Source organism: Taudactylus pleione, unplaced genomic scaffold, assembly GCF_031769625.1.
Source record: "Taudactylus pleione unplaced genomic scaffold, aTauple2 ptg000433l, whole genome shotgun sequence".
In the NCBI taxonomy this organism is placed as follows: Eukaryota; Metazoa; Chordata; class Amphibia; order Anura; family Myobatrachidae; genus Taudactylus; species Taudactylus pleione.
Window position 1 is genome coordinate 61,631 of NW_028284835.1, and position 72,089 is coordinate 133,719.

At 45.9% G+C, this 72,089-nt stretch overlaps 1 protein-coding gene across 1 annotated transcript; it reads right to left on the reverse strand.

Annotated features, from left to right (window-relative positions):
- Positions 1-31,642: 31,642 nt before the first annotated feature.
- Positions 31,643-35,067, reverse strand: IRF2BPL (interferon regulatory factor 2 binding protein like). The gene has a single exon (XM_088447456.1). It carries the CDS (start codon positions 34,949-34,951, stop codon positions 32,873-32,875), a length of 2,079 nt encoding a protein of 692 aa, XP_088303582.1. The 5' UTR covers positions 34,952-35,067; the 3' UTR covers positions 31,643-32,872.
- Positions 35,068-72,089: the final 37,022 nt, after the last annotated feature.

Here is a 72,089-nt window from a genome sequence, read left to right on the forward strand (position 1 = left end):
TGCACCACTAATGCCCTACACTGCTCATCTCTACTATATTAATACCCTACACTGCTCATCTCTACACCACTAATACCCTACACTGCTCATCTCTACTATATTAATACCCTACACTGCTCATCTCTACACCACTAATACCCTACACTGCTCATCTCTGCACCACTAATGCCCTACACTGCTCATCTCTACTATATTAATACCCTACACTGCTCATCTCTGCACCACTAATGAACTACACTGCTCATCTCTACACCACTAATGCCCTACACTGCTCATCTCTACACCACTAATACCCTACACTGCTCATCTCTGCACCACTACTACCCTACTCTGCTCATCTCTACACCACTTATGCCCTACACTGCTCATCTCTACACCACTAATGTCCTACACTGCACATCTCTACTATATTAATGCCCTACACTGCTCATCTCTACACCACTAATACCCTACACTGCTCTTCTCTGCACCACTACTACCCTACACTGCTCATCTCTACACCACTACTACCCTACTCTGCTCATCTATACACCACTTATGCCCTACACTGCTCATCTCTACTATATAAATACCCTACACTGCTCATCTATACACCACTAATGCCCTACACGGCTCATCTCTACTATATTAATACCCTACACTGCTCATCTGTACACCACTAATGCCCTACACGTCTCATCTCTACTATATTAATGCCCTACACTGCTCATCTCTACAACACTAATACCCTACACTGCTCATCTCTACTATATTAATGCCCTACACTGCTCATCTCTGCACCACTAATGCCCTACACTGCACATCTCTACTATATTAATGCCCTACACTGCTCATCTCTACACCAGTAATACCCTACACTGCTCATCTCTACACCACTAATGCCCGACACTGCTCATCTCTACTATATTAATGCCCTACACTGCTCATCTCTACTATATTAATGCCCTACACTGCTCATCTCTACAACACTAATACCCTACCCTGCTCATCTCTACTATATTAATGCCCTACACTGCTCATCTCTACTATATTAATGCCCTACACTGCTCATCTCTGCACCACTACTACCCTACACTGCTCATCTCTACTATATTAATGCCCTACACTGCTCATCTCTGCACCACTAATGCCCTACACTGCTCATCTCTGCACCACTAATGCCCTACACTGCTCATCTCTACTATATTAATACCCTACTCTGCTCATCTCTGCACCACTAATGAACTACACTGCTCATCTCTACACCACTAATACCCTACACTGCTCATCTCTGCACCACTACTACCCTACTCTGCTCATCTCTACACCACTTATGCCCTACACTGCTCATCTCTACACCACTAATGCCCTACACTGCTCATCTCTACACCACTAATGCCCTACACTGCACATCTCTACTATATTAATGCCCTACACTGCTCATCTCTACACCACTAATACCCTACACTGCTCTTCTCTGCACCACTACTACCCTACACTGCTCATCTCTACACCACTAATGCCCTACACTGCTCATCTCTACACCACTACTACCCTACTCTGCTCATCTATACACCACTTATGCCCTACACTGCTCATCTCTACTATATTAATACCCTACACTGCTCATCTATACACCACTAATGCCCTACACGGCTCATCTCTACTATATTAATACCCTACACTGCCCATCTCTACTATGTTAATGCCCTACACTGCTCATCTCTACTATGTTAATGCCCTACACTGCTCATCTCTACACCACTAATGCCCTACACTGCTCATCTCTACTATATTAATGCCCTACACTGCTCATCTCTACTATATTAATACCCTACACTGCTCATCTCTGCACCACTAATGAACTACACTGCTCATCTCTACACCACTAATGCCCTACACTGCTCATCTCTACACCACTAATACCCTACTCTGCTCATCTCTACACCACTTATGCCCTACACTGCTCATCTCTACTATATTAATGCCCTACACTGCTCATCTCTACAACACTAATACCCTACCCTGCTCATCTCTACTATATTAATGCCCTACACTGCTCATCTCTACACCAGTAAAACCCTACACTGCTCATCTCTACACCACTTATGCCCTACACTGCTCATCTCTGCACCACTAATGCCCTACACTGCTCATCTCTGCACCACTAATGCCCTACACTGCTCATCTCTACACCACTAATGCCCTACACTGCACATCTCTACTATATTAATGCCCTACACTGCTCATCTCTACTATATTAATTCCCTACACTGCTCATCTCTGCACCACTAATGCCCTTCACTGCCCATCTCTACACCACTACCACCCTACACTGCTCATCTATACACCACTTATGCCCTACACTACTCATCTCTACACCACTAATACCCTACACTGCTCATCTCTACACCACTAATGCCCTACACTGCTCATCTCTGCACCACTAATGCCCTACACTGCTCATCTCTACTATATTAATACCCTACACTGCTCATCTCTACTATATTAATACCCTACACTGCTCATCTCTACACCACTAATGCCCTACACTGCTCATCTCTACTATATTAATGCCCTACACTGCTCATCTCTGCACCACTAATGCCCTAGACTGCTCATCTCTACTATATTAATGCCCTACACTGCTCATCTCTACACCAGTAATTCCCTACAATGCTCATCTCTACTATATTAATACCCTACTCTGCCCATCTCTACACCACTAATGCCCTACACTACTCATCTCTACTATATTAATACCCTACTCTGCCCATCTCTACACCACTAATGCCCTACACTACTCATCTCTACTATATTAATACCCTACTCTGCCCATCTCTACACCACTAATGCCCTACACTACTCATCTCTACTATATTAATGCCCTACACTGCTCATCTCTACTATATTAATGCCCTACACTGCTCATCTCTGCTCCACTAATGCCCTACACTGCTCATCTCTACACCACTAATGCCCTACACTGCTCATCTCTGCACCACTAATGCACTACACTGCTCATCTCTACTATATTAATGCCCTACACTGCTCATCTCTACTATATTAATGCCCTACACTGCTCATCTCTACACCACTAATGCCCTACACTGCTCATCTCTACACCACTAATGCCCTACACTGCTCATCTCTGCACCACTAATGCCCTACACTGCTCATCTCTACACCACTAATGCCCTACACTGCTCATCTCTACTATATTAATGCCCTACACTGCTCATCTCTACACCACTAATGCCCTACACTGCTCATCTCTGCACCACTAATGCCCTACACTGCTCATCTCTACTATATTAATGCCCTACACTGCTCATCTCTACTATATTAATGCCCTACACTGCTCATCTCTGCACCACTAATGCCCTACACTGCTCATCTCTACACCACTAATGCCCTACACTGCTCATCTCTACTATATTAATGCTCTACACTGCTCATCTCTACACCACTAATGCCCTACACTGCTCATCTCTACACCACTAATGCCCTACACTGCTCATCTCTACACCACTAATGCCCTACACTGCCCATCTCTACACCACTAATGCCCTACACTGCTCCTCTCTACTATATTAATGCCCTACACTGCTCATCTCTACACCACTTATGCCCTACACTGCTCATCTCTACACCACTAATACCCTACTGTGCTCATCTCTACTATATTAATGCCCTACACTGCTCATCTCTGCACGACTAATGCCTTACACTACTCATCTCTACACCACTAATGCCCTACACTGCTCATCTCTACACCACTAATGCCCTACACTGCTCATCTCTACTATATTAATGCCCTACACTGCTCATCTCTGCACCACTACTACCCTACACTGCTCATCTATACACCACTTATGCCCTACACTGCTCATCTCTACACCACTAATGCCCTACACTGCTCATCTCTACACCACTAATGCCCTACACTGCTCATCTCTACACCACTTATGCCCTACACTGCTCATCTCTACACCACTAATGCCCTACACTGCTCATCTCTACACCACTAATGCCCTACACTGCTCATCTCTACACCACTTATGCCCTACACTGCTCATCTCTACACCACTAATACCCTACACTGCTCATCTCTACACCAGTTATGCCCTACACTGCTCATCTCTACACCACTTATGCCCTACACTGCTCATCTCTACACCACTAATACCCTACACTGCTCATCTCTACACCACTAATGCCCTACACTGCTCATCTCTACTATATTAATGCCCTACACTGCTCATCTCTACTATATTAATGCCCTACACTGCTCATCTCTGCACCACTAATGCCCTACACTGCTCATCTCTACACCACTTATGCCCTACACTGCTCATCTCTACTTTATTAATGCCCTACACTGCTCATCTCTGCACAACTAATACCCTACACTGCTCATCTCTACACGACTAATACCCTACACTGCTCATCTCTGCACCACTACTACCCTACACTGCTCATCTCTACACACTTATGCCCTACACTACTCATCTCTACACCACTACTACCCTACTCTGCTCATCTATACACAACTTATGCCCTACACTGCTCATCTCTGCACCACTACTACCCTACTCTGCTCATCTATACATCACTTATGCCCTACACTGCTCATCTCTACACCACTAATGCCCTACACTGCTCATCTCTACACCACTAATACCCTACACTGCTCATCTCTACTATATTAATATCCTACACTGCTCCTCTCTGCACCACTAATGCCCTACACTGCTCATCTCTACACCACTAATACCCTACACTGCTCATCTCTGCACCACTACTACCCTACACTGCTCATCTCTACACACTTATGCCCTACACTACTCATCTCTACACCACTACTACCCTACACTGCTCATCTCTACACCACTAATGCCCTACACTGCTCATCTCTACACCACTTATGCCCTACACTGCTCATCTCTACACCACTAATGCCCTACACTGCTCATCTCTACACCACTAATGCCCTACACTGCTCATCTCTACACCACTTATGCCCTACACTGCTCATCTCTACACCACTAATGCCCTACACTGCTCATCTCTACACACTTATGCCTTACACTGCTCATCTCTACACCACTTATGCCCTACACTGCTCATCTCTGCACCACTAATGCCCTACACTGCTCATCTCTACTATATTAATGCCCTACACTGCTCATCTCTACACCACTAATACCCTACACTGCTCATCTCTACACCACTTATGCCCTACACTGCTCATCTCTGCAACACTAATGCCCTACACTGCTCATCTCTACTATATTAATGCCCTACACTGCTCATCTCTACAACACTAATACCCTACACTGCTCATCTCTACACCACTTATGCCCTACACTGCCATCTCTACTATATTAATGCCCTACACTGCTCATCTCTACACCACTAATGCCCTACATGGCTCATCTCTACTATATTAATGCCCTACACTGCTCATCTCTACACCACTAATGCCCTACACTGCTCATCTCTACTATATTAATGCCCTACACTGCTCATCTCTACACCACTACTACCCTACACTGCTCATCTCTGCACCACTAATGCCCTACACTGCTCATCTCTGCACCACTAATACACTACACTGCTCATCTCTACACCACTAATACACTACACTGCTCATCTCTACACCGCTCATCTCTACACCACTAATGCCCTACACTGCTCATCTCTATACCACTAATGCCCTACACTGCTCATCTCTACTATATTATTACCCTACACTGCTCATCTCTACTATATTAATGCCCTACACTGCTCATCTCTACACCACTAATGCCCTACACTGCTCATATCTAATATGTTAATGCCCTACACTGCTCTTCTCTGCACCACTACTACCCTACACTGCTCATCTCTACTATATTAATGCCCTACACTGCTCATCTCTACTATATTAATGCCCTACTCTGCCCATCTCTACACCACTAATGCCCTACACTGCTCATCTCTACTATGTTAATGCCCTACACTGCTCATCTCTACTATATTAATGCCCTACACTGCTCATCTCTGCACCACTAATGAACTACACTGCTCATCTCTACACCACTGATGCCCTACACTGCTCATCTCTACACCACTAATACCCTACACTGCTCATCTCTACACCACTAATGCCCGACACTGCTCATCTCTACACCACTAATACCCTACACTGCTCATCTCTACACCACTAATGCCCGACACTGCTCATCTCTACACCACTAATGCCCTACACTACTCATCTCTACTATATTAATGCCCTACACTGCTCATATCTACTATATTAATGCTCTACACTGCTCATCTCTACACCACTAATGCCCTACACTGCCCATCTCTACACCACTAATGCCCTACACTGCTCATCTCTACTATATTAATGCCCTACACTGCTCATCTCTACTATATTAATACCCTACACTGCTCATCTCTGCACCACTAATGCCCTACACTGCTCATCTCTACACCACTAATACCCTACACTGCTCATCTCTGCACCACTACTACCCTACACTGCACATCTCTACTATATTAATGCCCTTCACTGCTCACCTCTACACCACTTATGCCCTACACTGCTCATCTCTACACCACTAATACCCTACACTGCTCATCTCTACACCACTTATGCCCTACACTGCTCATCTCTACACCACTAATGCCCGACACTGCCCATCTCTACACCACTAATGCCCTACACTGCACATCTCTACTATACTAATGCCCTACACTGCTCATCTCTACTATATTTATGCCCTACACTGCTCATCTCTGCACCACTAATGAACTACACTGCTCATCTCTACACCACCAATGCCCTACACTGCTCATCTCTACACCACTAATACCCTACACTGCTCATCTCTACACCACTAATGCCCTACACTGCTCATCTCTGCACCACTAATGCCCTACACTGCTCATCTCTACACCACTAATGCCCTACACTGCACATCTCTACTATATTAATGCCCTACACTGCTCATCTCTACACCACTAATACCCTACACTGCTCATCTCTACACCACTTATGCCCTACACTGCTCATCTCTACACCACTACTACCCTACACTGCTCATCTCTACTATATTAATGCCCTACACTGCTCATCTCTACACCACTAATACCCTACACTGCTCATCTCTACACCACTTATGCCCTACACTGCTCATCTCTGCACCACTAATGCCCTACACTGCTCATCTCTACACCACTTATGCCCTACACTGCTCATCTCTACTATATTAATACCCTACACTGCTCATCTCTACTATATTAATGCCCTACACTGCTCATCTCTACACCACTAATACCCTACACTGCTCATCTCTACACCACTAATGCCCTACACTGCTCATCTCTACACCACTTATGCCCTACACTGCTCATCTCTACTATATTAATACCCTACACTGCTCATCTCTACTATATTAATGCCCTACACTGCTCATCTCTACACCACTAATACCCTACACTGCTCATCTCTACACCACTAATGCCCTATACGGCTCATCTCTACACCACTAATGCCCTACACGGCTCATCTCTACTATATTAATACCCTACACTGCTCATCTCTACTATATTAATGCCCTACACTGCTCATCTCTACATCACTAATACCCTACACTGCTCATCTCTACACCACTAATGCCCTACACTGCTCATCTCTACACCACTTATGCCCTACACTGCTCATCTCTACACCACTAATGCCCTACACTGCTCACCTCTACACCACTTATGCCCTACACTGCTCATCTCTACACCACTAATGCCCTACACTGCTCATCTCTACTATATTAATGCCCTACACTGCTCATCTCTACTATATTAATGCCCTACACTGCTCATCTCTGCACCACTAATGCCCTACACTGCTCATCTCTGCACCACTACTACCCTACTCTGCTCATCTATACACCACTTATGCCCTACACTGCTCACCTCTACACCACTAATACCCTACAGTGCTCATCTCTACTATATTAATACCCTACACTGCTCATCTATACACCACTAATGCCCTACACTGCTCATCTCTACACCACTAATGCCCTACACTGCCCATCTCTACACCACTAATGCCCTACACTGCTCATCTCTACTATATTAATGCCCTACACTGCTCATCTCTACTATATTAATACCCTACACTGCTCATCTCTGCACCACTAATGCCCTACACTGCACATCTCTACTATATTAATGCCCTACACTGCTCACCTCTACACCACTTATGCCCTACACTGCCTATCTCTACACCACCAATGCCCTACACTGCTCATCTCTACACCACTAATACCCTACACTGCTCATGTCTACACAACTTATGCCATACACTGCTCATCTATACACCACTAATGCCCTACACGGCTCATCTCTACTATATTAATACCCTACACTGCCCATCTCTACTATGTTAATGCCCTACACTGCTCATCTCTACACCACTAATGCCCTACACTGCTCATCTCTACTATATTAATGCCCTACACTGCTCATCTCTACTATATTAATACCCTACACTGCTCATCTCTGCACCACTAATGAACTACACTGCTCATCTCTACACCACTAATACCCTACACTGCTCATCTCTGCACCACTACTACCCTACTCTGCCCATCTCTACTATATTAATGCCCTACACTGCTCATCTCTGCACCACTAATGCCCTACACTGCTCATCTCTACACCACTTATTCCCTACACTACTAATGCCCGACACTGCTCATCTCTATACCACTAATGCCCTACACTGCTCATCTCTACTATATTAATGCCCTACACTGCTCATCTCTGCACCACTACTACCCTACACTGCTCATCTCTACTATATTAATGCCCTACACTGCTCATCTCTGCACCACTAATGCCCTACACTGCTCATCTCTGCACCACTAATGCCCTACACTGCTCATCTGTACTATATTAAATTATTAATACCCTACACTGCTCATCTCTGCACCACTAATGAACTACACTGCTCATCTCTACACCACTAATACCCTACACTGCTCATCTCTGCACCACTACTACCCTACTCTGCTCATCTCTACACCACTTATGCCCTACACTGCTCATCTCTACACCACTAATGCCCTACACTGCTCATCTCTACACCACTACTACCCTACACTGCTCATCTCTACACCACTAATGCCCTACACTGCTCATCTCTACACCACTACTACCCTACTCTGCTCATCTCTACACCACTTATGCCCTACACTGCACATCTCTACTATATTAATACCCTACACTGCTCATCTATACACCACTAATGCCCTACACGGCTCATCTCTACTATATTAATGCCCTACACTGCTCATCTCTACACCAGTAAAACCCTACACTGCTCATCTCTACACCACTTATGCCGTACACTGCTCATCTCTGCACCACTAATGCCCTACACTGCTCATCTCTACACCACTAATGCCCTACACTGCACATCTCTACTATATTAATGCCCTACACTGCTCATCTCTACTATATTAATTCCCTACACTGCTCATCTCTACTATATTAATACCCTACACTGCTCATCTCTACTATATTAATGCCCTACACTGCTCATCTCTACACCACTAATACCCTACACTGCTCATCTCTACACCACTAATGCCCTACACTGCTCATCTCTACACCACTACTACCCTACTCTGCTCATCTATACACCACTACTACCCTACTCTGCTCATCTATACACCACTTATGCCCTACACTGCTCATCTCTGCACCACTAATGCCCTACACTGCTCATGTCTACACAACTTATGCCATACACTGCTCATCTCTAAACCACTAATGCCCTACACGGCTCATCTCTACTATATTAATACCCTACACTGCTCATCTATACACCACTAATGCCCTACACGGCTCATCTCTACTATATTAATACCCTACACTGGCCATCTCTACTATGTTAATGCCCTACACTGCTCATCTCTACACCACTAATGCCCTACACTGCTCATCTCTACTATATTAATGCCCTACACTGCTCATCTCTACTATATTAATACCCTACACTGCTCATCTCTGCACCACTAATGAACTACACTGCTCATCTCTACACCACTAATGCCCTACACTGCCCATCTCTACACCACTAATGCCCTACACTGCTCATCTCTACTATATTAATGCCCTACACTGCTCATCTCTACTATATTAATACCCTACACTGCTCATCTCTGCACCACTAATGAACTACACTGCTCATCTCTACACCACTAATACCCTACACTGCTCATCTCTGCACCACTACTACCCTACTCTGCTCATCTCTACACCACTTATGCCCTACACTGCTCATCTCTACACCACTAATGCCCTACACTGCTCATCTCTACACCACTAATGCCCTACACTGCACATCTCTACTATATTAATGCCCTACACTGCTCACCTCTACACCACTAATGAACTACACTGCTCATCTCTACACCACTAATGCCCTACACTGCCCATCTCTACACCACTAATGCCCTACACTACTCATCTCTACTATATTAATACCCTACACTGCTCATCTATACACCACTAATGCCCTACACGGCTCATCTCTACAACACTAATACCCTACACTGCTCATCTCTACTATATTAATGCCCTACACTGCTCATCTCTGCACCACTAATGCCCTACACTGCACATCTCTACTATATTAATGCCCTACACTGCTCATCTCTGCACCAGTAATGCCCTACACTGCTCATCTCTACACCACTAATGCCCTACTGTGCTCATCTCTACTATATTAATGCCCTACACTGCTCATCTCTACACCACTTATGCCCTACACTGCTCATCTCTACACCACTAATACCCTACTGTGCTCATCTCTACTATATTAATGCCCTACACTGCTCATCTCTGCACGACTAATGCCTTACACTACTCATCTCTACACCACTAATGCCCTACACTGCTCATCTCTACACCACTAATGCCCTACACTGCTCATCTCTACTATATTAATGCCCTACACTGCCCATCTCTACACCACTAATGCCCTACACTGCTAATCTCTACTATATTAATGCCCTACACTGCTCATCTCTATTATATTAATGCCCTACACTGCTCATCTCTGCACCACTAATGCCCTACACTGCTCATCTCTACACCACTAATGCCCTACACTGCTCATCTCTACTATATTAATGCCCTACACTTCTCATCTCTACTATATTAATGCCCTACACTGCTCATCTCTGCACCACTAATGCCCTACACTGCTCATCTCTACACCACTAATACCCTACACTGCTCATCTCTGCACCACTACTACCCTACACTGCTCATCTCTACACACATGCCCTACACTACTCATCTCTACACCACTACTACCCTACTCTGCTCATCTATACACAACTTATGCCCTACACTGCTCATCTCTGCACCACTACTACCCTACTCTGCTCATCTCTACACCACTAATGCCCTACACTGCTCATCTCTACACCACTACTACCCTACACATCTCTACTATATGAATGCCCTACACTGCTCATCTCTACTATATTAATGCCCTACACTGCTCATCTCTACACCACTACTACCCTACACTGCTCATCTCTGCACCACTAATGCCCTACACTGCTCATCTTTACACCACTAATGCCCTACACTGCTCATCTCTACACTGCTGATCTCTACTATATTAATGCCCTCCACTGCTCATGTCTACACCACTACTACCCTACACTGCTCATCTCTACACCACTAATGCCCTACACTGCTCATCTCTACACCACTTATGCCCTACACTGCTCATCTCTACTATATTAATGCCCTACACTGCTCATCTCTACTATATTAATTCCCTACACTGCTCATCTCTACACCACTAATGCCCTACACTGCTCATCTCTACACCACTAATGCCCTACACTGCTCATCTCTACACACTTATGCCTTACACTGCTCATCTCTACACCACTTATGCCCTACACTGCTCATCTCTACACCACTTATGCCCTACACTGCTCATCTCTGCACCACTAATGCCCTACACTGCTCATCTCTACTATATTAATGCCCTACACTGCTCCTCTCTGCACCACTAATGCCCTACACTGCTCATCTCTACTATATGAATGCCCTACACTGCTCATCTCTACTATATTAATATCCTACACTGCTCATCTCTACACCACTTATGCCCTACACTGCTCATCTCTGCACCACTAATGCCCTACACTACTCATCTCTACTATATTAATGCCCTACACTGCTCATCTCTGCACCACTAATGCCCTACACTGCTCATCTCTACACCGCTCATCTCTACACCACTAATGCCCTACACTGCTCATCTCTATACCACTAATGCCCTACACTGCTCATCTCTACTATATTAATGCCCTACACTTCTCATCTCTACACTGCTCATCTCTACTATATTAATGCCCTACACTGCTCATCTCTACTATATTAATTCCCTACACTGCTCATCTCTACACCACTAATGCCCTACACTGCTCATCTCTACACCACTAATGCCCTACACTGCTCATCTATACACCACTAATACACTACACTGCTCATCTCTACACCGCTCATCTCTACACCACTAATGCCCTACACTGCTCATCTCTATACCACTAATGCCCTAACACTGCTCATCTCTACATCACTAATGCCCTACACTGCTCATCTCTACTATATTAATGCCCTACACTGCTCATCTCTACACCACTAATGCCCTACACTGCTCATCTCTACACCACTAATGCCCTACACTGCTCATCTATACACCACTTATGCCCTACACTGCTCATCTCTGCACCACTAATGCCCTACACTGCTCATCTCTGCACCACTAATGCCCTACACTGCTCATCTCTACACCACTAATACCCTACACTGCTCATCTCTACACACTTATGCCTTACACTGCTCATCTCTACACCACTTATGCCCTACACTGCTCATCTCTGCACCACTAATGCCCTACACTGCACATCTCTACTATATTAATGCCCTACACTGCTCATCTCTGCACCACTAATGCCCTACACTGCACATCTCTACTATATTAATGCCCTACACTGCTCATCTCTACACCAGTAATACCCTACACTGCTCATCTCTACACCACTAATGCCCGACACTGCTCATCTCTACTATATTAATGCCCTACACTGCTCATCTCTACACCAGTAAAACCCTACACTGCTCATCTCTACCCCACTTATGCCCTACACTGCTCATCTCTGCACCACTAATGCCCTACACTGCACATCTCTACTATATTAATGCCCTACACTGCTCATCTCTACTATATTAATTCCCTACACTGCTCATCTCTACACCACTAATGCCCTACACTGCTCATCTATACACCACTTATGCCCTACACTGCTCATCTCTACTATATTAGTACCCTACACGGCTCATCTATACACCACTAATGCCCTATACGGCTCATCTCTACACCACTAATGCCCTACACGGCTCATCTCTACTATATTAATGCCCTACACTGCTCATCTCTACACCACTACTACCCTACTCTGCTCATCTTTACACCACTTATGCCCTACACTGCTCATCTCTACTATATTAATACCCTACACTGCTCATCTCTACTATATTAATGCCCTACACTGCTCATCTCTGCACCACTAATGCCCTACACTGCTCATCTCTACACCACTAATACCCTACACTGCTCATCTCTGCACCACTACTACCCTACACTGCTCATCTCTACACACATGCCCTACACTACTCATCTCTACACCACTACTACCCTACTCTGCTCATCTATACACAACTTATGCCCTACACTGCTCATCTCTGCACCCTACTACCCTACTCTGCTCATCTCTACACCACTAATGCCCTACACTGCTCATCTATACACCACTTATGCCCTACACTGCTCATCTCTACTATATTAGTACCCTACACGGCTCATCTATACACCACTAATGCCCTATACGGCTCATCTCTACACCACTAATGCCCTACACGGCTCATCTCTACTATATTAATGCCCTACACTGCTCATCTCTACACCACTACTACCCTACTCTGCTCATCTTTACACCACTTATGCCCTACACGGCTCATCTCTACTATATTAATGCCCTACACTGCTCATCTCTACAACACTAATGCCCTACACTGCTCATCTCTGCACCACTAATGCCCTACACTGCTCATCTCTACTATATTAATACCCTACACTGCTCATCTCTACACCACTAATGCCCTACACTGCTCATCTCTACACTGCTGATGTCTACTATATTAATGCCCTCCACTGCTCATGTCTACACCACTACTACCCTACACTGCTCATCTCTACACCACTACTACCCTACTCTGCTCATCTCTACACCACTATTGCCCGACACTGCTCATCTCTACTATATTAATGCCCTACACTGCTCATCTCTACTATATTAATACCCTACACTGCTCATCTCTACACACTTATGCCTTACACTGCTCATCTCTACACCACTAATACCCTACACTGCTCATCTCTACACCACTAATGCCCTACACTGCTCATCTCTACACCACTTATACCCTACACTGCTCATCTCTACACCACTACTACCCTACTCTGCTCATCTCTACACCACTAATGCCCTACACGGCTCATCTCTACTATATTAATGCCCTACACTGCTCATCTCTACTATATTAATGCCCTACACTGCTCGTTTCTATTCCACTAATGCTCAAAAACAAAGATGTTACTTTCACAATCACAAAACAAATTGTTACAACATAGGTGACATATGACTGACATAAAGCAGATACCTATGCTGCTGGGGGATCTTCATCACACCTTGGCCCCACCCTTTAGGCTTCCAGCTCAGTATTAGGCCTTGTGGAGCCAAAAAGATCCCAAAATAGTTGAAGGAACACTGTGACCATTTCCTTTTTAGTCTTAATGCAAAGTAAGTGGTAGCAGGTGCATTTCACACGCGCTGCTTGAGTTCTGTACAATTTTTTTTTCGGTATGAACTGATTTTTGTGGAATTTATTACCAAGGCACCCACGATAATGAGCACAAGTTCTAGCAACTATGGGCCTGATTCAGAGCCACTCGTAAGCGGCAGCTCGTTCGCTCTGAGCGATGTTTGCCCAACTGCGCATGCGTACGGATCGTTATACGCATGCGGGAACCAGTCAGTGCGGCCGAAATTCATGTGCTCGCAAAATAGCGAATGCCTGCTATTTTGAGTGACAGAAAGAGGCGTATGTGGGTGGTAACAGGGGAAGGTGCTTGAAAATGGGGAGTGGAAATCAGAACGCAGGCGTGCTTAAAGGTCAAAACGGGCGTTTTATGGGTGTGCATATTTAAAACAGCAGCGTCATGGACCATGTCACTGGGTTATTTTATAGTCAGAATTGCTCGCAAAATTGTGGTAGCAAACACCAACCCCAAGAATAGCGAGCAGTTCATACCCTTGTCGATGTACTCGATTAATCTAATAAATAGCGGACATGACGTAGGATGCGAGCGGCCAGGGGGCGTATTTTTCCAAAAAACAAACGCAAGTTTTGTTCGCTCGTTCAGACATAGAGGCGTGAACAGACCGCAAACAGCGAACGGTTCATTTGAATAGCCACCCCTAGTTTTAGAACGAACGACCGCAAATAGCGAGTGGCTCTGAATGAGGGCCTATGTTGTCATTAGCAACTGTGGGCTTGATTCAGCAAGGATTGCAGTTGCATATACGCACGTAATCAGTCAATTAATTCACAGTGCGCATGCGAGAACTAGCAATTGCGATGGGAACTGCGTCTGCAGAGACTGTACAGATCCAGAGCAGAGTGATTGACAGGAAGTGCCGTTTGTGGGTGGTGACGGGGGGGGGTGGTCGGGTGAATGCAGGCCTGCCATTGTGTTGCAACGCCGTGGCGTGCACAAATTAGCTACTGCGTTACCTGACGCCTCCTGAGGTCTCATAGCGTGTGCAGACGTTAGCAATTCCTGAGTGAGGTCTGGGCTTCCTCAACTGTGCGTATGGTTCCAATGTTACCGATTGTTTCGCTATGTTGCCCTAGTATACGGATGCGAGTAAGGAGAAGTGGGCGTCCTTATGTCAGGCTGCGTATGCAATATGAATGCACACATTTAAATAGCACGGCAGACATTAGCAATGCAGTTACGTGCAGAATAGCGATCCGTAGTGAACCAGGCCTTGTGTTCACATCATATGTTGTTGTTGTTTTTATAGGAAAACAAACGGAGTTGCGAGAAATGTTTTTAGCTCGTAACGGCACAAATAAGTGTGAAAAATAAGTTAATGCAATTGTAAGAGGTGAGAAATATTGTTTTCACAGGTTGATTTAATTCCCCGATAAGCAGCGATGGCTCCTGCATGCATTTGGCAGGGGGACTGCACTGCCGAGTGCACATGAACGAACCTGGTGCCCCCCCACTCATGCACACAAAACTGACCCAGCTTCAAGCGTCTGCATCACCTGCTGCCTCCAGAAGCTGGGTAAGGCATTGGCAATAGCAGGGGCGTGGCTTCCTATTGGATGCGTTCTTTGCTAATTGGTCTAGACTGGCAGTCCCGGGGGAAGAAACACCTCCCCCTGGTACTGATAGTCCGGCGTGTGATTAGCGGAAAGCACTTCTAATTGGTAGTCACTTCTAGTCTATCCACTCCACACAGCTTGTATCGGCAGGGGGGCCGGGCTCACTGGGAGTGGTGGTGGATTTAGCTTGGGGGCAGCTGCCCGTAAGTATTTGCTGACTCTTGGTATACATAGGGCCTGATTCAGCCTCGTACACTATAATTATTGCTGCAGCAGGAGGCACCTGAATAAAAATGACGCCTCCTTATAGCATAATGGTTCGGAGGTTCCAAGTGGTGCATCTGAACACTCGGCCATCTGAGTAAGCTTCCGCTTACTTAGAAAGATCGCCAGAACTACTCAGCCGGGGGCCAGCAGACGTAGACCCTGGCCTCGGAACGCCTATAAAATGGGGACAACACGCCCCTTGTTTTGTAAAACAGTCAGTGTCGCCACCTCCGCGGCATGTCAATAATGCTGCGGCTTAGGGGGCACTGCGAACACTCTCGCATGACCCATTCTGCACATGCACAGAACGGGCGCAGTCCTCCATCGGACGTATACGCAAACCATTGGGTTTTGTGTACAAGTCTGAACCAGGCCTATAGCTAGGGATGGACGATAGGAGGGTCTGCATCTATTTTTTTTTTTGCTCTGGCTACTTATTATCATCATGGAAAATAATATATATATATTTTTTTTTTAAACATTAATTTGCGCTAGTAGACCCACGCAGCAGAACACTGCTCTAACAGGACAAGCAGTGCAAACTGGGTAATTATAATTTTAGTCGATATATATCGCACTTCCTATATCGCTGGAAATCGTCCCACAATCGGGCCCTAAATATTGATTTGCCCTAAAATACCAACATTCAGTGTCCTTCGCTACACCTAACTCCCAACATTTCATCATGTCTCCGACCAAACACAAGTAAGCTCATATTTACCCAGATCACGCTCTAATCCACTAAGCTAAAGCCTGTGATTATCATCTACGCATTGACAGTCGGCCGAGCTGCTGTATTCTCTAGTGTACACAAATAAAAACATGACACACAGCAGCCAGCATTATTCACAAAGTAGTGAGTCCTCAGTCTGGGAATTGTGGGTAATAAACGCATGGACAGCCATGACCGCCTTCATCTGTCTCATGCTCTAAGTGCGCCACGGTCATTATAACATACAATCTTTTACATGCCGTCCTGTGATGGGGGCGGGCTACAGATTTTTATTTTTCTGTGTGTTGCTGGAGGGGTTTTGAAGCTCAGTGGAGATTTTATCTATTTTTGGAGGAGGAGTGCGTGACACAGAAAAACTGGTTGGGGGGAGGGTCTCCGAGATGTTATCACTTATGCTGGAGATTATCCAGGATTGTCAATGTGCCTGTTCCAGGAAGGGGGGAGGCTAAAAACAGTCAGGAATTTAGAAGGTCACAGATTGTGTCCTCACAGAGAGAGCAGAGGGGAGGGGAGGGGAGGAGAGGGTGGGGGTGGGAGGAGGAGGCGGCAGACCATAGGAAAAATATTAAAGGGATAGTGCTTGTTGCCGGGTGGAGTGATGTCACCACAGTGCTGCAGTTTCTGATTGGCTGCCACACCTACTTGAGTCTCAGAAGTGTATACCCAGGTCTTAAAGCTGAGGTAGGGGGAGGAGGCAGAACAGCAGCCACTGCAGAGCTGTGTTACTTCACATGTACAATGCGTGGCCTTTCATATGGTGCAGGCCTGGCACGTCTCCTGTGTTGTGTAACTACGCAGCTAATAATTGCTGTTTTATTAAGGCGGTTATACGTGTGACATGTTCCCCAGTCAGTGGCTCATCGTTCCCTAATGGGGGATTTTCATGCAGTGTTTGGACTCTGGCTTTTTTACGTCTCTGCACTTCACATTGGCAGCAGCTAAAACCATGAGTTACTCTGTTGCAGTATGAACTGCACATGTCCATGCAGAGGCATTCAGGCCTCGGGAGTAATGATCCTGATGTCTGCGGTGTGAACTAATTCAGACAATACTCTCGTATAAACCAGTCCTTAAACTACGTCCACCAGTCATGCACAGGCTCCATGTGTTTTACCCAGTCACCCAACATGACAAAGTTTGCTCTGTACCTTCTAGCACTGAAGGAGTTAATGTCCTGATTGTCACATGATCTCATTCTATTAAATGGTGACTTTAAATCTTGTCAGCTGTTCCAAGTCAGCTAAAAATAACCCGTAACACCCATCTCCATCCATCACCAAATTATGACCCTAATACCGGGTACCCCGGATCAGACAACATATCTGGTAGTGTGTATATGCATGCTCCCGCGCGTCGGCGACATCACAGGTCAACGGGCGATATCGCCAGCGGGGGCTATGCTGCCAAAAGCAGCATGGCCCCCCGCTGTCGTTCCATTGTTGCCGGCATCAGCAAGTGTGTATGCGCTTGCCGATGCCGGCACCCGCCAGGGACAACATTGGCTGGGTCCACATCGTTAAGCGTGTAACCAGCATAACATTGCTCTTTTATCATTTCTTCTGTGTACTTTGTATATAACACAATCTGCAATTCAGAGACAGTGGATACTACAACGTCAAACATCATAATACGATTGCGTTACACTCTATACAGACATAGGACACAAGACGTCTATTACACTGTATACAGACGTAGGACACTACACCCCAACATGATCATAATACACATCTATTACACTGTATACAGACACAGGACACTACACCCCAACATGATCATAATACACATCTATTACACTGTATACAGACGTAGGACACTACACCCCCAACATGATCATAATACACATCTATTACACTGTATACAGACGTAGGACACTACACTCCAACATGATCATAATACACATCTATTACACTGTATACAGACGTAGGACACTACACCTCCAACATGACCATATTACACATCTATTACACTGTATACAGACATAGGACACTACACTCCCAACATGACCATATTACACATCTATTACACTGTATAGAGACATAGGACACTACACGTTATGCAGTCGGGAAGCTGGCGGACGTAATCCCGACGGCCGGCTTCCCGACTGCTTTATCCCGGCGAGGGTTAAATGACAGGCGTCTAAATCTAGATGCCTGTCATTTTACCAACGCCGGGAGACTAAGGAGGGATGCCGGGCGCTGCGGGTGGGGAGGGTTAGGCATCCCCCCTGGAGGTTAGGGTTAGGCTAGGGGGAGGGAGGGTTAGGGTTAGGCACCCCCCCAGGGGACTTAGGTGTAGGCGGCGGGGAAGGGGGGGTTAGGTTTAGGCACTGGGGGGGAAGGTTAGGGTTAGGCACCCCTAAGGAGGGGCAGGGGAGGTTAGTTAATACTTACCTTTAGGACGATCAGGATTTTCAGCCATGTCGGCCAGCCGCTGTCAGGATTTGAACCACCGGACTTGTGTCCGGCGGTAATTCATACCAATTCCCACTACACCCCCAACATGTCCATAATACACATCTATTACACTGTATACAGACGTAGGACACTACACCCCCAACATGACCTGACCACTGTACATGACCATAATACACATCTATTACACTCTATATAGACATAGGACACTACACCCCCAACATAGCCTGACCACTGTACATGACCATAATACACATCTATTACACTGTATACAGACATAGGGCACTACACCCCCCAACATGACCATAATACACATCTATAACACTGTATACAGACACAGGACACTACACTCCCAACATGACCAAAATACACATCTATAACACTGTATACAGACACAGGACACTACACTCCCAACATGACCATAATACACATCTATCACACTGTATACAGATATAGGACACTACACCCCCAAGATGACGTGACAACTGTACATGATCATAATACACACCTATTACACTGTATACAGACATAGGACACTACACCCTAACATGACCTGAACACTGTACATGAGCAAAATACACATCTATTACACTGTATACAGACATAGCACACTACACCCCCAACATGTCCTGACCACTGGACATGACAAAAATACAAATCTGCATTTGAATTGACTTACGATGCTGCAGAATTGTGTGGTGCCTTTTAAATAAATGAAATGATGATATTGCTGATTTATGCTGTATAAAGTAGTGAGTAGTGTGAGCCTTTATCTGGAAGGGGAACGTGATTGATATATTTATGCACATTCCATAGTTGTGTAACTGCATGGCTATTGCCAGGAAGACATTACACACAGCTGTGTACTGGCTGAACATAGACTACATAGTGAATGGGTTAATGGGTCATTAACCACGTGGGAAGCAGAGGGTGGAGCGGCCTGGGGCCACCTCATCTGGGTTATGATGTGTGGAGGAATTTGTAGCGCTGTATTAACGCCTCCCCCCCACTCACACCCTGATAGTTGCATGAGACCCTCCCCCACCTCAACCAATTCATCAACTCACTAGACGAAACCAGCCACAGATACCTGTACTTGCCTGTGTGAAGAGCAACGGATACATACCTGTAAACGTTCACAGTGCCAGGTTTTGCAGGTTTGTCCCTGGGTATTTCCCTATTTTTGTTGCTGTACACCACAGTACAATTCTTGTTTTATTGCTATTTGAAGGCCATTCCAACTATCTGTCCTTATTCTCTGGTCTTAATATGTTAATATTACATATTAGGGTTATTAAGTGGTTATTTAAAGAGAAGAAAATGACAGTTAAGCTGGCACGACGGGGAGTTTAGTATAACATGTAAGCTTGCGAGCAGGGCCCTCTTACCCTTATGTATGTCTTTTATGTATGTATGTCTTTTACAACCCAGTATAATGTTCATTTTGATTCAAATTCTAAAGCGCAACGGAATTTGCTGCTCTATATAAGAAAATGTTAATAAACAAATAAATGATAAACATTGGGGGGATCTGATCAGCAGCAGTGTCCCTATAGGTTACTCTCTGGCCTATAGCACTGGCATTAACCCCTTATTACCTGCAAGGTAATGTGTGAAATACAGTAACACTATTTGCTCTGTTGCGTTACTACAATTAGCTCAGATATATGCTACATGTCTGCATGTTAATAATTGCAGAAATGTGATTCAGAAAAGTCTATGTCTGACACTAGTGTAATGGTGGGTACACACTACACGATATGCTCCCTGAGCGATATCGTGTAGTGTGTCCCCGGCAGGGTGTGCTCAGTGTCATTCATGACATTGAGTACACCCGCTGAACGATATCATTAACGATATCGTTCAGCGCCGGGCTCTCTCCCCCATTCCCCAACATGCAGCAACCTGACGACATCATCAGGTTGGCCTGCATATTTACTTGATGAACGATAATGACGAACGACCCGCGGGAACGCGCGTCGTCGTTATCGTTCATCTTTTTGATGTTAAAAATGGACGATAAAGTGGACTACTGAACGATAACGATATCGTTATCGTTCAGTCGTCCACTTTAATCGCCCAGTCTGTACGCACCTTGAGACAACAGCAACCTTCTGCTGTCCATCCTAGATGCTGCAGCAAGAATGATATTCCCCTCACAGTTCTGCAAATCCCTACACTAGCTTTATAGAGCAACATAATCCAAGTCACACTACACTACACCACTATCTCTGATATCCAACACCCACTCTTGTGCTGCTCCCTATCCCAGCTGTCAGTCACTCTGTACCTCTCACAAATCCCCCCACTGCACTACAACCCATCCCACCCCCAGCTAAAACTACACCTCTGCATGTTGTTACAGCTACAGTCTCATGTTTACTAGAGTCCCAACTACTTATACTGTTCTCAGCATTTCCCTCTCCCTGTAGACTTTAAGCTCTTAGTTCTGTGCCCTTTCCTTCTACATTATCACATTTGCACCTCCTTCTTCAAACTCTTATTTACTGTACTTGTTCTGTTATTGTGTGCAATTTGTAATTTGCAGCTTTTCATCTGACTTTATAGTGTGTTTTTTGGCACCTTATACTGAAAGGATGATGCCAGGCCTAGCAGCTACTAGGTCCACTTGAAGATTCCCCCTCTCAACAACACACATGGAGGTGGTTACTTTGTGTGATGAACTTATGACAGTCTATTACCTAGGAACCAGTGACATCACTGAGAATGCAGCCTATCTATTTACTAAAAAACATTGACATCACTGAGAATGCAGCCTATGCATTCACTAGGAACCAATGACATCACAGAGTGCATTAACTAGGAATCCATGACATCACAGAGACTGCAGCCTATCCATACACTAGGAACCAGTGACATCACTGAGAATGCAGCCTATCCAGCCATTAGGAACCAGTGACATCATGGAGAATGCAGCCTATACATTTACTAAAAACAAGTGACATCATGGAGAATGCAGCCTATACATTTACTAAAAACAAGTGACAGGCTGCATTCTCCATGATATCTAGTCACTAGAATCCAGTGACATCACTGATAATACAGCCTATCCCTTCACTAGGAACCAGTGACATTACTGAGAGTGCAGCCTACGCAGTCACAAGGAACCAGTTACATGAATGACCGTCAGAATGTGCTGGTATTGAAACAAAAAACACACACAAACAAAAGTGATGATATATGGTAGGAGTAGGCGATTTGTGGCACTCCAGCTGCTGTGAAGCTAGATATCCCAGCATGCCCTGCACCAGATTAAGCATGCAAAAACTGTGGCAGGGCATGTTGGGATGTGTAGTTGCACAGCATTCGGATATAGTTAAATGATAGTGTGTTAACAAATGAAAGAATTTCACATTTAGCTGAAGGTTGGCAAATATTGGCACTCTCTGTAGATACGATTCATTCCTGTGTTGTAATGAAGATATTGTTTCTGCCTCACGATCAGTTGATGATGAGGTGTTGTGCAAGTCTCTGCTACTTGTCATCATGCCTTATTAGTGCCTACCCCCTACATTCCTCCTGTTATATCACCAGCATTCCTTATCCGAGTAAATGGTCAGTAGCTGTTCGGACTCCTCTCTCTTTATCCTGAAGAACGTATAAAGATGTTCTGAAACCTCGATAGAAACTATATTGAGTGTGCATTGTCTTATCTTATAAGATGCCGGAAGTGCCACCTATTTCTACTACTATATATATTTATATATACATTTATTTTTTTTGTATATCACCATACTCTCATGATGAATTTTGATCAGCTTCACCCCTGTTTTTGCCAATACCGGACCTCTGCCAGTGACCTCTACCCGACCAAACATTAACCTAGTGACCTTGCATATTCTACCTTATGCAGTCTCTTCCCTTGGCTATTTGCTGTTAGGCCTTTCTTCTTCTGTTTGAATCTAATTCCTGGATCATACAGCAGGACACAGGTTCGAGGTCTGTTTTATTTAGTACCTACCTGTACCTGGTGGGGCCTAGTCCAGTACACGACAAGCAGCATAATGTATTGCCCAGCTGGAAAAATGAGGCTCCAGTGTCTTCTCTTTGGGGTGTACTTTTAGTGCAGCTTAAAGAGAGATGACCTATTGAGATTTACCTACTCAACTGAACCCGCTTATTGCTCTTTGTAAGAAATTGGATCTTCACTACCCTGAGCAGAAGTTAGAGAAGGACAGATCTTGGTGTACATCTAAATGTCCACCTACTCACCGATGTTCCTATGTCAACAACCGTCTCTGTAATGGAACCTACGCTACTAGGAGGAACACATCTTTCTAGCTTTAGTTAGAGCTCCCATTACATCTTGAAAAGTTCCCATGAAGCACAAAGGAGGCTTACTTTTTAAGAAATCCATTTCCTTCAACCTCATCCTCTCACCATCTTAAACCACTGTCTTGACATAAACCAGCTGCACACTTGGCCTATATCGGCACGATTTGCCGTATCAGCGCTACAAATTGTGCATATCGGCCAGTGTGTACGCACTATTGCTTGCTCTCGAGGGTCGTATGCCACGTTGTCCAGTCGGCCGTGCTGCACAGCCAATCTGAAGATATCACATGCAATTAGGTGCCAATAGGGTAGTGTGTACAGCCAACCAGATACCTAGACGATATAACAGTCAGATTTGGCCAATTTTGACATCATATATTGCCAGTGATCGTCGTTGTGTGTACAGGATCTATCGTATACCATCAAACGATACAATATAGTGTTCAGTCGTATACGATATTGGACAGTGTGCTCAATATCATATATGTTCTGGCCTCAAGGGAAATTGTATGTAAAATCAGTTCAATTACAAGTCGTTCAGGTGTGTACCCACTCAAGTACAATCCCAGGTCAACTGGTGCCAGGGTCAAATGATCTCCTGGAGTTATTCTTGAAGGACAACATGAGCCTCATGCAGAGTGGGAAGTAAATTAGGCGGATGTTGCGCCAAACAAGTTTATTCACCTGCATGCAGAGTACGAGTGTTCTGTATGGTTTCCGATTAGTCATAGTCATTAGGGCGCACTTGCCACTTCTCTATACCAGGTGCAAAACATACACCTACAAAAGGAGGAATGCAGCCGACTTGCCATTCTGCAGTTGCATCAACACGTCCTCACTCAATTTTAATCACACGAGAGCGCACCCTTAAAAATACATAATTACGCCTCTTGGGTTGTAAGACATACTTGCCCCGTCAACTGATTTTTCCTCCCGGGGAGGAGACACAGGTGGGAGATGTTGGGGACGGGGCCAGACAGATCACATCATTAAGCCCCGCCAGTCCACAAGAAAACTCTCCTTCTCTAGGAAGTGGGCAGAATGCTGGAGAAGTGCCTACCCTTCCGGGGGTTTGGGGGGGATTACACTAAAAATCAGGAGCCTCCTGTAACTTCCGGGAGGGTAGGCATGTATGTTGTAAGAGTAGATGTGCTCAAAATATGTATGACTCTGCATTACCCCGTACTTGTTATGTAGGCTCATTTTTGGAGCACGTACAGTGCAAAAATACACAAAATATGCTCTGCAAGTAGGAGTACAATTAGCTCTGCATTTATATATGAGATAACAGTGCGCCCCCTACCTATACATTATTAATGAAGAACTCTCATCTTTAACCTCTTTCTAATAACTGCAACCGCAGTCCGCATCTAGATAATTAGTATCACACACAGTACAGTCCTGCAGTGCCTCACAATCAGCAGCATCTGCTGAAGTGTATACACATAGTGAGGATTATGTGCTCAGCAGCCGTATCACGCGGGTGGCTTTCATGCCACCCATGTGCTCCAGTCGCCTCATCTCCTGCAATGAGAACATTATCCTACTGCAACACCAACCTCAGATGCATGAGTGGAGAGACGACAGCTGGTAGGGCGCTAGGAGTGATATATTCCCATTGCCCGGTGCGTACTGGCAACCAGGTACTGATGGCGGTAGGTTGTTCCAGTCCTGCTCTAATGGCCGAATCCAGTTTTGATAGCATGTTTTTCAGGGTTTCCTGAAACATGCTAAGAGCTGGCTGCTTACAATACAGAGGCACATAGTTCACGCTAGTCTCCGTCCGTCCGTCCGTCCCCTTCCCCTTCCTCAACTGCTCCAAAACTCTTAGCTTAGACAGACCAACATTACACAAATCATGTCGCTGCCATTCGGAAGTAGTTAATATATTCCATAATAGGCTCCTCTCATTGCACAACACTTCATCTCTCAGGCTAGACGATGCACAGGATTGGTCCACCCATGCCACCCCCTAGAAGATGCACACTATTGCTCCACCCAAGCCACCCCCTAGAAGATGCACAAGATTCCTCCACCCAAGCCACCCCCTAGACGATGCACAGGATTCCTCCACCCATGCCACCCCCTAGAAGATGCACACTATTGCTCCACCCAAGCCACCCCCTAGAAGATGCACAAGATTGCTCCACCCATGCCACCCCCTAGAAGATGCACAAGATTGCTCCACCCAAGCCACCCCCTAGAAGATGCACAAGATTGCTCCACCCATGCCACCCCCTAGAAGATGCACAAGATTGCTCCACCCATGCTGCCCCCTATTTTCTTCTGGTGGACAGAAGGGCTGATACCTGTACAGTAAGAATTACAGAATCCTATATGAAATAGTAGTAACCCCCCCACTCTACAAGGCCATTTAAAATCCCTAATGTATCCACATCACCCCTTCGGGTCTTGTCCACCTACAACAGGACAACGGTCATACTGCAATCACCTGCGCTCCCCTCACCATCACTGTAGCATACACGCACAGCCGCTCTCACCAGCACTAGAAATGAAAGTAACTGTTTCATCATACAAAGGCACATTACACACATGGTTTTTTTTCTGTTATTACTGTGCATGAAATAATGAGCTCAGTGAGCGTGGACGGACCCAGCACCCGCTGCAGAGCTCGCCCACACTTCTGCTTTCTCACAGTTGGCCGTTACCAGTCAGCGTTAATCCTAGGATTGCTACAGGCTGCTGCTAGCCCCGCCCACTTGTGATAGACCTTAGTGAAAGGCATATAAAACACAATGGAAACAAAATACAGAAACACATTGATAAGAAAAACATTGGCTGTTGCTACAATTTCTGACTAACATGGAGTTAAACCACTTGTAATGGCACAGCTTGGAAACCCAATGTGATGGGCAATGAGTGGTATGTAAAATGATGGCGGAGGGCCTCACAGTATATTCTGTAACACAATTTGCCAATATAATCCGAACATTGGGGCTGAAGCCAACGTGAACACAAGTCGGGTGTGATTACTCCCACAGTGACTGCACAGAAACAAATGCCATTGGCAGAGATGCACGCTCCTGCAGCCGGTCAGCCCCTACACATGCACTTGGTTTTATAGCGGTCATTATTATCAGGGCGCACTTGTACCAGCTCAATACGTGGTGCAAAATATACGCCTGAAAACAGACGGCACTCTGCATAACACCCAGCTCCAGAGCAGGCGCAGTGCAAAAACGCACAAGATCCGTCATCATAACTAGCATTATACAGCAGACTGCTCATTACACCCCCATATTACACCTCAGACTGCTCATTAAACCCCCATATTACACTTCAGACTGCTCATTACACCCCCATATTACACCTCAGACTGCTCATTAAACCCCCATATTACACCTCAGACTGCTCATTACACCCCATACAACACCTGACTGCTCATTACACCCCCATATTACACCTCAGACTGCTCATTAAACCCCCATATTACACCTCAGACTGCTCATTACACCCCATATTACACCTCAGACTGCTCATTACACCCCATACAACACCTGACTGCTCATTACACCCCCATATTACACCTCAGACTGCTCATTAAACCCCCATATTACACCTCAGACTGCTCATTACACCCCCATATTACACCTCAGACTGCTCATTAAACCCCCATATTACACCTCAGACTGCTCATTACACCCCATACAACACCTGACTGCTCATTACACCCCCATATTACACCTCAGACTGCTCATTAAACCCCCATATTACACCTCAGACTGCTCATTACACCCCATATTACACCTCAGACTGCTCATTACACCCCATACAACACCTGACTGCTCATTACACCCCCATATTACACCTCAGACTGCTCATTAAACCCCCATATTACACCTCAGACTGCTCATTACACCCCATACAACACCTGACTGCTCATTACACCCCCATATTACACCTCAGACTGCTCATTAAACCCCCATATTACACCTCAGACTGCTCATTACACCCCATACAACACCTGACTGCTCATTACACCCCCATATTACACCTCAGACTGCTCATTAAACCCCCATATTACACCTCAGACTGCTCATTACACCCCATATTACACCTCAGACTGCTCATTACACCCCATACAACACCTGACTGCTCATTACACCCCCATATTACACCTCAGACTGCTCATTAAACCCCCATATTACACCTCAGACTGCTCATTACAACCCCATATTACACCTCAGACTGCTCATTACAACCCCATATTACACCTCAGACTGCTCATTACAACCCCATATTACACCTCAGACTGCTCATTAAACCCCCATATTACACCTCAGACTGCTCATTACACCCCATATTACACCTGACTGCTCATTACACCCCATACAACACCTGACTGCTCATTACACCCATATTACACCTCAGACTGCTCATTACACCCCATATACGCATATTACACCTCAGACTGCTCATTACACCCATATTACACCTCAGACTGCTCATTACACCCCATATACGCATATTACACCTCAGACTGCTCATTACACCCATATTACACCTCAGACTGCTCATTACACCCCCATATTACACCTCAGACTGCTCATTACAACCCCATATTACACCTCAGACTGCTCATTACAACCCCATATTACACCTCAGACTGCTCATTACACCCCCATATTACACCTCAGACTGCTCATTAAACCCCCATATTACACCTCAGACTGCTCATTACACCCCATATTACACCTGACTGCTCATTACACCCCATACAACACCTGACTGCTCATTACACCCATATTACACCTCAGACTGCTCATTACACCCCATATACGCATATTACACCTCAGACTGCTCATTACACCCATATTACACCTCAGACTGCTCATTACACCCCCATATTACACCTCAGACTGCTCATTACAACCCCATATTACACCTCAGACTGCTCATTACAACCCCATATTACACCTCAGACTGCTCATTACACCCCCATATTACACCTCAGACTGCTCATTACACCCCATACAACACCTGACTGCTCATTACACCCATATTACACCCCATATACGCATATTACACCTCAGACTGCTCATTACACCCATATTACACCTCAGACTGCTCATTACACCCCATATACGCATATTACACCTCAGACTGCTCATTACACCCATATTACACCTCAGACTGCTCATTACAACCCCATATTACACCGCAGACTGCTCATTACACCCCCATATTACACCTCAGACTGCTCATTACACCCCCATATTACACCTCAGACTGCTCATTACACCCCATACAACACCTGACTGCTCATTACACCCATATTACACCTCAGACTGCTCATTACACCCCATATACGCATATTACACCTCAGACTGCTCATTACACCCATATTACACCTCAGACTGCTCATTACACCCCATATACGCATATTACACCTCAGACTGCTCATTACACCCATATTACACCTCAGACTGCTCATTACAACCCCATACTCCCCATATTACACCTTAGACTGCTCATTACACCCCCATATTACACCTCAGACTGCTCATTACATCCCATATACCCATATTACAGGAGACTGCTTATTATGGCTCATACCTTCATATTGCACCTCAGACTCCCCATTACAATCTGTATCCCCCATATTACAATACACCCCGTCCCCCTATACTCTAGGTTTATTATACCCTATAATCCTTCTTAGACTGCAGACTGCTCATTACACCCAGTATCCCCCTTATTACAGCTCAGATTGCTAATGACACCCCATCCCCATATTACATAAACTGCTCATTACTCCCTGTACCCCCCATATTACAGCAGACTGTTACATCCCATACCCCCATATTACAGGAGATTGCTCATGACTGCCTATACCTCCATATTACACCGCAGACTGCTCATTACAGCAAAGACTGCTGATGACACCCCGTATCCCCATATTATAATACACACTGCTCATTATACCCCATACACCGGCTGTTTATTATACCACGTACCCCTCCATATCACAATTCAGACTGCTAAAACTCCTATATTACAAAACAGACAGCTCATTACACCCTATAGCAACCATATTACAGAAGAGACTGCCGTACACCCCCATATTACAACAGATTACTTCTATCACCCTGTACTGCCCCTCATATTACAGCATGGGCAAGGATTGTTCATAACCCTCCATATTACAGTAGAGACTGCTCATTACCCCATTTCATACTATTAAACACCTCCATGCTTACCCCTCCCCCATTCAGTACTGCAGCTGAGTGCTCAATGCACCCCACCTTAACCGCATTCTATGCCACCTGAGGCGCCACCCGCCGGCAGCTCTGTGCCCCCCCTCCCCCCTCAACACACACCAGTCAATCCAGTGCACAACACCAGTTACATACCAGGACACCCCAAATTCCTCAGCCACTTCTAAATCCATCACTAAGCAACGTTCAAACCAATGTTACACCCCCAATGTCTCTTTAATGACCTTCATTCTCCTATTAATTTCCAAGGTGACCATTTCCGACATTAAACCCCTGCTGAATGCAGCTGCTCACTGCACAGCTCCCCCCTCCTCCAAGAATGACTCAACATTATTACCTGCATATACTGTGTATAGTACTTACACTAATTATATCACAGCTATAAATACGCAGAAGCCACCAAGTAAGGGAGACGTGGAAGCTCGTGGCACAGGAAAGGGTTACACTCAGCTGGTGGGGGCTGGGGACATTATAAGAGAGAGACAGAAAATGCTTAATCAGCGTCTGCTGGAAGAATTCAGCCACCATATTACTACAGCAGCCCTGCACAGCGTACAAGACACTACTCCTGGTCACACAGAAATGTACTAAGCCACACGTGTGCCGGAAGAACACAAACAGCCAGGGAGGGGTCAGAGTGCAGTCACAGAATTACATACAACACGCAACATACATGCCCCTGTGACACATCCAGGGACAATGCCTGAACAAGAAAGACAACCGGCATCCATTTTACTGACAGCTGCATACGCTACTGACACACATACAATACTACAATGTATCAAGTAAAAGTAATAACATGCAGAAAAAGAAAATAGGGGGCTCATTTCCCTATTCAGACAGGTTCAATTTAGTAGCATCGTTCTTTTGTTTTACTGGTGGACAAATATTACACGGATGTTATTACACATCAGTCATTCACCAACACCTTTCCGCCATGTAGACAGCATGCCATGCAGGGGACACAGTAACGTGTGTCACGCCAAGCTGCCAGGGGAGACAGACCACCTGGGTGGGTGAGGGGCATAGAGAAAAACAAGCAGAGACCACCAGTCAGAGGGGGGGGGGGGGGGGGGGGTCGGAGCAGAGACCACCAGAGAGATAGATGGGTGAGCGCTATGTATCATTTCTGTGTAATCAAAATAAAACAGGAACTTTCCGAAAAGCAGTAATATGAATCAGATTTATTACAATGTAATCAGCTCCAAGGCACATAACAGTGGTCTGTTTTACTACAGAAATGTAATCTGGACAAAGAAAAGTTTATCCCACCCTAAATGTACAGACAGCAATTTGCTCTACTGCTTAAAAGCATCCGTGCAAAAAGAATATATATATTTATATATATGTACGTACGTATATGTTTATAATTATATATAGAGAAATATATATATAAACATAAACATGTAACCCTTTACTGGCCAAGAGACAGCAGTTACTGCCAGCACTTGCCGGATTAAACCAATTAAAATTGCATTGTGTAGACCTGCAGCAACCTGCAAACGGATAATTACACTGGATTATACACCCTCCCGTAGTATCAGTGACAAAAAAACAAACCTCATCATTAAGGGGACAGGGGGGGAAAGAAATAACATTGTGTGATGTGTCCGTCACACCCACCTCAAAAGGAAAACGGGGATAGGTTTTGTTTTAAAGATTTAATAGATTCACTGTCCACCCCTCGGACTTGAGAGGAGTGTGCACATCACAAAACTTACACACCAGCAGCATCGCTAAGTGCTAAGACCAATTACCTAGTGGACACACTTGCCACAGAAGCTGGAAAAATGGAGGGAGGGTGGGATGGAGGGGAGTAAAAAAAGGGAGAGGACAGATAATATCCCACAACACCCAAACATGATTTGTGTCACCCTTCAAATGAAGTTTACATAACAAGTGTCTCAAACTCCTGAAACACCACAAAAAATAAGATCTGTACATAAGACTAAGTTTTTATGAACATCCAGCCCAACAGTCAAGCTCTGATTCTGCAAACGCTTTATACAGCCTCCATCGTGCCTCCATTCCCGGGACGTACGAGCTCTGGGTCTCCAAGTCCTGTCCCACATACGTCTTTTTTTTTTTGTGTTTTATTTTTTGTTTTTTTACTTCATCATAATAAAACTCCAGCACATTATCCCCAAAAAAGATGATAGTACAAACTGTTCAATTTCACGGTTCCAAATCCCAAATGGCCCCAAACCCGTTGTTGGATTAATCACATCTGGGAAAATCACGGCCTTTTGTATGTTTGCAGGCTGACCCAGGGGAGTGGGATAAACCAAGTTAGATGTAAATATATGATGTCCAATATCCTCGTCACCGCACTCTGGAGCCTGTCCTTGGTCTGCAGGTTATAGATGACGTGATGCACATACAAGTGAAATCCACTCTTACTATGGGTCTCTCTCCTTTTTCACCTTTACATCCCCTGCAAGGATTGTGGCAATTTCCCCCTGCATAAAAGCCCAAGGAACATTGGATCCGACCAGGGGGCACTTCTCTCCACTGGGGCAGTAAACCTCACCTGTTGCTCCCTGGGCCTTGATACTTTCCCGGGAACAGGGGAAACAGAACTTGTGGCTGGGTACAGATGGGCACTGGACAAAATGAGTGTCCTCCAGACGCTCATGGCAGATGGTGCAGCATAGAGGGCCACTGTTGGCCATGGGCGAGTCAGGAATGTTCTGGGGGTGCACTTGGTCCATTCCCGGATGGGGGGCTCCTCCAGCAGGTGCCACTTGAAGGCTGAGTTCCGCTGAGCCCCCACCATTGCGAGAATTCAGACGTCTCGATGCCGGTGACACCGGGCTGCTGCTGTTCCGGCGAGCAGATGAGGTGGTGGAGTGCACAGGAGGTACCCCACCTGCCTGTCCATCCTTGGGGGAATGAGCAGTGCCCAAAGTGTCTGTAACGGACTGCAGTGCTGCCATTGGTGAGGGGCCACTTGGTGGGGCACTCTCAGGTGGGGTGGTTCTTTGAGGGTGCCCAGGGCCAAGGGGCGGTGGTGGTGGGGCAGGGCCGCCATAGGATGCTACCGAAGAGGAAGAGGACGGAGTCCCTCCAGCAGCTGCTAAGCTCAACTGTTTTATACCATCCGGTTGTCCGGTGAGCCACATCTGTCCCTCAGCAGAATCTGGTTCAGGTGAGGCTTTGCGTTTCCTCGCTCCACCTCTAGCCTGACTGCTTCCGCCAGCGGAGGAGGATGCAGCCGCAGCAGCTGCCGCAAGGGCCCGCGGAAGGTTCACCAGGGCACTTGGCAGCATGGGACAGCCAGGGTCAAGATAGGGCTGTGGGAGCATGTCCGCTCCTACCATCTCTTTAAAGAAGCGTACTGACTCAGGAAGCAAGTCTCCAAGCAAGCGCCAATCTCCGGAGCCATGCTTCCTTTCGTATTCCAGGTACTTAAAGCCAGAAGACAGGCCACGGCCAAAGTCCTTCATGCAGTCCTGGTACATCTGCTTGGCTACACCAGAAGCTGAGCTGAACACATTGAGTGAGCCACTAGGATACTCCACAAACAGTTTTAGCTCATAGTCCAGCAAGCCCGGCTTGGATGTAGCATCAAAGGCAAATACTCGTCCCAGCAAAGCATGGTCTTTTTTGAAACGAACATCAAAAGGTGTACATGCGGATAAGGTGAGCAAAGCATCCCGCACAGGCTTGGGCTTTCCTGCCCACTCCTCTGCCCGGCTACGCAGGCTCTCTGTAAGTTCGGATAAAGCCTCACTATTCCGCTGCTTTTCCTTTAACTCCCGCTCCTGGTCAGTGCTGGACACAGAACCTGGACGCTTGGGGTCACCAGAAGAGGTTGCTGTAGGAGGTGGCGGGACACTGAGGCCACTAGAGCCAGCGGGACCTCTTCCAAGTACATGGGGGGCACCAGACGAAGAGGCTGTTGGAGGGCCATTAAGCAAGGTCTGAGGGAGCAGATTTGGGGGGACACTCAGCTGCCCAGGTGCCAACTGGGGGATTAATCCATGCCCCGCACGACCCCGAGAATTTGGGCTCTGTCGATTCAGTTCTGGGGGGCCATCCTCGCCTGGTTTCGGGAACCCATTAAGGCCATTGGGAAGCCGAGCCGCGGCGGCCAGCGTGTATTCAAAGCGGCCGCGGTCAGTGGCCAGTCCATACCTCTCTAATCCAGATGCCGCCGCCTTCGAGGCTCCATCCAAGTGGTTGAGCTGCGCTGTGTCCTTGGCGGTCAGGGCAGCCTGCACGGCCGGGTGCTGTTTAGCTGCCCCACCAGATCCGGGCCCCTGTGGCCCCGGAGAGCGACCATCCTGGAAGCCATGGCTGCGCTTCAGCTGACGTGCTGTGTCGATTACGAACTCTATTCTGTCTGCACCCTCATAGTTGACACAGCCACGACAGACTGGCTCAGTGAAGTCCCAGATCATGGCCCATGGCATGCGTGGCAAGTCACACAGGTAGCAGGACTGCCGGCGTGATGAGGACACCTGTGCCGCTGACATGCTGCACAGGGGGGCCCCCGCGGGGAGGCTGTCTCCAGGGGCCGTGTGCAGAGAACGCTGTAGCTGCTCCGGGTCTGGCGGCTGTGTGTACACCGCTCCGTGCTCTGCTCTCGCCTCAGTCTCAGCTTCTCTGCAAGCCGCAGCCCGCCTGGAGCGCGCAATGCCGAGGCCGCGCAGGGCTGGGATTCCGCGCATGCGTACGTGCGCGCTGCCGCCGGGCTCCGTGATGACGCCTCGCCCCCACCAGCCGAGGAATGCCACCTGGCCGTGACGTCACCGTCACTCACAAACATGTTGTTGCGTCGCTGGAATTAGCCCGCGCATGCGCCGTGCCCACCCCCGCCCCGTCTGCGGCCCCTGTGGACACGTGGGCCATGCCAAGCACGTGACTCTCGCTGCAGCACATGGTGCGTGTCGTGTTAGACGAGGTAGGGCGGCACTACAAGTCCCAGCATCTCACCCCATTAGACATACTTATGTTCACTGGGTTACCCAGTGTCAGCAATGCCTCCTCTGCAGGTCAGGACATGCTCACTACAGGGAAAGCCGTAATATTATACGTCACACACCCGTTGCACGTCTCTGCCCAGCACAGCATGCTGTCTATTTATATTAGATCAGGACACTAATATACTGGGAGAGTATAGGCTGGTAACACTCGTACAGCTAGAAGACGGTAGACTGGCAAAACAATTGCTGAGAGAGGGGAGGCTGCCACCACTACTATGCTAGGAGAGGCAGGCACCACTAAGTATACTGGGTGAAGAGAGACTGGCACCACAAGTGTGCTGGGACAGATTGGCTCCATTAGTATGCTAAAAGGAGAAGTTGGAAACACTAGAGTGCAGGGAGGAGCGGTTGTCGCCACTAGTGTGCATGTAGAGGAGAGGTTGTCGCCACTAGTGTGCATGTAGAGGAGAGGTTGGGACCACTAGTGTGCTGGGTGAGGAGAATTTGTCACCACTAGTATGGGAGAGTAGAGATGAGTATCACTAGTATGCTAGGAGAGGAATGATTGGCATCATTAGTGTGTTGGGAGAGGAGAGGTTGGCACCACTAGTGTGCCGGGAGAAGAGAGTTTTACACCACTAGTGTGGGAGAATATGTCACCACTAGTATGGGAGAGTAGAGATTGGCATCACTAGTGTGGTAAGAAAGGAAAGGTTGGCACCACTAGTATGCTGGGAGAGGAGCGGTTGGCACCACTAGTGTACTGAGAGAAGAGAGGTTGGCACCACTAGTCGCAAGGAAAGGAGAGGTTGGCATCACTAGTATGCTGGGAGAGGAGAGGTTGGCACCACTAGTGTGCATGTAGAGGAGATGTTGGCACCACTAGTGTGCAGGGAGAAGAGAGTTTGACATCACTAGTGTGATGGGTGAGGAGAATTTGGCACCACTAGTATGGGAGAGTATAGACTGGCATCACTAGTGTGCTGGGAGAGGAGAGGTTGACACCACTAGTGTGCAGGGAGAGGAGAGGTTGGCACCACTAATGTGCTGAGAGAGGAGAGGGTGGCACCAATAATGTGCAGGGAGAAGAGAGTTTTACACCACTAGTGTGGGAGAATTTGTCACCACTAGTATGGGAGAGTAGAGATTGGATCACTAGTTTGTTAAGAAAGGAGAGGTTGGCACCACTAGTATGCTTGGAGAGGTTGACACCACTGGTATGCTGGGAGAGGAGAGTTTGGCACCACTAGTATACTGGGAGAGGGCACCACTAGTATGTTGGTGGAAGAGGAGAGGTTGACACCACTGGTATACAGAGAGAGGAGAGGTTGGCACCAGTAGTATGCTGCAGAGAGGCTGGCACCATTAGTATGGTAGGAGAGGGGAGACTGGCACCACTGCTATTCTGGGATAGGAGTGGTTGGCACCATTAGTATAAGGGGAGACTGGCACCACTAGTATGCTGGGATAGGAGTGGTTGGCTCCATTAGATTGCTAGAAGACGGGTACCACTAGTATGCTGGGTAAGGAGATGTTGGCATGACTAGTAGGTTTTGTGGGGGAAGTTGGCACCACTAGTACCCTAGGAGGGAGAGTCTTGCACACTAGTATGCAGGAGAGACTGGCACCAATAGTATTCTGGTAGTGTGGTATTACGGTGCTGAGAGATTGGTGACTGGCACCACTAGTATGCTGGGACAGTGGTGACTGACATAACTAATTCTGGGAAGGGAGAGGCTGACACCACTAATATGCTTGGAGGGTATTATTTCTTTATTACCAGTTATTTACAGTGCCTTGAAAAAGTATTCACCCACTTGGCTTTTTAACTTTTTTGTTACATTACAACCTGTAATTTATTTATTTTATCTGAATTTTACGCGATGGATCTGCACAAAATAGTCTAATTTGGTGAAGTGAAATGAGAAAAATATATATATTAAAAAGAATCTTTATAAATAAAATTCTGAAAATTGGCATGTGCATATGTAATAACCCCCTTTGCTATGAAGCCCTTCCAAAGTTCCGGCGCAACCAATTGCCTTCAGAAGTCACATAATTAGTGAAATTAAGTCCACCTGTGTGACATCTAAGTGTCACATGATCTGTCAGTATAAAGTATAAACACACCTTTTCTGAAAGGCCCCAGAGGCTGCAACACCACTAAGCAAGAGGAATCACACCATGAAGACCAAGGAGCTCTCCAAAAAAGTACAATTCTGGGTTGGGTTATAAAAAAATATCCAAATCTTTGATGATCCCCCGGAGCACCATCACATCCATCATCATCAAATGGAAAGAACATTGTACCACAACAAACCTGCCATGAGAGGGCCGCTCACCGAAACTCACAGACTGGGCAATAAGGGCATTAATCAGAGAGGCAACACAGAGACCAAAGGTAACCCTGAAGGAGCTGCAGAGTTCCACAGCAGAGACTGGTGTATCTGTGCATGTGACCACAATAAGCTAGAGGGGCTAGAAAAATTACTTAGGGATAAAAATAAGAAGACACGATTTTAGTTGCCAAAAGGCATGTGGGCGACTCCACAAATGTATGGAGGAAGGTGCTCTGATCAGATGAGTCTAAAATTGAACTTTCGGCCACCAAGGAAAACGCTATGTCTGGCGCAAACCCAACACATCTCTTCACCCAAGAACACTGTCCCCACAGTGACACATGGTGGTGGCAGCATCATGCTGTGGGGATGTTTTTCATCAGCAGGGACTGGGAAACTGATTCGAGTCGAGGGAAAGTTGGATGGTACTAAATACAGGGATATTTTTGAGCAAAACCTGTTTCAGTCTGCCTGTGATTTGAGACTGGAGCTGGAGCAGTTTTGCCTTGAGGAATGGGCAAAAATCCCAGGGGCAAGATGTGGCAAGCTCATAGAGACGTATCCAAAGCGACTTGCAGCTGTAATTGCCGCAAAAGGTGGCTCGACAAAGTACTGACTTTAGAGGGGTGAATAGTTACGCACGCTGAAGTTTTCTGTTATGTTGTCCTAAATATTGTTTGATTCACAATATAAAAAAAACAACTTCACAGTTGTAGGCATGTTCTGTGAATGAAATGATGCACACCTTCAAACAATCCATTTTAATTCCAGGTTGTGAGGCAACAAAACATGAAAAATGCAAAGGCGGGTGAATACTTTTGCAAGGCACTGTATATAGCGCACACATATTCCGCAGCGCTTTACAGAGAATATTTGTCCATTTACATCAGTCCCTGCCCCAGTGGAGCCTACTACACGCACACACTTACGTATATATTTTTGGAGTGTGGGAGGAAACCGACGAACCCGGAGGAAACTCAGACAAGCACAGGGAAAAACTCCACAGAGCTAGGGCTGCAGTGATAGAAGCCTACACCATTACTATGTTTGAGGGCAGAGAGGCTGGCACCATTAATATGCTTGGAGGGTAGTATGTTGGGGTCAGAGAGGCTGGCACCACTAGTATGATGGGAGGAAACTGGTTGGAGGCAGGTACCACTAACCTGAAAGAAATGTCTGGCACCACTAGTATGCAGGGAAAGGATAGGCTGGTTTGCTGGGAGAATAGTGGCTGGCTCTACTGGAATGTTGGAAAATGATAGACTGACACCATTAGTATGCTGGGACAGTAGTGGCTGGTAACACTAATTTGCTAGGGAGTAGGGCTGGCACCACTAATATGCTGGTAGAGGAGAGTCTGACACCACTAGTATGCTGGAAGAGGATGGGCTGGCACTACTAATATGCCAGGAAAGTAGAGACTGGCATCACTAGTATGCTGGGAAAGGAGAGACTGGCATCACTAGTATGCTGGGAAAGGAGAGGCTGACACCACTAGTATGCTTGGAGAGGATAGGTTGGTACTACTAATATGCCAGGAAGGGAGAGACTGGCCTCACTAGTATGCTGGGAAAGGAGAGACTGGCATAACTTGTATGCTGGGAAAGGAGAGGCTGACACCACTAGTATGCTTGGAGAGGATAGGTTGGTACTACTAATATGCCAGGAAAGGAGAGACTGGCATCACTAGTATGCTGGGAAAGGAGAGACTGGCATCACTAGTATGCTGGGAAAGGAAAGGCTGATACCACTAGTATGCTTGGAGAGGATAAGGATAGGTTGGTACTACTAATATGCCAGGAAAGGAGAGACTGGCATCACTAGTATGCTGGGAAAGGAGAGACTGGCACCAATAGTATGCTGGGAAAGGAAAGGCTGACACGACTAGTATGCTGGGAAAGGAAATGCTGGCACCTCTAGTATTGTGGGGAAGACTTGCAAGACTAATGCTGGGAGAGGACAGACTGGCACCATTAGTATGTTGAGATAGGGAGGCTGGCGCTGGCACTTTTTCGAAAACAGGCTGGCTTTTTTATTGTCCTAATAGAGGACAGGCTAGCACTTTTGCTATCCTAGTGGTGGAGAGGCTAGCAGAGTAGCTATCCTGGGAGAGGAGAGGCTAGCATTGCTGGTAGAGAAGAGACTACCTCTGCTGTTATGCTAAAACAGGTGAGACTGGCACTGCCAATATGCTGTGAGTAAAGATGCTAGCCCTGCTGCCATTCTGGGAGAGTAAAGGCTCACACACTGCTATGCGATGAGATGAAAGGCTTGTACTGCTGCTGTGCATTGAACAGAGAGGCTGCCACTTTCTGCTATCCTAGTAGAAGAGAAGGGAGCCACATGGGAAGGGAGGGGTGTTGGCACTGCCTGCTGTTGTGCATTTCAGGTGATGTAGTCACAATGTGTATATTTGATGGATGCTGCCACTGTAGATAGGGGAGCTCATACTCCACTTTATACAACTGCTACTGTTCATACAATTTTCCATGTGTGCAATTACATATTAGTATGATGCCAGGAATCGGGGTTCTTGGAGTCCAGTGTGTGTACGCTTAAGCTAGATAAATAGACACAATTCTATTCACACTGTTTCGCTGTTGCTTGGGCAAACATCCAGCGAAGGATTCTGGGACTCTTGGTAGCTCTCATTCTGGCGTTCGGCCATACCCCTCCCAATGGATGCCTTTCTGTGTTGCCATGGACACCTTGAGAAGAGCGCAGTATGACTCCACCCCGGGAAACACACTTAACCCCTTGCAACACCATGCATAAATCTACACAGTACTGATAGTGGGTCTGAGATTCTCAGCAGTTACTTACAAATAAAAGCATGTTATAGACTAATCAGCAGCCAACATATACCTAAGCCTAATAGTCATATGCTAGTAACATACTGGCCATTAAATCTAGCAATCAGACAGGTTACCCCAAATGCACCCACAGTTAGCCAAGTCATTCCAATCTGACCCACATTTAGTCAGTAGTCATCACAAGCGACCCACTGGTTGCTGCTAGTAATCCCAAATTGACAACATATTAACAGGCTAAACTGCTGTGTGACGTCACATAAATCAATGAACTGCAATACACTCAGCTAAATGGTAAAATTTGATTTTGAAGTGTTTTGTATTAGGACAAATCAGCAGATGAGAGAGGAGAGTTTATGGATGGAGAGTTACAGTAAGTCCCGAGTGGAGGGAATAGGGAAGCGGAAATAACAGATACTGCACTGCAGAAGCAGTCAATATATCAGGGCGGCTGAGAGAAACATGGAGGGATGAGGAGAGTGCAGCGAGGATGATGGGAGGCTGTGAATAACATGGATGGATGTGGAGAGTGCTGCGAGCATAATGGGAGACTTAGAATAACATGGAGGGATGAGGCGAGTGCAGCGAGCATAATGGGAGACTTAGAATAACATGGAGGGATGAGGCGAGTGCAGCGAGCATGATGGGAGACTGATAATACATGGAGGGGAAAGGAGAGTGCACCGAGGATGATGGGAGGCTGTGAATAACATGGAGGGATGAGGAGAGTGCACCGAGGATGATGGGAGGCTGAGAATAACATGGAGGAATGGGTAGAGTGCAGTGGGGATGATGGTAGACTAACAATAACATGCAGGGATGAGGACAGTGAAGTGAAAATGATGGGAGACTGAGAATAACATGGAGGAATGGGTAGAGTGCAGTGGGGATGATGGAGACTAACAATAACATGGGAGTGTTGGGGAGAGTGCAGCGAGGATGTTGGATGACTGAGAATAACATGGAGGGATGAGGAGAGTGCAACGAGGATGATGGGAAACTGAATAGCATTGAGGGATGATGAGAGTGCAGTGAGTATGATGGGAAACTGAGAATAACATGGAGGGATGAGAGTGAAGTGAGGATGATGGGTGACTGAGAATAACATGGAGGGATGAGGAGAGTACAGTGAGGGTGATGGGAGACTGAGAATAACATGGGATGAGGAGAGTGCAGTGTGGGTGATGGGAGACTGAGAATCATATGGAGGGATGAGGAGAGTGCAGCGAGCATGATTGTAGACTGAGAATAACATGGAGGGATGAGAAGAGTGCAGTGAGGGTGATGGGAGACTGAGAATAACCTGGAGGAATGAGGAGAGTGCAGTGAGGGTGATGGGAGACTGAGAATAACATGGGATGAGGAGAGTGCAGTGTGGGTGATGGGAGACTGAGAATCATATGGAGGGATGAGGAGAGTGCAGCGAGCATGATTGTAGACTGAGAATAACATGGAGGGATGAGAAGAGTGCAGTGAGGGTGATGGGAGACTGAGAATAACCTGGAGGAATGAGGAGAGTGCAGTGAGGATGATGGGAGACTGAGAATAACATGGGGGGGATGAACAGTGTAGTGAGGATGATGGGAGACTGAGAATAACATGGAGGAATGGGTAGAGTGCAGTGGGGATGATGGAGACTAACAATAACATGGGAGTGATGGGGAGAGTGCAGCAAGGATGATGGGTGACTGAGAATAACATGGAGGGATGAGAGTAGTAAGGATGATGGGTGACTGAGAATAACATGGAGGGATGAGGAGAGTACAGTGAGGGTGATGGGAGACTGAGAATAACATGGGATGAGGAGAGTGCAGTGAGGATGATGGGAGACTGAGAATCATATGGAGGGATGAGGAGAGTGCAGTGAGCATGATTGTAGACTGAGAATAACATGGAGGGATGAGGAGAGTGCAGCGAGCATGATTGTAGACTGAGAATAACATGGAGGGATGAGGAGAGTGCAGCGAGCATGATTGTAGACTGAGAATAACATAGAGGGATGAGGAGAGTGCAGCGAGCTTGATGGGAAACTTGAGAATACATGGAGGGATGAGGAGAGTGCAGTGAGAATGATGGGAGACTGAGAATAACATGGCGGGATGAGAAGAGTGCAGTGAGTATGATGGGTGACTGATAATAACATGGAGGGATGAGGAGAGTGCAACGAGGATGATGGGAGACTGTGAATAACATGAAGGGATGAGGAGAGTGCAGCGAGGATGATGGTGACTCAGAATAATACGGAGGGATGAGGAGAGTGCAGTGAGGGTGATGGGAGACTGTGAATAACATGAAGGGATGAGGAGAGTGCAGTGAGGATGATGGGTGACTGAGAATAATACGAAGGGATGAGGAGAGCGCAGTTGGTGATGGTAGACTAACAATAACATGGAGGGATGAGGTCAGTGCAGTGAAAATGATGGGAGACTGAGAATAACATGGAGGGATGAGGAGTGTGCAGTGAGGGTGATGGGATACTGAGAATAACATGGAGGAATGAGAAGAGTGCAGTGAGTATGATGGGTGACTGAGAATAACATGGAGGGATGAGGAGAGTGCAACGAGGATGATGGGAGACTGTGAATAACATGAAGGGATGAGGAGAGTGCAGCGAGGATGATGGTGACTCAGAATAATACGGAGGGATGAGGAGAGTGCAGTGAGGGTGATGGGAGACTGAATAACATGAAGGGATGAGGAGAGTGCAGTGAGGGTGATGGGAGGCTAAGAATAACGGAGGGATGAGGAGAGCGCAGTTGGTGATGGTAGACTAACAATAACATGGAGGGATGAGGACAGTGCAGTGAAAATGATGAGAGACTGAGAATAACATGGAGGAATGGGTAGAGTGCAGTGGGGATGATGGAGACTAACAATAACATGGAAGTGATGGGGAGAGTGCAGCGAGGATGATGGGTGACTGAGAATAACATGGAGGGATGAGGAGAGTGCCGTGAGGGTGATGGGATACTGAGAATAACATGGAGGAATGAGGAGAGTGCAGTGAGTATGATGGGTGACTGAGAATAACATGGAGGGATGAGGAGAGTGCAACGAGGATGATGGGAGACTGAGAATAACATGGCGGGATGAGAAGAGTGCAGTGAGGGTGATGGGATACTGAGAATAACATGGAGGAATGAGGAGAGTGCAGTGAGTATGATGGGTGACTGAGAATAACATGGAGGGATGAGGAGAGTGCAACGAGGATGATGGGAGACTGTGAATAACATGAAGGGATGAGTAGAGTGCAGCGAGGATGCTTGGAGAGGATAAGGATAGGTTGGTACTACTAATATGCCAGGAAAGGAGAGACTGGCATCACTAGTATGCTGGGAAAGGAGAGACTGGCACCAATAGTATGCTGGGAAAGGAAAGGCTGACACGACTAGTATGCTGGGAAAGGAAATGCTGGCACCTCTAGTATTGTGGGGAAGACTTGCAAGACTAATGCTGGGAGAGGACAGACTGGCACCATTAGTATGTTGAGATAGTGCAGGAAGATAATTCACACAGGTTAGGCTCAGTGCTACAGTATGTGGAATTTAAGAAAAAATAATACAGAGTGTGGATATGAAGGGGACCTTACAGAGTATGGATATGAAGGGAGACCTTACAGAGTGTGGAAATGACATGAAAGGAGACCTTACAGAGTGTGGAAATGACATGAAAGGAGACCTTACAGAGTGTGGAAATGACATGAAAGGAGACCTTACAGAGTGTGGAAATGACATGAAAGGAGACCTTACAGAGTGTGGAAATGACATGAAAGGAGACCTTACAGAGTGTAGATGTGAAGGGAGACCTTACAGAGTGTAGATATGAAGGGAGCCCTTACAGAGTGTGGCTATGAAGAGAGACCTTACAGAGTGTGGACGTCACATGAAAGGAGAGCTTAAGGCAGGGGTCTTCAACCTTTGGCCCTCCAGCTGCTGTGGAACTACACATCCCAGCATGCCCTGCCACCGTTTTGGTATAACAGCATGCTATAACTGTGGCAGGGCATCCTGGGATCTGTAGTTCCACAGCAGCTGGAGGGCCAAAGGTTGAAGGCCCATGTCTTGAGGAGTGTAGACATAAAGGGAGACCTTACGAGTGTGGACATGAAGGGAGACCTTACAGAGTGTGAATATGAAGGGAGTCCTTATGAGTGGAACCTCAGTGTGGTTTGAGGAATGGGAAACAGAGATTGTGATATTTAAGAGGGCTTCCAGCTGCCTAACCCGTATTGACACATTGCAATGTTTTGCAGATAGGGAATGGGGTTGTTATCTAGAGCAGATATGTTCATGGTCCTGACATTTATTTTTATATAATATAAGCAATGTCAGACTATGTTGTACGGTAAAGACAGATTTTAAAGCCACAGGAATGCCTAAAGGTCCCAATACATGGTGCGATATGCACCTTGCGATCCGACAGCCGACATATCGTGGGCAGTCCCTACACACGGAGCGATCGGGTGGCCAACCGCCTGTTATGCCGGCATCCCCCTGACCCACCCGCATAGCGCTGCGTATGTCGCATCCCCAGATCAAGTGAACATGCAGTAAGATCTGGAGATGCGATGTACGTCCCCACGGGAGCGATCACTGGCCGATATCATGCCCACACACGGTACGATATAGCAGCGATATTGTACCAATCCGTCGGATCGGCTGCTATGTGTATGGGGGCCTTTAGACATTAAAGACAATGTATTTTGACTGCTTGTTACTCACATGCCAGTTAAATGTAGTGGTGATGACTAACCCTAGAGCAGTGTTGGCTAACCTTGACACTCCAGCTGTTATGGAACTACATAACCCAGCATGCACTGCTACAGTTTTGCTATTAGGGCATGCTAAAACTGTGGCAGGGCATGCTGGGATATATAGTTCCACAACAGCTGGAGTGTCAAGGTTAGCCAACACTGCCCTAGAGTGAGATATAAGTAATGGTAGGCTGACTAATTACAGGTTCCAGTTTTGTGCATCAGGGACAGAGGTCTCCAGAACAGATCCTTTATGTAACTAGAATCCTAGGCACTACAGGTCTCTTATAGTGTTATATTAGCTGTAGTTTTAGAACAATGTCCTTATGTTACCCCAGATTTACAGATAATGGCATTGATGTTATAGCTAGATATTTCTAAGTAGGTTGTGGATGAAGGAATGGGAGTATGCCCTCATTCATCTAGCTCTATAACCATGCACCATCAGCTGTCTAGGCAATGTATGTGATTGTCCTTGCTGAGTAAAACTGCCAGAGCCTGCATTAACCCCCATGCACCATCAGCTGTCTAGGCAATGTATGTGATATTATTTGACATCCTGCAAACCACAACTCTAGTCTATAGTTGCATTAATGCAAAATTAGCTGTGTATTTAAAGTATGTGTTTAATTTTGTACAAGTTTGTAATTGGTATTGTTTAAATGTCTGTGAATCTTTTTTGACTTGCTAGCCATAGTCATGACCTGTGTTTAGATGGGGATCACTGAAGCATAGTTTATAGTGTCGTACTGCCTGTTTACTTAAACTTAGTGCAATATATATCCACTGATCAATCTGCATTTCAACCAGCTGACCAATTGGCTCAGATGTAAGCTAGTGTCTTAATCAGGCATACTATTTCTTAACATTCAGTCTTAGGGCAGCTTGCTGAGGGTAGCAGCAAGTGGTTAAAATCAAGTGGGCTTTCTGAACAGTTAAATAACAGTTGAACAACATCGAAGGTAATTACAAACCCATTACTTAGAACATTTTATTTTTTCCAAATACAAAAAAGACAATGTATCAAAAACGTCTTTTTATAATCTCACTTCATGGAATCATCTCTAAGGCTACTACATCCTTTACTCTTCCTGCAGCTCACCCTTCTGTACATATTTCTACCTCATTAATCTACTCACCACTTATGAACACACATGAGCTTTTAACTTATCTATACACACTGACAATAACATCCACAACCTGTCGCCATAAAAATCATTCGGACAAATCAAACAATTATATTTATATCTCTCTCCTCTCTCCTGCTGCTTCTATTAGCTGGTGACATATCACCAAATCCAGGCCCAACCCACATTCCACACCCACAACGAACTATAAATCCAGCTAACCTCATAAACATTGCGTGCCTCCCTTCACCCTCCAAGTCACTAAAATGTGCCTTATGGAATGCTCGCTCTGTCTGCAATAAGCTAACATCCATCCACGACCTCTTTATTTCAACCAACCTCAACCTTCTGGCAATAACAGAAACATGGCTTACACAATCAGACACTGTCTCCCCTGCTGCACTTTCACATGGTAACCTACACTTCTCACACACCTCCAGGCCTGGTAATTGTAAAGGAGGTGGAGTAGGAATATTACTCTCCCAATCTTTCACATACACAATTCTCCCACAGGTACCTTCACTCACATTTACATCATTTGAAGTACATTCTATCAGGACTTTCACCCCTTTCTCTCTGTGAGTTGCTGTTATCTATCGCCCACCTGGACCACCTCAACAATTTCTGGAACACTTTTCTGCCTGGCTCCCTCACTTTCTATCCTCAGACATCTCCACCATCATTATGGGTGATTTCAATATCCCCATTAACAGTCCACAATCTCCTCATGCCTCCAAACTACTCTCTTTAACATCCTCTCTTGGCCTCTCCCAATGGACTGACTCCTCTAATCATCAGGAGGGCCACTGTCTTGATCTTGTATTCACCAGACTATGCTCAGTTTCTGATTTCACTAATGCTCCTTTTCCTCTCTCAGATCACAACCTTATCACCTGCACACTCTCCTCCATTGCATCAACATCATTGAAATCAACCAAACCTAAACCCCGTAGAAATATTAATGCCATTAACCTTCAACAACTATCTACCTCTCTACAACAACAACTTTCACCAATTTCTACATTCACTTCTCCTGAGACTGCTGCATCACACCTAAACCAGATTCTAGAAAAAGCCCTCGATGAAGTAGCTCCAGCTACCCATCACACACCACGTAGAGTTAGACGTCAACCGTGGCATTCTAGCTTAACAAGGCATCTACAAAAACTCTCGCGTAAAGTTGAACGTCAGTGGCGAAAGTCTCATACTCCAAGTGACTTCCTCACATATAAGACTATCTACAACTCTTATCGTACTGCTCTGGACACTGCCAAACAAACATATTTCCAATCTCTAATCTCTGCTCAAGCTTCTAACCCCAAGCGACTTTTTAATACATTTAAACTGCTTCTTACCCCTCCATCACCCAAACCACCTGCTACTATCTGTGCACAAGATCTTGCTTCCTATTTTAGGGACAAGATTGATAAGATCCGAAATGAAATCGTAGACTCTTCCTCAGCTAGTGACCTGCTCAATTCCCTACCTGAACCCTCTGGCACATTCTCTTCATTTGATCTGACAAACGAAGATGATATATCTACACTCTTCTCATCCTCCTACTCTATTACCTCTCCTCTAGATCCTATACCCTCACAAATCAGTAAAGCTCTGTCTCCTGTGCTTATCCAAACCCTAACTAAAATCTGTAATCTCTCTCTCTCTACTGGCAACTTTCCATCACTGTTCAAGCACGCAGTGATTACTCCCATTCTGAAAAAACAAAAATTCTGACCCTAATACTCTCTCAAATTACCGTCCTATCTCCCAGCTCCCATGCCCCTCCAAGCTACTTGAGAGACTTGTCTACACCCGCCTCGCACACTTTCTTAACTCACACAACTTATTGGACCCACTTCAGTCCGGCTTTCATTCCCAACACTCCACAGAGACAGCACTGACTAAGGTAGTAAATGATCTTGTCACTGCCAAGGCTAAAGGCCATTACTCACTCCTAATTCTTCTAGAGATCTCTGCTGCTTTTGACACTGTTGACCACTCTCTTCTCATACAAACACTGCAATCCCTAGGTTTTAAGGACACAGCTCTTTCTTGGTTTTCTTCCTACCTATCTGATCGCTCTTTTACTGTTCGTTTTTCTGATTCTGCCTCCTCTTCGCTACCTCTATCAGTTGGAGTACCACAAGGCTCTGTCTTAGGTCCTTTACTATTCTCAATCTATACCACCTCTCTTGGCAAACTAATCCGCTCTTTTGGATTTCAGTACCATCTGTATGCGGATGATACTCAAATCTACCTATCCTCTCCAGATTTATCTCCATCTGTATTGGTCCGTGTCACTGAATGTCTTTCTGCCATTTCATCTTGGATGTCATCTCACCACCTGAAACGTAATATTTCTAAAACAGAATTAATTATATTTCCACCGGCCAATAACAGTTACCAACCTGATCTCTCTATCACTGTTGATACCTCGACCATCCACCCCGCCCCACAAGCTCGCTGCCTTGGTGTCATCCTTGACTCTGAACTGTCCTTTGTTCCCCATATTCAATCTGTCTCAAAATCATGTTACATACATTTAAAAAACATATCCAAAATTCGACCATATCTCACACAAGACACTGCAAAAACTCTAATCCATGCACTTATTATTTCCCGCATTGACTATTGCAATAGCCTCCTTACTGGTCTTCCCAAAAACAGGCTATCACCATTACAATCCATTATGAATGCAGCTGCAAGGCTTATCTTCCTTGCGAAACGTTCTTCTTCTGCTGCCCCGCTCTGTCAGTCCCTCCATTGGTTACCGGTTTTCTACCGTATTCAATACAAAATACTTTCACTTACACATAAGGCTATTAACCAAACCACACCAACATACATCTCTTCACTCATCTCAAAATATCTCCCAACCCGACCTCTCCGCTCAGCACAAGATCTGCGTCTCTCATCCCCATGCATTACTTGATCCCATTCACGGTTACAGGACTTTTTTCGCGCTGCACCCACTCTATGGAATAACCTACCTCGCACAATAAGACTTTCCTCTAGTCTCCAATCCTTCAAGCGTTCCCTGAAAACTCACCTCTTCAGGCAAGCTTATCAGATTCCAGAACCTCCCACATAACCTTCATAGCTTCCATATCTAATTACATCGTCTTTTACAGTCCACACACAATCTCACACATCGTCTTTCTCTCACATCCGCATGACATTTGGTCGATATTCCTGTGTGACTGGATCATGCAGCCAACCAACTGTGCATTCTGGCTGGATCAAAATGCAATATATAGCACATATCCTTGTGTATCAATGCCTATTTCCCTTAAGATTGTAACCTTGCGAGCAGGGCCTTCCTACCTATATATCTGTTTGTTATTACCCAGTTTTGTTCTATTAATGTTCCAATTGTAAAGCGCAACGGAATATGCTGCGCTATATAAGAAACTGTTAATAAATAAATAATGTTTCTTCTATAATGGCAGAGCTGTCTGTGCTATCTGAAACATGGTTGTATAGCTCCCATCTGACTCTGGAACTCATTCAGAGCCGCTCGCAAAATGTGAGCGCTCGCTCTGAATGAGGGCGGCCTCTTCTCTGTAAAGAGCCGGCCTCCTGGTCGCTCGCCAAGCTGTGGGTGACCATCCACAGCTTTAGCGAGCGTCCAGGTTGATGGTTGCGATGGTCAAGACCAGCGCGACCATCGGGGCTTGCGACGAGACCCTTGTGGTAGGGTCTCGTCTGCCGCAAGCCCCAGTGAGCTTTCGGTTCTAATAGAGCTGGAAGCTCACCATTGACATCATGAGTGATGTCAGTGGGGCCACCCCCAAACGGCAGGTGTTCCTTCGGGAATGCCTCCGTTTGGCCAGCCACCCCCCCCCACCCCGCCTACAAAACGGTTCGAGCTGTCGATCACCATTGACAGCTGCCCCTTTTGTATTGAGCCCCGGAGCGAGAGAATTTCTCTCGCGCTCCGGGGCTTGCGCGTGCGCAGGGCCTCAACATCAACCCGCTTGCGAGCGGGTCTGATTGAGGCCCTCTGTGTGTTGAAAATAACAGAATTATGGATTTAGTACCTCTTTAGATATTGCTGCATCTGTACACTTGTCTTCATGTCCCTGATACGGGCAGAACCAGAGGAGGTGTCAGGAATACCTCTGGGTCTAGGCTTCCTTCTTATAGAAACCCTGTTACACATGACCTGGCTCCTGTTACAGAAAACTGCCACGTTAACCTGAATTTCTGGAGCATCTGTCTCCAGAATGAAGCGCATTAGTGTACGAGCCCATGAACCCGTGTCTGAAGTCCAAGAGCTCTGGTGCTGGCTGTTTGTGTTACACCAGCCTGCGGTTCTCTCAGCTTTTTACATACTTGGCAGAAGCTCCAGAACTCGTGACACGTCTGGCCCCAAATGAACCACTGAGGCTCTGGGTGCAGCCCCATCTTCTGGCTGCCTCTACAGGCGTACAAGAGCAATTATTTGTCAACCTGATGGGAGCCAGGATCGGGTGCGTTTGGCACAGTGCTGCGCTGTGATTGTTTTCCTGGAACTAATTGTTGGAAAAGTGTCTGCGAGCCATCCTATTAGGCTGCTGCTCTTTGGTGCATATACCAGTAAACACAGTCTGTAAACACTGTCAGGCACCTCTCCTACCAGCTACGGACCCTGGGTTCTGTCCTCCGTTTAAGTAAAACAATAAACCTCATCAACAGAACAACAATGAAAATCTCCATATAACAAACATAAACCTTTGTATAGATGCAGCAATAGTACACAATTACATACACGTAAAATGAGAAGTTCTCACCTGACATGTAATAGGGATTGTAAGAAAGACAGTTAAGGTGCCCACACACATAGCGATATTTTACACGATCTGGCCGATTCCGACGAATCGTGATGACAGATCGTGTAAAATATGGCCAAATCGTGAGTCCTAACTCACGATCACGATGCAATGCGCGTCCCCGCTGGTCGCACATCGCATCGTCAGATCTGCCGTGCAGTAGGGTAGATCTGACAATCTGGGACAAAATGCACTGGGGAAAAAAAAAAGTTAAGAAGCGCGATAGATCTTATGCTTTTTACTCCAAATCGTGTGTAGGAGCTGCCGGGGGAGAGTTCAGGGGAAATCGCACACATCGTGGGATCGTGTGCAGATCGGTATGTGTGTGGGCACCTTAAGTTTTACTAGACTATAAAAAATATTACTGTAAGTTGAATGTATCTGACCACAGTTAGGGCTTATGTGAGGTGAATAATATGTCTCATTTATGAAGCAGCAATATTCCAGCAGCTTTACAACACGTGCGACCGTATTAATGGGAAGTGTTGATCTGTGCGTCAATATGGAAACCTCTACAGGGGGAGCAACATTTAGCATCTCCTAATGCACAAGCCGAATATGTTCACATGAGACAAGATGTACAGTATAAATGAGAATGAAGAGCCTGAGAGGGCACGTTCAGGGGTATTTTCCAGGGTGGGTGGTGAGGGATCTAGCATCAGCATTCTTCTAAACTTAAAAGTGCTTTATTTTTAGACATCCTTGTAGGAGGCGGAGATACTGTTCCCGATTCACGCCTTCCAGATGCACTTAATATGGGATAGGGCTTGTCCAGGCATAATTTCATACCAATTAAATTGTAGATCAGAAACTTGTGTAATGACAGCACAATGTCCCCTCAGTTCCATGATTAATGTAAGACATGAATGAGGCTATACCAAGAAGTCTCATTGGACAAAAACATACAAGTTGTAATTAATGAAAGTGAGAGTTATAAAGTGGTATCGGGAGCATGGTCTTTATAATTAAGTACATACTCTGGGCGTGATTTCAGCAAGGATCGCAGTTGCTAATCCGCACACAATCGGCCGATTGTTGCGTTCTGCCCATGAGTATGCATCGCAATGCACGAACCAGCATCTGCAATTGTAGCGGCTACGCAGACCCATCACAGAGTGATTGACAGGAAGTGGCGTTTGTGGGTGGTGACGGGTGGCATACTTGCCTACCCTCACGATTCGGCCGTGAACCTCCCGAAAATCTGTTGTCGCTCCTGGACCCCTGGAAAGGCAGGCAAGCCTCACTCAAGCCACCCCGTGGTTTTAAGAGAAACCCCCACAGCGGGGGAGGCCGATGACGCGATTCACGCTGAATTGCGTCATTTGGCCCTGCTTCACAATGCCGGCATTGTGTAGCGAGGACGGTGACAGAATGACATGATCAAATGGCCACGCCCCCTGCTCTGTCCACAGACCTGTCCTGTGTAAGTCACTGGTTTCTTGTTCACTCATTTGTTTATGTACTATGTAAGTTGCTGTGGAACACTTGTGGCGCCATATAAATAAAGGAGAATAGTAATAATTATGTCGACAATTACAGAATTTCGACATTGTGAATGTCGACAGTAGATTGTTTCAGATTTTAAGGTTAGGGTTAGGCTGTGGTTAGTGTTAGTTTATATTTATATATATATATATATATATATTGGATGATTTGCAGATTTGAGGTGAATCGGAACAATAAATCGGCCAGTGTGTACGCACTATTGCGTGCTTCCGTGCGTCGTTTGGCGTATCTTCAGATCTGAAAATCTGGCATCCGACACCATGCTTCTGGATGCAGCGGGGGAACAATATATCGGGCGGTCGTACACCAGAACGTGCAGTGTGTACGGGCTGCCCGATATATTGTGCCGTCCGTTCTGCCGTCCTTGGGTACACACATCTAGTCTAGTGTGTACTCGGCTTTAGGGTTCATTTAGACCTCTATGGAAATCTCCATGGTCGACATGCCAAATGTCACTATTATGAACTTTGACTTTTTATGGGGACATGATACTTTTGGGAACACATAATAGTGACTGCTCTAAGAAGAACCAGATACTAATTTCTAGAAACACATAGAAAGCGTCCTGGACTAGGACCAAATACCTCTTGGAGCACCTAGAAGCTGTTTTAATTTGAGACCAGATACTTCTACACTATGTCAATAAAACTGATTGGACACCCCCTGCGCAAGCAAAATGCACACCATTGCACATGGTTTCCAAATGGCCACTAAGTTGGCGTCTTCGATAAGAACACTTGGTGGGGGGGGGGGGGTCCTGGACGTCCTATGGCGTAGGACGTGTTTGCCAGCTCTCCCACTTTCAATTTGCTAAAAATTCCCGTTTGGCTGGACGTATTCTCTCTAATTTTGGTGTGGCAGTGAGGTACGCTTTCCTGCATCTCCCGAGGTGTACCGGTGGGTTATTCGTCCAGTGCCTACTTATCGTTGCCTGCTGATCTCCGTGGCTGGGTCCTGCGGTGTGGCGTTCCTGGCTCTGGCGGTTGATTTCCTGTGCAGCTCTCTCCTGATCCCTGGCAGTGACCTCCGGTGCCCCGGCTGTGCTGCCTGCTGCTCCTCCAATTCCTCTTTGGCCAGCTCTAGTGATATGAGATGTGTTGAGGAACGGCGGCTGCCTTATTGCTCCTGGCGATGATTGCCTGTCTCTGCCGGCGTGCTCTGGCGGTGTGCTAGCCTCCGCCATCTTGCCGCAGGGGCTTACTCACAGCCGCTGGTCCGATCTCTCTACTGTGCTGTAATTAATGCACTGGGACAATTACCCTGGTTGGTTTGCTGGCTACGGAGATTCTATAATTGCTGTGGCTATTTCTTTCAACCATGTCTAATTCTCTACAATCAATCCTCCAGGCTATCACTGCCTCTGCACAGAGACTTTTCAGTAAGTTTGACACCATATCAGTGGATGTTGTTCCTTCCTGCTGTACACCTCGGACGTTTTGTGAGGGAGTGAGGGGGTTAAGCTAGATACTCACCTGATGTCTGCATTTACAGTTCTCGCAGTGAATATGACCACCTACATCCTGGACTTGTTTGGTATGGATGTGGGTCTTCGAAAGATTCCTTCCATAATACTATTTGGCGCACTGAAAATATGGAAAATTCTTCAGGTATTTTGCGAGTTTTCCTGTTTTTCCTCGAGCGAGCTGGGACGGAACTGTTCCTTTATTTCCATACTTTCAAGGAATCAAGGCCTGGCCAGACTAATGTCTAATGATGTGCAGCTCATTATCAGGCCTAATTGTTACTTTTAATGTGTATTCTGTATATCCTGTTTTTTTATCTTTATTTTATTTCATATCCGCTATGTTATATGTACAGTATATCTGTCAATATATTGAGAGTTTTCCTGTTTCTCCTTGAGCGAGCTGTGACGGGACTGTTCCATTATTTCTATTCTCTCAAGGGATCGGGGTCTGGCCAGACTACTGTCTAATGATTTGCAGCCCATTATCAGGACTTACTAATAGTTACTAATAATGTGTATTCTGCATTTCCTGTTTTTTTTTTTTATTCTTTCTTTTATTTCATGTACACTGTATTTTATGTATATCTGTAAAATTAAAATTTTTTCTATATGGGAGGAGCTCCAGTTTTGTACAACGTGGGAGAGCTGGGTCTAGCCTAGCTTAGGTCATTCGCTTTATTTCCCTTATTATCTATGTAGGTTTATTATCCGCTATTTGGGTCTAGGGGGGTTGGGGGTTTGTAGATAGATTAGTATAGGTTTAAGGGAGGATGGGTGTTTGGGGATCCAAAGTATAAGTAGGTTAGGTTTGGTTATACAGGGTGGGGGGTTATGGGGAGTTTTGTTTTGGGTATATTATAATATATATATATATATATATATATATATATATATATATATTGTGATAGGATCACTGGTAAAGTGGTCTGTGGCAGGTACATTTGTCCCAGATTCCTGTCTTTTGTGTTTTAAACCCCCAGGAGAAAGTCTGCAGTGTAGCAGGCTTGAGTTTCGGTTTTTTGAAAAGCCGGTTTGGGACCTGGGGGTTGTGGGTGAGAGGGGACGGAGGGCTCCACCCACGGCCACTCCAGGTTTTGGTTCTCGCAGCCTGGTAACAGGCTTGATTGGGTTCCCACCTGAGGGTGGCCAATATAAGCCTAGTGTGTTGAGGGCTGATTGTCTCACCTGGTAGAGCAGGCAGGGAGTTTGCTCAGAGACACTTGAAAAACCTATCTGTGAGTACTGTGCTGTGCTTTGTTGCTGGCGAGGGCATTAGGCCCTGCCAGGTTCTGGTAGTGAGGGAACTACCTGTGAAGTTAGTGCCCCGACAGGGCTAGGATTTATATTTATGTTTTCTTTATATTTCTGTCATTGTACAATAAAGACTGGCGCCGACCAGCTTGTACTTGCATCCAGACTGGTGTGCTGCTTCCCTGCTGCTGTGTGTGTGTGTAAGGAAGGAGTCCTCTACCCAGGAGAGGGACCCCCTAACCCTACTGTGTCACAATATGGTGGAGAATGCGGGCACCCACACACACTGAAGTTGCAGCAAGAGGAAAACTTTCCGTTTAAAAATTAAAGGGACAGACACCCAATTTGTGAGTGTGGAAATAACGCTGTGTCCTTGGAGTCCCATAGAGGAGGCGTCAGCCCATGCTCAGAGAGGCAAGGTTCAGCTTCCAACCTACACCCCAGGACAAAATGGAGGACATTATTAAAGCCCTGCTCCAAGCTACAGCAGCTCAGCAGGAATCTACCAGAGCTCAGCAGGAATCTACCAGGGCTCTGCAGGAATCCACCAGGGTGCAACTGTCGGCCTTGGAGACAGCCCAGGGGCAACAACAGGTTGCCATCGAGGAAACCCGCCGGGCCTTAGCGGAAAACAGCCAGGCCCTAAAAGAGGTGGTACAGCACCTGATCGCCCGGCCCAGAGATGTTGGTACTGGTCCTCCCACCACCACTCACTCCGTACGAGCCAGTCACTTCCTCCAGAAGATGACTTCGGGCGATGATGTGGAGGCCTATCTCACCGCATTTGAAAGAACGGCCGAAAGGGAGAGTTGGCCCAAGGAGCAGTGGGCAAGTCTGGTGCCACCTTTTTTGTCTGGGGAGCCACAAAAGGCCTATTTTGACTTATGCCTGGCTGATGCCAAGGACTATAAAAAACTAAAACAGGAGATCCTAACTCGCTTGGGAGTCACCACCTTTGTTCGTGCCCAACGGGTCCACCGCTGGGAGTTCCATATGGACAAGCCTCCACGTTCACAGATGCATGACCTCGTCCATCTGTCCTCAAAATGGCTACAGCCCGAGACGCTGACGGGACCACAGATCGTGGAAAGGGTCGTGATGGACCGGTACCTGCGATCATTACCTGCGACTCTGCGCAAGTGGGTGAGCCATGCAGATCCTAAGTCCCGCGGACCAGTTGGTCGAGATGGTGGAGAGGTACGTGGCAGCTGAGGAGCTGATGAGTATGCCCCACCGAGCCCTGATGGCGCACCGGCGAACTCCCACAGACACTGGTAAGACTGTTCCAGGGGAGAAGGGTGCTGGGCGGTGGAATGTACCTAAGACTGAGGGTGTAGAACCTGGAGACAGGCCTGCCAGGCCGGGAAGGTTCTTGCCCCGTAAACGACTAGACATTAATATGACTCAGTGTTTCCGATGTGGTGGCTTCGGCCATATTGCCGCTAATTGTGCACTTACAACTGAACCTATGCAATGTGATACTGCTCATGTCTACCGCAGGGGGTCTTTCTTTGCACAGATAGCCTGTACGGCTGACCGGCAGGCTGTGACTGATAAGCACATGTGTGTACTCACTGTAGATGGCAACTGAGTAGAGGCACTGTTAGACTCTGGTAGCTTGGTGACACTTGCGGCGTGAGGGGAAAACTGTTGGTGTGACCTGCATACATGGGGATACTCGATATTATGTTACTGCCGAGGTGAACATCGAGACACCATGTGGTTCTGCTATAGTTTCTGTAGGTTTGGTACATGGTCTGATGTACGATGCAATATTGGGGAGAGACTTTGCTCACTTCTGGAAGTTGTGGGAAAGCCGTTTTGTTCCAGAGGTGAACAACCCCGATCCATTTGAGAAGGTTGTCGATGTAGTGGAGGAGGGAGTTTCTTCTGAGTCAGAGTTATTCCCTTTTTCTACTATGATTGGCGAACTAGAGAATGCGGAGCGTGACGGTGGCCCGCCAACTGATGTGCCTCCCATTGAGGTGGGAAGTGTTGTTGGGCCAGGTGATCGTCTGCCTGATTTAGAGGTCAGAAGAGAGGTCTTTGCCGTGGAGCAGTTAAATGACCCTACTTTGGTAAAAGCCAGGGAGAATGTAAAAGTAGTTGATGGTAAACCCGTAGACCCTGATAGTCCTTTGTCCTATCCCCACATGGCAATGTGGCAGGATTTGTTATATCAGGTGACTAAGAAGGGGGAAGATGTTGTGGAACAACTAATAGTTCCCAAAGCCTACAGAAGAACAGTGTTGGATCTGGCCCATGGTCATATAACGGCAGGCCATCTAGGGGTAGAGAAAACCACTGAGCGAATAATGCAGAGGTTTTTCTGGCCCGGGCTTCATAAAGAGGTATCTGACTTTTGCGCATCCTGCCCTGAGTGTCAGTATCATGCTCCCAGGCCACATTTTAAGGGTCCACTAGTTCCATTGCCTATCATAGAGGTGCCGTTTGAAAGAATAGCGATGGAATTGGTTGGACTTTTAATGAAGTCTGCCAGGGGACACCAGTATATTCTGGTCATAATGGATTACGCTACCAGGTACCCGGAAGCGATCCCGTTGCGCAATACGTCAACCAAGACCATTGCCAGAGAGCTAGTTCATGTCTTTAGCAGGCTGGGTATACCTAAGGAGATACTAACTGACCAGGGTACACCGTTTATGTCCAAAGTCATGAAAGAGTTATGCCGCCTGTTCAAAATCGAACAGTTAAGAACTTCGGTTTATCACCCCCAAACCGATGGGCTAGTCGAGAGGTTTAACAAGACGTTAAAACACATGTTTAGCAAAGTGGTCGACAAGGATGGTAGGGATTGGGACTACTTATTGCCGTATTTATTGTTGACCATAAGAGAAGTTCCCCAGTCCTCCACCGGGTTTTCACCCTTCGACTTGTTGTATGGGAGACTCCCAAGGGGGTTACTAGACATTGCCAAAGAGACATGGGAGGGGCAGTCTAGTCCTTACAAAACGGTGATTGAGTATGTTTCTCAAATGCAGGAGAGAATTGCTGCGGTAGTGCCGATAGTGAGAGAGCACCTGGAACAGGCTCAACAGGCACAGCAGAGGGTATACAACAACAATGCTCGGTTACGCAGCTTTGCTCCTGGGGACAGAGTGTTAGTATTGGTTCCCACTGTGGAAAATAAACTTTTGGCTAAATGGCAAGGGCCCTTTGAAATCTTAGAAAGAGTGGGGCAGGTCAATTACAAAGTTTACCAGCCGGGGAAAAGAAAGCCGGAACAGATATACCATATAAATCTGTTAAAGCCCTGGAAAGATAGAACGGTACTGTCGGCTGTCCAAGACCCTCCAGTAAGTGCAGGGCCCTTAGTTCCCGAAGTGACAGTGGCAGAAACCCTGTCGGCAATTCAACAACAAGAGGTCAAGGAGTTTCTGATTAGAAATAGGGTGCTGTTCTCTGACGTACCTGGGAAAACCTCGGTCATTAAACATGACATCATCACTGACCCAGGGGTTAAAGTTAATCTAAAGCCCTATAGGTTACCAGAAGCACAAAGAGAATCTGTGTCGAAAGAAATTAAAAATATGCTAGAGTTAGGGGTTATTGAAGAATCACATAGTGAATGGTCAAGTCCCATTGTGTTGATTCCAAAGCCCGACGGGAGTGTGCGTTTCTGCAATGACTTCCGAAAGTTGAACAGTGTTTCAAAATTCGATGCCTACCCGATGCCAAGAGTGGATGAACTGATTGAGAGACTAGGGACGGCAAGGTATTTATCCACTCTTGACCTAACCAAAGGGTATTGGCAAGTACCGTTAACCGAGAGCGCCAAACAAAAGACAGCTTTTTCAGCGCCAGAGGGCTTGTTTCAGTACAAGATGTTGCCCTTCGGGCTACATGGGGCACCTGCTACCTTCCAAAGAATGATGGACAGGATTCTAAGGCCCCATAGACGGTATGCGGCTGCTTATCTGGATGACGTGGTCGTTCATAGTCCTGATTGGCAGTCTCACTTACCCAGGGTACAAGCAGTGTTGGACTCCATCTATAAGGCAGGTTTGACAGCCAACCCAAAAAAGTGTTGTCTAGGCATGGAGGAAGTAAAATATCTTGGATACACCATTGGCAGAGGCCTGATAAAGCCTCAGCTCAATAAAGTTGATGCCATACAAAACTGGCCATGGCCTCTGAATAAGAAGCAGGTGAGAGCCTTCTTGGGAATTACGGGGTACTACAGGAGGTTTATACCCAACTTTGCCACCATGGCAGTCCCACTGACTGACCTGACCAAAGGCAAACAAAAAGTCATGGTAGAATGGAGTCCTGAGGCAGAGAAAGCTTTTCAGGAGTTGAAAGTAGCGTTGTGTTTCCAACCAGTCCTGATGACTCCTAATTTTGAAAGGGAATTCATAGTACAAACCGATGCATCAGAAGTAGGTATAGGAGCAGTCCTGTCCCAGAACAAGGAGGGTGAGGAACACCCTATTTTCTATCTTAGCAGAAAGTTGAATGTACATGAGAGAAACTATGCCACAGTGGAGAAGGAGGCGTTGGCCATAAAGTGGGCGTTAGAGGCTCTCAGGTACTACTTTGTCGGAAGAAAGTTCAAATTGATCACTGACCATGCCCCTCTGAAGTGGATGTCTGAAAATAAGGACAGTAATGCGAGAATTACAAGATGGTTCTTGGCGTTATAAACTTTTAAATTTTCAGTGGAACACAGGCCAGGAAGCCAGCTGGCCAATGCTGACGCGTTGTCACGCGTTCATTGTTTGGGGGCTTCAGTTGTTCCGCCCCACAGGTCGAAACAAAGGGGGGGGATATGTGATAGGATCACTGGTAAAGTGGTCTGTGGCAGGTACATTTGTCCCAGATTCCTGTCTTTTGTGTTTTAAACCCCCAGGAGAAAGTCTGCAGTGTAGCAGGCTTGAGTTTCGGTTTTTTGAAAAGCCGGTTTGGGACCTGGGGGTTGTGGGTGAGAAGAGAGGGAGGGCTCCACCCACGGCCATTCCAGGTTTTGGTTCTCGCAGCCTGGTAACAGGCTTGATTGGGTTCCCACCTGAGGGTGGCCAATATAAGCCTAGTGTGTTGAGGGCTGATTGTCTCACCTGGGAGAGCAGGCAGGGAGTTTGCTCAGAGACACTTGAAAAACCTATCTGTGAGTACTGTGCTGTGCTTTGTTGCTGGCGAGGGCATTAGGCCCTGCCAGGTTCTGGTAGTGAGGGAACTACCTGTGAAGTTAGTGCCCCGACAGGGCTAGGATTTATATTTATGTTTTCTTTATATTTCTGTCATTGTACAATAAAGACTGGCGCCGACCAGCTTGTACTTGCATCCAGACTGGTGTGCTGCTTCCCTGTTGCTGTGTGTGTGTGTGTGTGTGTGTGTGTGTAAGGAAGGAGTCCTCTACCCAGGAGAGGGACCCCCTAACCCTACTGTGTCACAATATATATATATATATATATATATATATATATATTGTATTGTTTTTTTGGTAGATGTTGTCTGTGCGATATACGGGTAGTATATTTACTATTTTATTGGCAGTGTGTTCAAATATTTTGTTTTGCCTCCTCTAACTACCTTAACTATTAAGATTCGCAAACCCAAACGGCACTTTTGGGTTCTTGTATACTCTTACATTATGAGTATATCCTGTCTAACTCAATACGTTTTTCCCACTATCTGTTATGCTGCAAATCCAGTTGAATGCGGCATTGTATGTGTACTTCCTGCCATGTTTATGTTTATTTATTTTTTTGTCTATAATCTAAAATGTCAATAAAAACGATTGAATTAAAAAAAAAGAACACTTGGTAGGGAGGCCCATGCATTGCAGTTCTACGGAAACAACAAATGTTATTATCAGGACGACAATGCCAGCTGTCATATTTCCAGGCGATGCCGGACTGGCCAGTCCATCGGTAACCCGGATAGACTGGCCAGCTCAGAGTTCAGATCTTAACCCCATTGAGAACCTCTGGGATGAATTGGAGTGACGGGTGCGTTCTAGGCCGACTCGACCTTCAGTGTCACAGTTGGTCACTGTACATAAGGAGGAATGACAAAACATAGTGCCTGCAGCTGCTGTCCAGGAACTTGTGAATAGTTTACCGAGAAGGGCGTCTGCATGTGGTGGCCTACAAAGTACTGACAAAAATAAAATCTCATTGATCTATTTGCTGTCAGTGTCCAATCACCTTTGTCTACACAGTGTAGCAACAGTTCTAGATACCAGGTGCATCTAGGAACACATAGAAATAGTCCTAGACAGGAACCAGATACTATCTTATAGAAACAGTCTTTTTGTTTTTTTTTCAAATTTTTCTTTATTAAAACACCATAAAATCACGTCATACAAAATTGTCAGTTGTCATATAATGATTGAACATTAGATGAAATAAACATTTACATTATTTTACTTATTTCATCTGTGTCTAATTATGTAACTAATTGTTTTAAATGTAAATTAAAATATTACAATAAAACAGATCAATCTCTATTATATCCAAAATCATCTGAATATACAATTATAACATTTATTGCACTTATATTATATTACTCCCTCTTGAGTCTCTAAGCCGTTCCATGAGCCCAAGCTATAAAGGAGTGCAACCACAGGGTCAAGAACCCAAAGACGTGGGGGGGTGAAGCCGAAAATATAAAAAAAAAACTCCCATTGTGTTAGAGGAGGCTGCGGTGCTTGGGATTGAAATCAAATACTCTACTAATTCAACCTAATCGGAGGATTCCACAAGGTCAATCACAGGCAATACCAAGTGGTAAATGTCAATGAATCATGGATTCTTTGCCTCTGCACTAAGGTCAGAGTATCAATATAGCTCTCCCAGGTTTGGAATTTTTTTTTAGCTCATTTCTCTTTCTCCAACATAGTCTCAATCCAATTCATATTGAATACAAAGAAAAGCTTTTCTTTAAAAAGTCGCAGTGTTGTTGGAGAAGTGTCAATTCATGTCTGAAGTATGGCCTTATGGGCCACCGCAGTAATGATAAGGAGGAGTCGCCCACAACCCCTTGCCACTCGCTGACCCTCCGGAAGTATGCCAAATATAGCCCACACATCAGTAAATGGCACATAATTCACTAGGTGTTCAAGGGCATATTTTCTCACTTTCAACCAAAAGGTTCTCAGAAGGGGACAAGACCAGAAGTAGTGGTTCAAATTAGCAATATCAGACTGACAGCGAGGGCAGGAGTCCGAGGAAGACATACCCGCTAAATATTGCCTATGTGTGGGAGAAATATGCTTTATGAAAAATATTCATAAACATTTCCTGATATTGGATAGCCGGTAGTATATTACATGATAAGAGAAGAGATTTTATCAGAATCTCACATGACAAAGAGGGAATACCCTGCGTCCACCTACTCATCCCAGTGTGCACCACCTCATGTTGTATTGGTATTCGTAAAAAGGAATAATGAATAGATATCACCTTTTTAGATGCCGGTTCCGAGAGGAGCAAAGTGTTAAATACATTATCCCAATCCAAATCTGAGAAACATCTAATAACCGAAGTCACATAATGTTTAGCCTGCATAAAATTAAGAGGATGGTTACGAAAAGTGGGAAATTTTTCCAGAGCCTGCGTTTTAATGTCAGGTTGAGAAGGGAACCTATATTTTCAATCCCTCTTTATTCAACCTGGTAAAGGGATATGATGCTCTACCCCCCTGAAATTCTGGATTTCCTATAAAAGGTAGAAATACCGACTTATAAGAGTTCATCTGACCACGGTGGCGCAGGATATGCCACACCTTACGAGTGGACCATAAGAGAGGGTTGTCCCGTATATGGTTCGGGATTAATGCATCCTGCATATGCAAAAAACTTATCAAGTTACTATCTTCCAAAAATTGGCCTTCTATTGAGGTATTTGCATAAAGATCTTGGTCATGCATCCAATCTCGAAGATACCTTAAAATTGCTGCATGATTATAGTTTAATATATTTGGAAAATTAATCCCCCCGTTAGCCTTGGTTTGCTGTAGTTTAATTAACCCAATCCTTGGGCGTTTGTGTTTTTCCAAATAAATTTTCTGAAGAGAGAGTTCAGTAGTCGAAGATCCCTTTGGGTCAATAGAAGGGGGAGAGCTTGGAATAAATATAGCAGTCTTGGGAAAGTTACCATCTTAATTAGATTGGCTCTACCCATATAGGATAAGCATAAATGCTTCCATCCCTCCAGTTCCCGTGTTATCTGCACAATGGCTTTTGAAAAATTATGTTTATACAATTCAGTTGGAAATTTGGGTAGTTGAATCCCCAAAGAGTCAATGCTATTCTTAGCCCATCTCAACGGTAGATGAGAAGCCCAACGTGGAACTTGTATTTTTGGATGAAGATAAAGGCCCATCGATTTCGACAAATTCACCTCATATCCCGATGTCTTACCGAAATCTGAAAGTTTAGACAATATCTTCCACAGGGAATACTCAGGTTTATCAATATATAATAGCAGGTCATCGGCGAAGGCAGATAGTTTAGTTTCTGCCGCCCCCACCCTTATGCCTCGGAATTCTGACCATTTCTGTAGAATGCGAAATAAAGGATCGATACACAGGTTGAACAACAAGGGGGAAAGGGGGCATCCCTGGCGGGTTCCCCTATACATTGTAATCGGATCCCCACGAACCCCGTTAACCAACAGAGTGGTAGTAGGATGACAATAAAATTTCCGTATTCTATAAATAATCAAAACCTCTTTTTTCTACAACAGCAAATAAATGCGGCCAGGCCACTGAATCAAAGGCTTTATGCGTGTCAAGGCTGAGCAACATGCCGCACGTTTTTTTTTACCTGTAGCCGCCAAGACCGCCGCCAAAGCCATACGGATGGCTCTAACAGAATGTCTTCCTTGAACAAATCCTGTTTGGTGTGGGGTTAATAAATTGGGCATCATAGTTTGTAACCTATTGGCCATTATCTTGGCAAGGAGTTTAAAATCTGAATTCAATAGTGATATCGGGCGTTATGATTCCATTAATAATGGGTCTTTGCCTGGTTTTGGAATTAATGTTGTGTACGCATCTGTGAATGAAGGAAAGGCTGGTTTGTCATGTAAAATCTTATTAAATAGTTCTACTAATGTGGGTATTAAATTAACTTTCAATATTTTATAATAAGAGCCTGAAAAGCCATCAGGTCCAGGTGATTTGTGTGGGAGAAGACCTGTTATAACTTTTCGCAATTCATATTCTGAAATGTCCCTAGACAATAGCTCTCGCTGATCCTGAGACAATACCGGTAGTTGAGCCTCTGATAATAGCTGTTCCTGTAGTTCCCCCTCCACATCAATCGGCTGGTAGAGATTCATATAATAAGTGAAAATGGGACAAAATCTCTTTGGTAGCCAGGTGTGTAGTATTAGATAAAGGATTTTTGATCGCTGTAATAAAATACCTCCTTGCCCACGGTTTAGCCATCAGTGCTAGGAGTCTGCCAGGCTTATTGCCCCATTTGTAATACATTTGTTTGGTGTAGTCTAGACGATTCCTAGCCTGTGCAGACAGGAAGGACTCCAACAGTTTTTTATTCTGGAGGTACTCCTCTAGGTTACTTGAGAACTGATGTGTTGGATATTGTCGGAACGATGAGGCCACTGTATCATGTAAATCCAGGTATTGTTGTTTGGATTCTCTCCTAATTTTAGATATATACTGGATAACATGGCCTCGCATAACAGCCTTGGAAGCACCAAAACAAAACTATATCCTGCCAATGCTCCACATTATCGTCCAAATAATTGGACCATGACATGTTAAGGAACCGTCCAAACTCCTCAGATTTAGCCAAATGCTCTGGAAATCGCCATAAGCGATCTTTAGAAGCCGAAGAATCATGCCACATGTCTAAGGACACCGGGGCGTGATCCGAGATTAATATCTCGTGTATCTCTGACCCCCAAGCTCTTGACATTAGAGAGTTTGAAATAAAAAAAAAATCAATCCGAGATAATGATTGATGAGCCCGGGACAGATGAGTGTATGTGTGTTCTGTACCATGGATTAGTCTCCATGGGTCAGAGAGTTGATGTATTGACTTAAGAGACTCTATATAGTGCCATGAGGGTGTGTTCGGTCTATTAACTGATGGAGATTTATCTACACTAGGATCATCTACTGAATTAAAATCGCCCGCAAGTATGAGTTCGTGTACTGTCCTACGTGCCAGTATCTGTGAGAATTTAGCCAAAAATTGGTGTGGGGATATGTTTGGGGCGTATAGGTTAACTATCGTGTAATTTCGTCCTTCTACAGACAGGTCCTGCAACAGATATCGACCCTCTGGGTCTGTTATTTTATCTAAGATATTATACTTTAAGTTTCTATTAAATAATATTGCCACTCCTCTCGATTTGGATGTATATGACGCTGTAATACATTCCCCTATCCACCTAGCCCGAAGTGTAGAAACAGTCTTTATATTTGGGACCAGATTCTTCAGCTGAAATACTTAGAAACAGTCCTAGACAGGGACCAGATATTTACATCTAGAAACACACATGGACACTCATAGACTGGAACCATATACTTCCAGAAACACAAAGAAACAGTCCTAGAAAGGGATACTCACTTCTGGTAACTGATCATGCTGTAGTATAACACATATGTTAAGGCCCCCATACATCAGCAATCGATTGTGTATAAAAATCTTTCCCTTTTTCAATCGATTGTGGCAATTCTGCAATTGATTGAAAAAGGGAAAGATTTTTATACACAATCGATTGCAAATTGCTGATGTATGGGGGCCTTTACATGTATGCACTGCACAGTTATTGTGAGAATGTATTGAACATTTTACATTGCTATGTCATTACAGGCACAATTACCAGAAGTGCATGGTGTGGAGAGGAAAGAAGTTCGTTGAGCATTCAGGCTGAACGCTGTGGGTAAAGGGGATGCAATCGGGAAGCCGGCTGACGTAAACCCGACAGCCGGCTTCCCAACTGCTTTATCCTGGCGAGGGTTAAATGACAGGCGTCTAAATCTAGACGCCTGTCTTTTTTCCGACGCCGGGAGATCGGCGCCCGGCTTCCCTTCGATCGGGGCACAGCGAGCGAACAGCTGCGGGGGGGGGGGCTGGGTCAGGTTTAGGGCTCCCAGGGGGACTTAGGGTTAGGCACCCCCCGAGAGGGTTAGGGTTAGGCTAGGGGGAGGGTGGGTTAGGTTTAGGCACAGGGGGTGAGGTTTGAGTTAGGGACCCCTAAGGAGGGTTAGGTTAGTAAGTACTTACCTAGGGATGATCGGGAATTCCAGCGCTGTCGGCCAGCCGCTGCCGGGATCTCTCCAGCTGTCTGCCTCACGCTGCCGGGAATTGAACTGCCGGCCATGCGGATGGCGGTATTTCATACCGCTTCCGGGTAAAGTGATACTTTTTTTTAGAACAGTATAAATGTAAATATTTAAAGTTGAACTTAAGCCACACACTGTACATACAATGTACATGAATCCTAACTGTCCTTTAACATTCTCCCATGTGGCGAGTATACCTCAATACTCAATTATACCCATTATACGCAACTAGAATTAATAAGAGGTTGAACTTGGAGGAGCAAGATACATACTCTCGCTGCTGGCGATGGTATGCAGTGTGTATGCATTGTCCACATGTGAATGTATCGCAGTGCGCATGTACATACCTTATCGAAAGTTCACAATGCATTCACTCGCTGCGCATAGACAGCCCAGCAGAGTGAGTGACAGGAGAGGCCGGTTGTAGGTGTGCATAATTATAAGACAGCATCATAGTACACGTCACCTGGCTGCTTTTTTCCTCTGAAGTGCTCGCTGTGCTTGCAGCAGGGTATGGTCAACCTCAAGCGCTGCGATAGCATCCGATGTACCGATGGTTGCATACACTTTCTGGACATGACATGCACAACAGGCTGGTGGGTGTCTGCATACACTATGTGATCTCGCTCTAAGAAATACTGGGTGTGCTAATGCATTGCTGTGTGATAGCGCTGCCTATGCAGTTTGCTTACACATTGTGCGAGAGATCGCATCTAGCGAGTGGTGCTGAATCAGGCCCTATGTCTTTTTTTCAAACAAACTGTGACTGAACCTCAAATGCCAATATGCACATATATAAGTAGCTGCCAATATATTAAAATAATTCCCATGGACACTGGTGCCACCACTTTGATTACATGCGATACTGTCTCAGCTGACCTTGACACACTACAATCCCCAGCATGTCATGTTTACTGAACGAGATAATTTGTTTGCATTTTAAATACTTATTTTTAATAAATATCAACCTGCAAGGCCCAGAGAAGTTCATAGTAATAATTGCATGTTCTGATTCTGAGTCGGACGCAAGACGATATGTGGACGCATCATGTGACTATCAGCACCGCACTAAGGCCCTGATTCAGAGCCAGACGCTCTTTAAGAGCGCTCGCTCTGAATCAGGGCGTTTTGGGTTTTTTTGGGTTGCGGCCTCCTGGCCGCTCGCTAAGCTGTGGGTGACCACCCACAGCTTTTGCGAGCGGCCAGGTAATGGTCGCGATGGTCACGACCATCACGACTATCGGACTTGCGGCAAGACCCTTGTGGTAGGGTCTCGTCAGCCGCAAGCCCCAGTGAGCTTCCGGCTCTAATAGAGCCGCAAGCTCACTACCGACATCACTCCTGATGTCAGTAGGGCCACCCCCAAACGGCAGGTGCCTACCAAACGGGGCGAGCTGCCGCTCCTTTTGGATGCGAGCATCGGAGTGAGTGATTTCTCGCACATGCGGCGACTGCCCGGCCATCGACCCGCTTACGAGCGCTAAGCGCTCGCGAGCGGTTCTGAATCAGGTCCTAAGTATAGGCACCTTCAGGGAGGATACGGGAGTGCATGATTTGTCCCTGTGCCGGGGCTCATTCTCTTCATCTGTAAAATGACGTGCGGACGCATGGAACTGATCAATGTTGTGCTTGTTTGGGGCGTGCAGACGAAGATGGGATACCTGTTTTGCATGGACCTTGCGCATCCATCATGGGATGGATGTAAGTACTGATGATGGTAGTCGCGAGAGAAAAAGAGTGAAAGAGTGGGTGGTGTGACCATACACATGGACAGATACTCGCATAGATGGACGGGTCCTTTCATAGAAGGACGATACTCGCATTCATGGATGATACTAGCATAGATGGCCGGATACTCACATAGACGGATGGATCCTCGTGATTGGACGGATACTCGCATAGAGATAGACAGACAGATACTTGCATAGACAGATGGGTCCTCACATAGATGGAGGGATACTCGCATAGACAGATGATACTCTTCTAGACGGACAGATACTCGCGTAGACAGACAGGTCCTTGCATAGACCGACGGATACTCACATAGCTGGACAGATACTCCAATAGACAGAGGGATACTCACATACCTGGACGGATACTCACACGGAGGGATACATGCATAGAAGGCCGGATACTCCCATAGACAGAGGGATACTCGCATAGACAGACGATACTCTTATAGATGGACAGATACTCGCGTAGACAGACAGGTCCTTGCATAGACCGACGGATACTCGCATAGATGGCCGCATACTCCCATAGACAGCCGGATACTCGCATAGCTGGACAGATACTCACATAGCAGGACGGATACTCAAATAGACGGAGGGATACTCACATAGACAGCCGGATACTCACATAGCTGGACGGATACTCACACGGAGAGATACTCGCATAGACGGCCGGATACTCCCATAGACATAGATATATAGAAACCGTTGTAATTCCTACACCGTTCACCTGATTTGGATGTAATTACCCTCAAATTAAATCTGAAAGTCTGCAGTAAAAGCACATCTTGTTTGTTTCATTTCAAAGCCATTGTGGTGGTGAATAGAGACCAAAATATGAAAATTCTGTCAATGTCCCAATATTTATGCACCTGACTGTATATCGGCCATTCGAATGGACGCTCGATATATATCGCCCAGTTTGTACGCAGACATCACAAATTAACAATATTGTCACAATGTACTATGGAGCTAAGGTGCCATCTAGTGGGCAGAAAAAAACTGACTAAACCCATATGGTCTTGAACATATTTATTTACTTTGAGTAAAGAAAGTTGGGTGGAATCATATGTAATAGCCTCCAATTCTGTAGAAACTATACAGTATGTTAGAGAGGCTTTAGTTATGGAAAAATTGTAAAAAAAAAAGTACTACTGTTCTCTCCTGGTGTAACCCAGGCGCATATACTACTGTTCTCTCCTGGTGTAACCCAGGCGCATATACTACTGTTCTCTCCTGGTGTAACCCAGGCACATATACTACTGCTCTCTCCTGGTGTAACCCAGGCACATATACTACTGTTCTCTCCTGGTGTAACCCAGACGCATATACTACTGTTCTCTCCTGGTGTATCCCAGGCACCTATAATAGTGTTCTCTCCTGGTGTAACCCAGGCACCTATACTACTGTTATCTCCTGGTGTAACCCAGGCACCTATACTACTGTTATCTCCTGGTGTAGTAACCCAGGCACCTATACTACTGTTATCTCCTGGTGTAGTAACCCAGGCACCTATACTACTGTTCTCTCCTGGTGTAGTAACCCCAGCACAGATACTACTGTTCTCTCCTGGTATAACCCAGGCCCATATACTACTGTTCTCTCCTGGTGTAACCTAGGCCCATATACTACTGTTCTCTCCTGGTGTAACCCAGGCACATATACTACTGTTCTCTCCTGGAGTAACCTAGGCGCATATAGTACTGTTCTCTCCTGGTGTAACCCAGGCCCATATACTACTGTTCTCTCCTGGTGTAACCCAGGTGCATATATTACTGTTCTCTCCTGGTGTAACCTAGGCGCATATACTACTGTTCTCTCCTGGTGTAACCCAGGCGCATATACTACTGTTCTCTCCTGGTGTAACCCAGGCACATATACTACTGTTCTCTCCTCGTGTAACCCAGGCACATATACTACTGTTCTATCCTGGTGTAACCCAGGCGCATATACTACTGTTCTCTCCTGGTGTAACCCAAGCGCATATACTACTGTTCTCTCCTTGTGTATCCCAAGCGCATATACTACTGATGTCTCCTGGTGTAATCCAGGCACATATACAACTGTTGTCTCCTGGTGTAACCCAGGCACATATACTACTGTTGTCTCCTGGTGTAATCCAGGCACATATACTACTGTTCTCTCTAGGAGTAAACCAGACATATACACTGTGGCCAAATTATTGCTCTTTGATGGTGCTGTGTGCCTTGATTTATACAGTCGCGTCTCGATTTCTTCAGAAGCGTACGAGTGAGATGCTAGTGTTTGTGGAGTAACAGAATGTACCCCAAGCGATGAGATAAGATGATTGGAGTGAGAACGTTTCTTTGTGAAATGCTGATTTGCCTACTGTTGCAGGCCATAACATACTGACCTGTGCAGTGCTTTTAATCCGGTGTGTACCCAACTTAACACAACAGATCTACAGGTGGTGCTCTGTATTCCTGAGGATACCTTGAAAACATGTACTGTTAGGGTTCCATGAAGACCCAGTTTGAGAGGATGAAACTGGTGGGAAGAAGATTCTTAGGGAAAGTGGGGTACATTAAATAGCCTATGCCTGGGGATATTGTATCAAAACCCAAATGTACAACAGCCAATGAGAGGCCGCTAGATGTGAAGCAGCCTCTGATTGGCTGACGGGACGAGGGAAACCCTGTGATGTCCCGGCAGCTGGCATTCGCGTAGTTTTGGTATGTGTGACAAGACACATACCAATACTAGTCCGTTTGGTATCGGGTAAGCATGTTACTGTTTTGCCAAGACTCCCCGGGATCCTACGGAGACCAGCGCGAGGATCAGGTGAGTATAGGATCTTTGTTGCAGGTACTCCCATTGTAATCTAAGGGGACAGAACCATCTGGTAGAAGGTAAGTATGTGTGATTGAGGTATGTATGTAATAAACTTTTATTAAATACGGTGTGTGTGTACAGTCTTTATTTAACTATTTATTTTACAGTGGGGGTACGGGTGCTGGGCGCCTGCTGGCACTTGTAGTTCCACAAGTGCAGGCACAGAAACAGACAAATCTCAGGTGCACAACTCCAAATTATTGATAATATATAAATGCAATAACATTTTGCAATCAATAGAGGTGTTTAGCATAATCATGGCCAAGGTTATGGGCCTACCCACCATATCCAGGTAACCTCTTTAGGGTAGGTCCCTACCATACTAGGGTTCAAATCCAAAGCACACGACACCCCCAAACTGGCCCAGCTAAGCTGCCCCAAGGCACCGCCATAGTAAGAAAAGTGCAGTGTAAAAGAGATAGTTAAGAGCAGCCACAGCTGCATATAAATAATTAAAATAAAAAAGTGAAGGGTTAAAATGTGTTTTAAAAGAATAATGTGTTATAATGCGGTGCCCTGAAACAGATCAACCAAAGCAATCCAGGGGGACCCACGCGCCAAAAATGAACCAAAGTTGCACTACAGTGCCAAAGGGCAGGCACGCTGGCACCTTTAGTTCCACTGTAAAATAGAATAGTTTCATACTATTTTACACTTTATTACCCCCGTACCGACCGCTCCATGGGTGCGGGGAAGAGTCCCGGCTTTTAGACCAAGCCTGGGGTTCGGGAGAGGGGGGACCCCATTTTTAGGGGGTCCC

Coding starts and splice junctions, on each gene's coding strand:
- IRF2BPL (XM_088447456.1), bottom strand. CDS start 34,951: ATGTCAGCGGCACAGGTGTCCTCATCACGCCGGCAGTCCTGCTACCTG.